The sequence below is a fragment of the Cucurbita pepo genome, chromosome 2, assembly GCF_057944985.1.
Source record: "Cucurbita pepo subsp. pepo isolate OVF chromosome 2, ASM5794498v1, whole genome shotgun sequence".
Classification (NCBI taxonomy): Eukaryota; Viridiplantae; Streptophyta; class Magnoliopsida; order Cucurbitales; family Cucurbitaceae; genus Cucurbita; species Cucurbita pepo.
In genome coordinates, this window is record NC_141799.1 from 10315541 (window position 1) to 10387629 (window position 72089).

A 72089-nucleotide genomic window follows, 5' to 3' on the forward strand; every position below is an offset into this window, starting at 1 on the left:
ACTAGAACATGGATCAAGCTCTAAGTTCTAAGACTTAGAACCAAGACCTAAGAACCATAGTACTAAGGCCCTTGGATTAGAACTAAAGTTTAAGGATCCAAGAACCAAGGTTCTCAAGATAGATCGAGATATGAACCCACAAGTCAAGGATAAGAACTAAAGAGCGTAAGTACTTACAACCAGAACAAGAAAAAGAAAAGAAAGAGTGTGATACTCTAGCATATCAAGGACATGATTAAGAGCCTACAAGTAGGCTACTTACTGAGTCTTTGTACTCATTTCTTATTTTTCATATTTTTCAGGTAATAAGGAGCTTTTTGAGGTCTGGAGGGGACTCTGGAGTAGGTGCCGTAGACAAGTTTCACCCGTCGTCCTCAAACTTTTTATTTCAAAACGTTTTGTGTCCATTCGGTATTTTGTGTCTTCAATATGTTGGGTTGTGTTTTAAAAACTTATGTATGAACTTTATTTTGATATAATGTATATTATGTTTTAAATTTTTTTGTTTTATTTCGCTAAAAAAAATTCGTTCTTTTATGAAGCCAACGAGTCAGCCCGGTCCTTACAACTTGTATCTTTCCAAAAAAAAAAAAAAAAAAAAAAAAAAAAAAAGTTTATATATATATATATATATAACTATATCATGTTTTATTTTTATTATCATCATATACATTTTAGCTCAACAAGTACAAAATAATTGACCTTCAATCTCCAAAAGAGAAAAGCAATAAGGGTTTTCTTGTGTCTAGATCAAGAATAACCTAATGAAACTCAACATCCTTGGAAGTTGTGTTTAAATCAACCGAATAAAACTCAACGATCATTTCCAAGGGTACTCTAATAGATATGATTCTTAAGAACCAAGGCGCAAGGAAATGCCATTGTCTTTTGCTGCCCAAGTACAAATACTATTATAACATTGATCGCTAAACCAATTTTCCATTTCTGGCCAAAATACTTCACCGGAAGCATGTCCGTGTTTGCTGCTAAAATTGCACCAAAATCGTGTTGATTGCCAAAAATTTTCTTTGAAGGTCCAAGAGTATTTCGCTCCAAGGTCGATTTCATGTTCGCCTAAATCGTTGTCTTTAGACTTGCAGTGAGCCAAGAGAATTGAATCCTTCATATGATTCCAAATTGCAACTTCCCACGGGAAAAACAGATGTTGTATCTTTGAGTCGGATTCTACAAAACATGAGCTAATAATCATGTTTGATTTAAAAGCAAGCAATATGACAGAAAGAATATGTTTATGTTTTGAGGCTTCATTTTTTTTTTTTTTTTTTGTTGGAGTTTAAGTTGGTAACTTTTTGCTTTGTTCACAAATCCATTGTTTTGTTTCTTTCATATATATCATATCAAATTGGTATACAACAAATATTTACTCGGTTGTACCATCTAAATCTCACTATTTTTCTAACCTTATTTTTCTAAATATATACCATCCTTGATAACAATTAATAGGGTGTATTATATATAGCAAGTTATTACATCCAAGTTAAAATATGTTATATTTGGACGAGAGTTTGAATCCAACAAAACCTACCCTATAATGCATATCCTAGTCACATCGTATTTTTAATCTTGTCATAACCTTATTGTCCTTATACATCTCATAGTCGTATCATTTCATGGACATACCTTAGGCATATTGTTTTCCAAACGCACCCTAACCATATAGTTTTATCAATCTATCATTTTGTACACATAACCTATATATATATCGTTTTTTCAATCTATCATAACCATATCAATTTCTATACATAACCTAACCGTGTCGTTATATTAATAATATCTTAGTCATATCATTACATTACGTTCATTGCATCATTCTCGTATTCTACTCAAACATATCATAACGTAAGAGTTATCATGCCATTCACATATTATAACATATACATATAAAATCATAGTCATATCGATTCATAAACGATTTACACTTATCAAATATATGACATGTGCATAACCACGGGGCACGTGTCAGCATCAAATATAACAATGTCAATAATAACGTCATTTACTTGGTTGGCCGACATTCTATTTTATTTTTAAGATTGGCTTGACTTGTCCCTCGAAGCTTATAACCATCCTGCAGAATTGATTCATGTTGTAATTGTAAGAGAAAGATTTCCATTTTTGATGATGGGAGATAGTGGTGTTAGGACAAATGTGCACATAATGTAATGAGAATAGGAAGAAAGGGAGAGAGCACGGGGAGTTGGTTGAGTATTGAGGGGAAAGTGGGCGTGTGAGAGGATGGAAGAGAGATGATATTAGTTGATTTGTTTAATATCTTTTTTTACCGGCATGACCTAACATAAATTTTTTTTACCGGCATGACCTAACATCAGTGGGACATAAGGAACAAGAAGCAACTTTAGGGGTAAAACGGCTAATTGACCTATCTTTAGCTACGAACAACCTGTGAAGGATCGACTTACTAATCATGGTTATATCAAATTGACAGAAATATATCTATAGTTAGGGGAGTGCAACTACTAGACTATAGTGGAGTGTCCTAGTAGTTAACGAGTGTTGTTGATTAACAAGGTTAATGAGTTTAACCGGTTAATCTTGGATCGTTGGAGCCCATGATCTATAGGTCCATTAGGTCCCTCTGCTAGCTCACATCGGACTAAACAATAGAACAGTGTGACGAGTGAGTTCGAAGTGTTCGAATTCAAATTAGGGAATATGCGCTACATATATACGATATATTTAACCGCATTTTTGTTTTATTTATGAATTAAACAAAAAGAGAGAATTTGAGATATTTAAATAAGTTTTAAATATTTTAATCAAATGTGTTGGAATTGATTGAGATTGGTGTTGAGTTAATATTAAATATTAATTAAATAGTTTAATTAATAATTTAATATTACTTTAATTTGAAATTAATTATTCAAATTAATTGTTGAATTAAAATGAAAAAAGTCAAAATGTTGACTTCTTAGTGGAATTTTGAGGCGTTAAAATTTGGTTTAACCAAACTTGCATGCTTGCCATATAAACCCCACAAGTTCTAGTGGAATTTTGAGTGTCAAAATTTGGTTAACTCAAACATGCATGCTTGCTACATAATCCCAAACATTTGAGTGTCAAAATTTGGTGATCTCAAATTTACATGAACATCCAAACATGACTCTGTAAATAGAGTGATCATGGTACATGAAAGGTCTTCCTTTGGAAAAAAAACATTGAGAAAAACCTCTCAAAAACTCTATTTTCATATATACTAAATCCCTCCCAAGTTTAGTCACTCACCGGATTCCACAATCCCGTTCTAAGGCCGGAGAATAGTGGAGAAGACACTAGTGGTGGTTCGAAACCAGTTCGTGAAGAAACTTAAGCGACAAAAGGTTAGTATTCAAACTCATTGAGTTTTAATGCTTTTGAACATGCAAGCTAATTTACTATAATTGATGTACTTAGAGTGCTTAAGATCCAAATTGATTCCGCATGTGTTATATTAACACCATCAATTCTCTCATCACATATCACACTCGTAATGTAACGTCCTTAATATTCTTGCTTAAATTAGAAGCATCACCACATGAATTCCATAAATAACATAGGTGGTAGTTCGAAATACAATATTTGCAAATGAAGCCATGAACTTACACGTTTAATTTAAGACAAGAAAATAGAAATAACATATCTTAAACATATCGTTAAACACATGGTACCATAACATATATTATATCATTCACGTAACACATCTCAAACATATCGTCAAACGCATCACATCATTTCATAAACATTTCACGCATATCAAGCATATGACACGTGCAGAACTATGGGGCATGTGTCATCATACAACATCGGTTTCTAACCATACGGATAGTACAGCCACTTACCTGATTGCTTAGACTGGTGTCACCAATTTATCCTTAATAAAAGTTCGATTTTGTCATTTGTATCCAAGTCAACTATGTGAACCCATGACAACAATTTCAAGTTCAATTCTCTCCCTTTTACAATGGTCCACGTGTTAGACTTCAGGCAAGTAGAGTATTAGAATATTAGAATATTATAAAATTCTCACGATTAATCTCGACCGTAAAGACTATTTTGTAGAGTTTTATTAAACTACATACTAATTATAATACTTAAATTTGTGAGTAAAGTAATTATGAAGTTAAATAAATATTTTTATATATAATTGTACCCTAAGTAAAACCGTATTGTTTGAAGTTAACCATCCGTTCATTTAACTAAATCTAGTTTTAGGAGAATAGTTTTAAAATTCAGCTTGAATTGGAATATGATTGAGGATCCAGTTGAGAATGATTTGGAGTTAAGAAGTGTGGTACAAGCCCTTTTCCTTTATAAACCCCCTTTTCCTTTCTTATTCTCCTGTCTTGTCTTAAGTTACTTGATTCTCTCCATTAGTTTCTTTTTTGGTTGACTGTTTCAGTGTGAATTCATAATGGGTCAACCAAACGGTGATGCCGGTGGTGGAGAAGGGATCAGAAGAAGATCTTGTGGTTGTTCGAAGCAAGATTTTCTACCAGAGGAGTCGTTTAAGAGTTGGGGAAATTACACTAAAGCGTTGAAGGAGACGCCGGCCCGGCTCTTGGATCGGCTCACGGCCAGGTCCGGGGAGCACATTGAGCTCGTCGAGATGAAGGCTTGCAGCCAGCACGAGATGAAGAAGAGCCTCACATGGTGGGACCTTATGTGGTTCGGTATCGGCGCTGTCATCGGCGCCGGAATATTCGTCCTCACCGGTCTTGAGACTAAGAAACACGCCGGCCCAGCTGTCGTCTTGTCTTATGTCGTCTCCGGTGTCTCCGCCATGCTTTCAGTCTTCTGTTACACTGAATTTGCCGTGGAGATCCCAGCAGCTGGTACATGCCTTTTTCTATTTGGTTTATGTTTGTCATCAAAATATTATATATTTTATTATTTATTTTTAAATTAATTTCTATTTCGACAGTGTTTTAAAATTTTATACACTTATTCTTGTATTTTTTCTATTAATTTTCTATTCATTATTTTATTCTTTACTAATTCTTTTCCACCTCTTGACTATAAAAAAAAAAAATGTTTAAATTTTATTAGAGATTCTCTTCAACTTTGGAAAAGAATTATACCTTTAACTTTTATAAAAAAAATTCAAAAATATTTTTAAACTCTAATATAGAAATGGAGACGGTTTATCTATTTCTTATACATCATCTCCCTTTTTAATTGTAAGGGTACCAATGGTAATTTATATATATATTTTTTCTAAAGTTAAGAATATTATTGTTACTCTTGAAAGTTCATGAGTATTTTTAAAATGTGTACCAACTGTAATAGTATTTTGAATATTAAAAAAAAAAAATTAAAAAGTTGTCTAACATGTGCTTTTTTTTTTTTTTTTTTTTTTTTTTTTTTTTTTTTTTTTCTTTTTCTTTAATGAAGTGGGTCTTATTTTTGTGTTATTGTATTGAAATTTTTATTATGACATCTTAATTGGTTGAAACAAAATTTAGATTTTGAATGCAAGAAGTATAAAATATCTATAAATATAAAGGGTAAAAATATTTTGAATTCAACAATACTTTTACAATAATCCAAATTTAAAATTATTCTAGATTCCCTTTTAGTTTTTTCTAAATTACTAACCACAGGAGCTCGTTGTAATTATTTGTTCAGGTGGATCATTCGCCTACCTAAGGGTAGAACTAGGAGACTTCGTGGCATTCATCGCAGCGGGCAACATTCTCCTCGAATATATAATTGGCAGCGCTGCTGTGGCCCGTTCATGGACTTCATACTTTGCCACTTTGTGCAATCACCATCCGAACGATTTTCGCATCCACGTTTCGTCTTTCCCCGACTCCTACAACCAACTCGACCCCATCGCCATCATTGTGATCATCGTCATTTGCACCTTGGCTGTAGCCAGCACCAAAGGCTCCTCCCGCTTCAACTACATTGCTTCCATTTTCCACGTTGCCATCATCCTCTTCATTGTCATTGCCGGCCTCACCAAGGCCAACCCGAAAAACTTCACTCCCTTTGCCCCTTATGGCCCTCGTGGCATCTTCGTAGCCTCTGCCGTTTTGTTCTTTGCATACGTTGGATTCGACGCCGTTTCGACAATGGCTGAGGAAACTAAGAACCCTGCTAAAGATATACCTATTGGTCTTGTTGGATCAATGGTGATCACCACATTAGCCTATTGCATTCTTGCGGTTACCTTGTGCTTGATGCAGCCGTACCAACAAATTGATGAGGACGCGCCGTTTTCAGTGGCTTTTGAGGCTGTTGGATGGGGTTGGGCTAAGTACATTGTGGCTGCTGGTGCTATTAAAGGCATGACCACCGTGTTGTTGGTTAATGCGGTTGGACAGGCACGCTATCTCACCCACATTGCCAGAACCCACATGATCTCACCATGGTTCGCCAAAGTGCATGAAAGGACGGGCACTCCAGTGAATGCAACAGCCACAATGCTCGCTGCTACAGCAATAATCGCCTTCTTTACAAGCTTGGGAATCCTCCCGAACCTCCTCTCTATCTCCACCCTCTTCATCTTCATGCTGGTAGCCATCGGCCTGATCGTCCGACGCTACTACGTCAGCGGTGAAACGACACCATCCGACCAAAACAAACTCATAATCTGCCTGGTTCTAATCGTGGGATCTTCAATAGCAACTGCCGTGTACTGGGGCTCAAGCGACGGCTGGATCGGCTTGGTGGTGTCCAATTCCATATGATTTCTCTCAACTCTGGCCCTATGGCTCGGTGACCCACAGGCCAAAAATCCTCGCGTGTGGGGCGTGCCGCTCGTCCCGTGGTTGCCTTCACTGTCGATCGCCATCAACCTTTTCCTTCTTGGCTCCATCGACAAAGCTTCATTTGAAAGGTTCGGAATCTGGACTGGGATTCTGTTGATTTACTATATCTTGATTGGATTACATGCTTCTTATGACTCGGTCATGGAGTCCAAGACTACAGCACGAGAAGTTAATAGCAGTTTGTGAATGGATCTTTTAAATTTATAATGATTGGCTTAGTGCTTTGATTACCGGATTTGTGGTTTATGGTTGTTATTGTGTTAGCTACCATTCATGTGGGCAAGGACGGTGGTTTGTTTTTATATGTTTGAGCTTCCTCTCTACTTTGTTTGTACATGTAAAAATTATAGCTAAACAAAACGCTATAATATGTTTTTTTTTTTTTTTAAAGATCTTGATGGTTGACGTTATTACAAGTTCGAGACTTATTATTATTATTTTTGTGTAATTATAATAGATGCTATAAAAAAAATACTAAAAATTGCTAAAGTAAAGTATTGAATAATTTAAGAGAGAAGTTATTCAATTGATACAAGATAAATGGTTCACCTTATATAATTATCAACCACATTAATTAATTAGAAAAAATACAAAAATTCACAACTGTTCAAGATTGTAGTAACATGTAGTTGAACTAGCATTTTTTATTTTTTTATTTTTGTGTACGTTACTATTTCGTTCACCTACATTGTAATGTTCGAGCCTCGTAGGTATATAAGTTTCCCTAATTTTTGTGTATGTTACCATTTCATTCACCTACACTCTTCATTTAATGCTACTACGCTATTCATTTTTGTATTCTGCTTCTTTTGTCCGGCATTTTCCTCCTTTCTCTATTATGTATTAGCCGAGTGATTGTTAATGTGTTCTTTAATTTCACCTCTTCTGTAGGGTATTTCTTCCCCACTTCTCAATTTTATTGCTTGACATTGTTCCTTGCCCTCTCTTTTTGGCGTTTTGATGTCTGCTTGCTACTTTCCAAGATGTCTATTTCGTAACTCAGTTGCTAATTGAATCAATTGAACTTCCTTCATTACGCTCTCAAAAGATGTTCCCGATATGTGTAGAGCTTGGCTAAGTCTAAAAAAATAAATGGGGCTACCCTATGCGCATGTGTCATGGTCTCGAGTTGTGATGTCGTCGTCAGCCGTTCAGGGATGCCTTGCATTTACCTAAAATAGAAGTAGCACGTGGCTTGAGTATTTTAAGAAATACTCAGTAAGTGACCCCACTATTGGGGTTAAATGATAACACATACAATTTCATGAAAGAGACCTATCATAACAATTTATTTTCGTGCGACGGCCATCATAACGGGCAATTGGGATGTGTACTTAATTTTTCTACACACGGTTCACACGTGCGAGTATTGACCCACCAGTCAGTTCGCACGCCTCCTAAGCCCCCTTTTTTATGGGGCGAGAATTCTCTGGTGGTTGTTGATGTTAGACACCCGTTACGAATAGCGATCATCATGACAGCATTATGTTAACATAATGATCGTTCTCCTGTCTCGTAGCGTACGCGTCTGTACTATTGAGAAGGGTAAGGGGTATCCCCCAATGCATGAGCACACAATAATGTATAAGATCCCAACGTTTTTCAATTTTCATTATCATTTAATACAATCTCGCTAGCATCTTCCTTCATAACATATCTTTCATGTCTATGTCGGGGTGGTATCTCATGCTAGTTCATCGATTTGCATGTCAATCATATTACATACATATGCCATATCATAACATTTCTATATTTCCAGACATAACAAGTCGAATCGTATACATATCATACCATAACATATCGTATCACAATATTTCATAACATAAACATATCAATTTATCACATATATCGTACCATAACATATATCATATCATTTTCATATCGTATCACAACATTTCATACTCATATCGTTTCCATATGCGTATCCCTGTCATATCGTCTTGTTAATCTTGTCATAGCCTTATCGTCTTTATACATCTCATAGTCGGATCATTTCATGGACATACCTTAGTCATATTATGGTCAGCATGATAATCATTTTCGTCTCATAGTGTACGCGTCCATACTTCATCATAAAGGAGAAGTATCCCGGTGCACGTGAACATACAAATATGCATGAGGTTCCCATATTTTTTTTCGTGGCGTAATAAATCATGCAGGACAACCCTCATTCTTTGATCACATATCACACTCGTAATGTAACACCCCTAATATTCTTGCTTAAATTAGAGGCATCGTCACATGAATGCCATAAGTAACATACGTGGAAGTTTGAAATAAAATATTTGCAAATGAAGCCGTGAACTTACACGTTGAATTTAAAACAAGAAAATAGAACTAACATAGTCTTTGAACATGAAAAATGAAATAATCATCCTATCAAGTACTAAATGAAAATCAATGCATACCACTTCTCTATCATGATTTCTTCTAGGGTCATTTTAGAATTCATGTCATCTATGCAGGGGCGCTTTACCTTTACGTGAAAAAATAAGGGTAGCATGTGACTTGAATATTTTAAGAAATACTAAATAAGTCACCCCATTGTTGGGATTAGTAATGCAATACACACATTTAATGATGGGACATATCCTTTAAAACCGTGACTTGACCTTGGACTCTTTCCAATTCCAAACATGGTTGGATGCGTAAAGCCCAAGTTCTGGCCCAAGGCTCAATACATAAAAAAAAAAAAAAACCCTAGGGTTCAGCTACATAAACCCTAGGCCCAAGCCCAATACATTAAAAAAAAAAAAATCCTAGGGTTCAGCTACATAAAGCAACCAAACCAGCCAACCATGTAATAGAGCACGAAGCCTGAGACGAGCATCCCGCACCGTCACCGCACGTCGGACGACCACCGCCAATCGCCGTAACGCATCAAATTGTCGTCGTCATCGCCAGAACCACTATTTGGAGGAGTAAACGTAACCAAGGTACAATGCGCCAACCAACGAAGTTACAATGTGGTTTCTTTTCTGAATAGTTCGGATTTGACCCAACCTCTACGCAGGAAGAAGGCAAGCAATAAAACCCTATGATTTGTAGGATTCGTTGTACCACTCAAGTTGGGTTGGTTAAACTTGGGTGTTTAAGTGTAGGTTCGATCTAAGTCGAATTTGGACCAATATCTATAGGGACAATTAGAAAAGAAGCTCTCCAAGTAAGAGGTCTTCCTATTGAAACTTCACTGTTTTGTTTTTCTACGAGGGTTGAATATGTTTTGTATTGTATGGTTGAGTGTTGTGTGATACGATGTATGTTGACTATAAAAATAAATGTTTTGAAACCTATCGCATGCATAATTATGTTTGATGATTGAGAATATCTTTGATGTGAGTTGTGTGACATAATGTATGGTTGCTCATGAAAATAAACCATTTTGGACGTAATGCATGCATGTTACCTTTTATGATTAAGGAGGTTGCGGTTAGGGTTGCACGCTGTGTGTTTTGGGTAATCAGCCACCAATGGTCACTCTACGAGGTGATTTAAGAAAATGGTTATCAAGGTAAGGGTTACACGCTATGTGTTTCGGGTAACCAACCATTGATAATCATTTTAAGGAGTTAGGATGGATGTTGATTTTCATGTGGTAAGGTTAAACCCTGTGTGTATCGGGTAACCAAGCACTAATCATCACTCTACGGGGTGATTGCAGTAAATGATTTCCAAGGTAAGGATTACACGCTATGTGTTTCGGGTAACCAGCCATTGATAGTTATTTTAAGGAGTAAAGGTAGATGTTGATCTTCATGTGGTAAAATTTACCCGTTGTGAGTTTTGGGTAATTAACCACTAAGATTCCTGAATTTTGTTTGATTGTCATGTGATGGTTTATGTGTTTGATCTCAAGTGGGGTCACTTAATGAGCATTTCTTAAAATACTAAAGTCGTGTGCTTTATTTATTTCAGGTAAAGGCAAGACGCCTCTATACGGTTGATGATGACATTGCAAGTAAAGACCGTGGCACATGCATAGAATAGTGGTATTTCATTTCTTAGACTTTGGGTTAATATAGAATGTTTTTAATTTTAATATTTTATTGGTTTTATTTAGTTTTTTTTATGTTGCTTTCAATATTTTTTCAAGCATGTAAGTTTATGGCAGTGTTTTATGATGAAGTTTTAAATGTTTATTTTCGCATAAGAGAGTATGTTATGATGACATTAGCTACTTTAGGTTAGTATAAATCTAGGGTCATTACAGAGAAAGTGCCACTGCACGGGATGACGATGAATGTTAGAATAGCCATGGAAGTCATGACAGGATAGTAGTATGCATTGACTTCATTTGGTAGTTGATAGGTGGCTTTTCATTTTTGTATTCAAATACTATGTTATTTTTTTGTAACACTTGAACTTAGGAGGTATCAACGACCTTTGTTTTCCTACTTAAGATCCAAATATATGCATGATAATTAGGAGGTAATTTTTTATTGTAGGCTGAAGAGACCGAGGCTCGAGTCGACGAAGAAGGAAACTATGGTCGAGATGGTTGTAAGATTAAAAAAAACAGACAAGATCAACATAAGGACAAGGTCATTTTGCCCCTACTCCTACCTGAGGAGTCTGTATAGTTGAGTCGTAACAAGAAAGCGAAAGAAAGGAGAGGAAAAGAAGAAGGGATAAGAAGAAGGTAGGATTATAAGAAAAGAAGAACAGAAAAATTGGCTGCCTCAAATCCACCGTTGGAGATCGAATCCAAGGCAAGAAACATCGAATCAAGACTCCTCTTGGTGCTAGAGAAGGAGTTTGGGTGGTGGGTTCGCCCATTTCAGCCAGAAAATCCAAGAATGGATAAGGTAAGACTATGACCTTTTCGTTTCGATTTTGCCTAGATCTAAGGAGTTTCTTGAATGATGGATATGGAGTTTTGAGGTGTGTAATTAAAAGAGGATTCACACAGGTTTCTTGAAGGAATCCCGAACTAATATTAATGCTTAATCGGAGTTCGGGTGAAATGGTCAAGAATAGAAAACGTGAGTTTTCCCGTATCTTTGAATGGATTTAATTCATTCTATATTCAAGAAAAATACGTCGATGTAGGTGAATAAAAAATCTACGACTTTGGTGAAGAAACCGAGTCAATCCAAGTTATCTGCGAAAAGTTACGAAAATATGAAGCAAATGGTTTGAACACACAAAACAGATGAAATCTGGAAAATTGAAAACACGCATGAGATTGAAAATTGCTACCACACGTCGCCTAATTTACAAAGGAGCGCGCGGAGCCGGTGAGTGACACGTGGTAGAATTTCACTAGAGAAATGCATTTAGCCAACCTGTTGACACGCGTCAATACGCTCGTATTCGGGTCAAACTAAAATAAAAATGCTCACGTGAATCGAACAGCGTCTGGAACCACCAAATTGACACGTGACCGATCTGGCGACCCACTGTCCAACCTAACGATCTCGCCACTCCCTATGCACCATGTGTGACGCCCAAAAAATTTTGAAGGGTAAGTTTGCGTCGTTGGGGTTCGATGTGCACCACTTCTCGCGCAATGCCCGAGCTGACCGCCTGTGTTCATTGCGTGTGGGGGGTGTCACGGTCATGCTCGTCCAGGGCGTGTTGCCCATGGCCGCATGCCCATGACAAGCCAAACCCTTGCCATGTCTTTTCATTCTAGTGTTTTTCCTTTTGTAGTTCTAGGGCGTATGACGCCTCAAAAATATCATGTCTAGGCATGCCAGACATAAAATGGCTCAGAATGTACTGGGATATGACTAGTTGTCAACTTCTCCCTACCCAAGATTATATATGCTAAGCGGTTGTTATCTTTCTCTTCCTTGCTTATATAACGTCTCTTTCCAAAATCTCTCTTTCTAAAATCTCTCTCTCCTCGTTTTCTAAAACCTTCTTTTAAAACCGAGGCTAGAGGCTCGATCATACGTCGCTTGGCCGTAGGCGACGCAAGAAGAAATTGGCTTAGCTCACTTGTCATTGGAAAGTGAGTGCTGCACAATCGCTAGTCCGCTGCCTTCGAAAGTGCGATTGTGTCAAGTGGTATCACAGCTTTGTTAGCTCCGTAACATCGTAAAGACCGAAATCATGTCGGCGACAAAGTCGACACCCAAAGCACAAGCCGACCGGCTTTCGCTAATAGAGGAGGAAATGCTATTCCTCAAAGAAGTCCCTGACACCCTCCGCTTCCTGGAAGCACGGGTGACCGAATTGAGTGGGAAAGTCGTAGAAAATTGAAAACACGCATGAGAGAGAAAATTGTTGCCCCTCGTCGCCTAATTTACAAAGTAGCGCGGTAGAGCCGGTGAGTGACACGTGGCAGCATTTTAGTAGAGAAATGCATTCAGCCTACCTGTTGACACGCATCAATACGCTCAGATTCGGGTCAAACCGAAATCAAAATGTTCACGTGAATCGAACAGCGTCTGGAACCACAAAATTGACCCGTGACCGATCTGGTGACCCACAGTCCAACCTAACAATCTCGCCACTCCCTGTACGCCATGTGTGACTTCCAAAAAATTTAAAGGGTAAGTTTGCGTCGTTGGGGTTCGATGTGCGCCACTGCTCGCGCGATGCCCGAGCTGACCGCCTGTGTTCATTGCGCGTGGGGGGCGCGTGCCAGCGCGTGGGGGAGCTTGCCTGTGCGTGCAGGCACGTGGAGCCCCCTATTCTCACCCCTTTTTCGCCTGTTTGCTTGTTTTTCATCCCAATTAAAATACTCACCTTATTATTATGTGAATTAGGACCCATCAAGGAATTTTCATAATTTTTGGAAACCTCTCCAGTGAGAGACTCGAGATCGAAAAAACACGCGTTAACCAAGTAAGTAACCTTTTGGATTCCCACGAGTAGTACTTGTAGGAACTGCTTGGATTAAGCATGCATGCTGTAAAATTGATAAACCTAGCTAGCTAGACCTAACATATTAGCATGTAAGCCATGCAAATAAATTAATTAAGAAAATCAATAGGATCTAGATATGATTGACTTTGAAATTATTTTAGAGTGAGAATGTGATATCGCATGTATGCCTGATCAAGGAGGAAGGAAAATATGTGAAATCTGCGCTCCGGATGAAGATGGACGTTATCTTACCGTTGAGTATTATTTATCCTTGAAAGAGCAAAAACAAGAACCTAGAAATTACCAAGAACAAGACAAAGATCAATGACTAGAACATGGATCAAGATCTAAGTTCTAAGACTAAGAACCAAGACCTAAGCACCATAGTACTAAGGCCCTTGGATTAGAACTAAAGTTTAAGTTTCCAAGGACCAAGGTTCTCAGGATAGATCGAGATATGAACCCACAAGTCAAGGATAAGAACTAAAGAGCGTAAGTACTTACAACCAGAATATGTTCTAAAAAAAAAGAAAAAGTGTGATACTCTAGCATATCAAGGACACGATGAAGAGCCTACAAGTAGGCTACTTACTGAGTCTTTGTACTCATTTCTTATTTTTCATATTTTTCAGGTAATAAGGAGCTTTTTGAGGTCTCGAGGGGACTCTGGAGTAGGTGCTGTAGACAAGTTTCACTCGTCGTCCTCAAACTTTTTATTTTAAAACGTTTTGTGTCCATTCGGTATTTTGTGTCTTAAATATGTTGGGTTGTGTTTTAAAAACTTATGTATGAACTTTATTTTGATATAATGTATTTTATGTTTTAAATTTTTTTTGTTTTATTTCGCTAAAAAAATTTCGTTCTTTTATGAAGCCAACGAGTCAGCCCGGTCCTTACAACTTGTATCTTTCCAAAAAAAAAAAAAGTTTATATATATATATATATATATATATATATATATATTTAACTATATCATGTTTTATTTTTATTATCATCCGTATACATTTTAGCTCAACAAGTACAAAATAATTGACCTTCAATCTCCAAAACAGAAAAGCAATAAGGGTTTTCTTGTGTCTAGATCAAGAATAACCCAATGAAACTCAACATCCTTGGAAGTTGTGTTTAAATCAACCCAATGAAACTCAACGATCATTTCCAAGGGTACTCTAATAGATATGATTCTTTAGAACCAAGACGCAAGGAAATGCCATTGTCTTCTGCTGCCCAAGTACAAATACTATTATAACATTGATCGCTAAACCAATTTTCCATTTCTGGCCAAAATACTTCACCGGAAGCATGTCCGTGTTTGCTGCTAAAATTGCACCAAAATCGTGTTGATTGCCAAAAATTTTCTTTGAAGGTCCAAGAGTATTTCGCTCCAAGGTCGATTTCATGTTCGCCTAAATCGTTGTCTTTAGACTTGCAGTGAGCCAAGAGAATTGAATCCTTCATATGATTCCAAATTGCAACTTCCCACGGGGAGAATGGGCGTTGTATCTTTGAGTCGGATTCTGCAAAACATGAGCTAATAATCATGTTTGATTTAAAAGCAAGCAATATCACGAGAAAGAATCTGTTTATGTTTCGAGGCTTCATTTTTTTTTTTTTTTTTTTTTTTTTTTTTTTGTGGGAGTTTAAGTTGGTAACTTTTTCTTTGTTCACAAATCCATTTTGTTTAGTTTCTTTTATATATATAGCCAAATCAAATTGGTATACAATAAGTTTATTTACAGTTGTACGGTTTTAATCTAGCTACTTTTCTAACCTTATTTATCTAAATATATACCATCCATGTAATAATTAATAGGGTGTATTGTATATAGGATGTTGTTAAATCTAAGTTAAAATATGTTATATTTGGACGAGAGTTTGAATTCAACAAAACCTACTCTATAATGATCTTTTTATTGATAATGACTAAGGCAAAAGTAACACTACAAACACATAAGAAATTCCATATTTAATTAACCTCTTTGTTGGGTAATATAATCTAGAATCTGACAACCCTTTCTTCATTAAATCCTTTTAATGAAGAGTGTATGCTCACTAGAACTTTTTTCAAAACCTTCTTTGATGAAGTAGGATTGGATTCGGCTGAACCATGCTCTAGGTGTCTGTTTTAACCCGTAGAGTGCTTTGCAGAGCTTATACACCATATGTTCGCTTCCCCTTTTTTCATAGCCTCTTGGTTGTTCTACAAATATATGTTCTTTCAATTCTCCAGGTAAAAACAACCTGATTTTACATATAACTGATAAAGCTTCCAGCCTTTCTGAGCTGCAAAATCTATGATCATCCTCCCAGTATCCATTCTAGCTACCGGCGCAAAAACTTTAGTGTAATCAATTTCTTACTCTTGTGTGTATCCTTTTACCGCCAATCTTGCCTTGTATTTGTCAACCTCTCCAAGCTCATTTAGCTTAGTTTTATAAATCCATTTTACCCCTATTTTCTTAGCACCAATAGGTAGAGCTACTAAGTGCCAGGTCTGATTTTTTTCAATGACCATGACAATCCTCCACTCTGAGTTTTTTAGTGCTTCCACGTACTTTACCGGATCTGAATTTGTAAAAAATGCCATATTAACATCATCCTCTTCGGACAAACCTTCACCGGAAACATAATCATTTGACCATATAGGTGGGCATCCACTTCTGCCCTCCCTTATAGCAAACCTGGTTCGATTTCAGCAGCACGTGCAGCAGTAGGTTTAGCCGCAAGTGCAGCAGCAGGTACAATAGCAGGTTCAATTTCACCATCTGAGTTAATCGATGAAGTTGAAGCAGTGTTGTTCTGTGTCTTCTTCCGTTGCAGTTGAAATTTCAATGCTTTCTCCCCAATCTAAATTAGTTTCATTTTCAGAATCTTTCCAACCCCATTCATCATCCTCTTAAAAAATTACATTGCGGCTAACTATGATTTTGTTTGCTACAGGATCAAACATTCTGTACCCTTTGGATTCACCACGGATTCCAAATGAAACACAACTTACATTTTTATTTCAAGCTTTTTCCTCTTAGCATCTGGAATATGAACATATCCCACACATCCGAAAATTGAAAAATAGTCAACTGGTGGTTTTACTCCACTCCAAGCCTCTTCTTGTGTTACATCTTTCACTGCAAGAGTTGGTGATCGATTTAAGACATGGTTCACCCACATAACAGCTTCAGACCAGAATCTCTTTGGTACTTTCTTTTCTGTTAACACAGCTCTTACCATGTTCATCACTGTACGATTTTTGCGTTCAGCAACTCCATTTTGTTGTGAAGCATAAGCTGTGGTCAGTTGTATCTCCACTCCATGCTGCTTGTAAAAGTCATTAAATTCTGCCGAATTGGATTCTCCTCCTCTGTTTGTTCTTAGGCATCCTATGGGCATTCCAACTTCTTTTTCCACCAAAAACTTGAAACATTTAAAATGGTAAAATGTTTCTGATTTTTCTAGGAGAAAGTACATTCATGCCTTCCTAGAAAAATCATCTATAAAACACAACACATACCTTTTTCCGCTGCTTGAAGACGGAGTAATCGGACCACACAAATCAGCATGAACAAGTCCCAATTTTTCAATTGTTCTCCACTGACTGTGTTTTCGGTAATTAGCCACTAAGATCCCGCAATTTTGTTTGACTGTCATGTGATGGTTTATGTGTCTGATCTTAAGTGGGTGTCACTTATTGAGTATTTCTTAAAATACTAAAGTCGTGTGCTACATTTATTTCAGGTAAAGGCAAGACACCTTTATAAGGTTGATGATGACATTGAAAGTAAAGACCGTGCCACATGCATAGGATAGTGGTATTTCATTTCCTAGACTTTGGGTTAGTATAGGATGTTTTTAATTTTAATATTTTATTGGTCTTATTTAGTTTTGTTATGTTGCTTTAAATATTTTTTTTCAAGCATGTAAGTTCATGGCAGTGTTTTATGACGAAGTTTTAAATGTTTATTTTTGCATAAGAGAGTATGTTATGATGACATTAGCCACTTTAGGTTAGAATAAATCTAGGGTCATTACAGAGAAAGTGCCCTTGCACGGATGATGATGAATGTTAGAATGGCCATGGAAGTCAAGATAGGATAGGAGTATGCATTGGTTTCATTTATTTGTTGATAGGTGGCTTTTCATTTTTTGTACTCAAATACTATGTTATTTTTTGAAACACTTGAACTTAGGAGGTATCAACGACCTTTGTTTTCCTACTTAAGATCTAAATATATGCATGATAATTAGGTCGTGATTTTTTATTGTAGGCTGAAGAGACCGAGACTCGAGCCCACGAAGAAGGAAACTATGGTCGAGATGGTTGTAAGATTAAAAAAAACCGACCAGATCAACGTAGGGACAAGGTCATTTTGCCCCTACTCCTACCTGAGGAGTCTGTATAGTTGAGTTGTAACAAGAAAGCGAAAGAAATGAGAGAAAAAGAAGGGATAAGAAGAAGTTAGGATTTGAAAGAAAAAAGAGCAGAGAAATCATCGGCTACCTCAAATCCGCCACTGGAGATCGATCCAAGGCAAGAAACTTCGATTCAAGACTCCTCTTAGTGCTAGAGGAAGAGTTTGGGTGATGGATTTGCCCATTCTGGCTGGAAAATCTAAGAATGGAAAAGGTAAGACTATGACCTTTTCGTTTCGATTTTGCCTAGATCTAAGGAGTTTCTTGAATGATCGATATGGAGTTTTGAGGTGTGTAATTAAAAGAGGATTCACTCAGGTTTCTTGAAGGAATCCCGAACGAAAATTGGAGCTTAATCGGAGTTGGGGTGAACTGGTCAAGAATGGAAAATGTGAGATTTCCATATCTTTGAATGGATTTAATTCACTCAATATTTAAGAACAATTTTTCGATGTAGGTGAATACGACTTTGGTGAAGAAACCGAGTCAATCCAAGTTATGTGTGAAAAGTTACAAAAATATGAAGCAAATGATTTGAACACACGAAACTCATGAAATCTGGAAAATTGAAAACACGCATGAGAGAGAAAATTGTTGCCACTCGTCGCCTAATTTACAAAGTAGCGCGGTGGAGCCGGTGAGTGACACGTGGCAGCATTTTGCTAGAGAAATGCATTCAGCCTACCTGTTGACACGCATCAATATGCTTGGATTCGGGTCAAACCGAAATCAAAATGTTCACGTGAATCGAACAGCGTCTGGAAACACCAAATTGACCCGTCACCGATTTGGTGACCCACAGTCAAACCTAACGATCTCGCCACTCCCTGTGCGCCATGTGTGACTTCCAAAAAATTTAAAGGGTAAGTTTGCGTCGTTGGGGTTCGATGTGCGCCACTGCTCGCGTGATGCCCGAGCTGACCGCTTGTGTTCATTGCGCGTGGGGGAGCTGGCCTGTGCGTGCAGGCACGTAGAGCCCCCTATTCTCACCCCTTTTTCGCCTGTTTGCTTGTTTTTCATCCCAATTAAAATACTCACCTTATTATTATGTGAATTAGGACCCATCAAGGAATTTTCATAATTTTTGGAACCCTCTCCAGTGAGAGACTCGAGATCGAAAAAACACGCGTTAACCAAGTAAGTAACCTTTTGGATTCCCACGAGTAGTACTTGTAGGAACTGTTTGGATTAAGCATGCATGCTGTAAAATTGATAAACCTAGCTAGCTAGACCTAACATATTAGCATGTAAGCCATGCAAATAAATTAATTAAGAAAATAAATAGAATCTAGATATGATTGACTTTGAAATCATTTTAGAGTGAGAATGTGATATTGCATGTATGCATGATAAAGGAGGAAGGAAAATATGTGAAATCTGCGCTCCGGATGAAGATGAACGTTATCTTCCCGTTGAGCATGTTTGTTAATATTGCATGAACTGTTGCATGTTAACTCAAATGCATATTATGGTATGTTAAGACTATATATGAAATTTGGTGGTCATTTGAAAAGGTTAAGTAGGAAAACCAAGAAATGATGTAAAATGATCATAATACCCATAAGTTAATTTAGCTTCGGTTCATGAACTAGGTAACCTCCAAATATTATGAAACTCTTTACATTGGAACGCATGAAACCTTGGATAAAGGTTGTCAGGTTCATGAATAGTACCGTAAATCTTAGGGGAGTGTCTTGGAGAACGAACCGGAGAATGTTTGCGAAACCACCCCACCTGAATGGTGTGTCAATTTTCTCTATTTATAATCAAATAAATTACAAGAATATGGAAACAGAAATAAATTGAAATAACAATATATGAAAAGATACCTATGGTAAAAAGATATTTGGTTATAATAAAATATCAAATATGATATATAGGGTAAAGTATAATTTAGTACTATTTATCCTTGAAAGAGCAAAAACAAGAACCTAGAAATTACCAAGAACAAGACAAAGATCAATGACTAGAACATAGATCAAGCTCTAAGTTCTAAGACTTAGAACCAAGACCTAAGAACCATAGTTGGGTTGTGTTTTAAAAACTTATGTATGAACTTTATTTTGATATAATGTATATTATGTTTTAAATTTTTTTGTTTTATTTCGCTAAAAAAATTTCGTTCTTTTATGAAGCCAACGAGTCAGCCCGGTCCTTACAACTTGTATCTTTCCAAAAAAAAAAAAAAAAAAAATTTATATATATATATATATATATATATATAACTATATCATGTTTTATTTTTATTATCATCATATACATTTTAGCTCAACAAGTACAAAATAATTGACCTGAGCTAATAATCATGTTTGATTTAAAAACAAGCAATATGACGAGAAAGAATATGTTTATGTTTTGAGGCTTCATTTTTTTTTTTTTTTTGGTGGGAGTTTAAGTTGGTAACTATTTCTTTGTTCACAAATCCATTTTGTTTAGTTTCTTTTATATATATAGCCAAATCAAATTGGTATACAATCAGTTTATTTACAGTTGTACAGTTTAAATCTCGCTACTTTTCTAACCTTTTTTATCTAAATATATACAATCCATGTAATAATTAATAGGGTGTATTGTATATAGGATGTTGTTAAATCTAAGTTAAAATATGTTATATTTGGACGAGAGTTTGAATTCAACAGAACCTACCCTATAATGATCTTTTTATTGATAATGACTAAGGCAAAAGTAACACTACAAACACATAAGAAATTCCATATTTAATTAACCTCTTTGTTGGGTAATATAATCTAGAATCTGACCACCCTTTCTTCTATTTAATGAAGAGTGTATGCTCACTAGAACTTTTTTCAAAACCTTCTTTGATGAAGTAGGATTGGATTCGGCTGAACCATGCTTTAGGTGTCTGTTTTAACCCGTAGAGTGCTTTGCAGAGCTTATACACCATATGTTCACTTCCCCTTTTTTCATAGCCTCTAGGTTGTTCTACAAAGATATGTTCTTTTAATTCTCCAGGTAAAAAAAGCTGATTTTACATATAACTGATAAAGCTTCCGGCCTTTCTGAGCTGCAAATCTATGATCATCCTCACAGTATCTTCTAGCTACCGGCGCAAAAACTTCAGTGTAATCAATTTCTTGCTCTTGTGTGTATCATTTTACCGTCAATCTTGCCTTGTATTTGTCAACCTCTCCAAGCTCATTTAGCTTAGTTTTATAAATCCATTTCCCCAATTTTCTTAGCACCAATAGGTAGAGCTACTAAGTGCCAGGTCTGATTTTTTTCAATGGATTTAATCTCCTCATCCATGACAATCCTCCACTCTAAATTTTTTAATGCTTCCACGTACTTTACCGGATCTGAATTTGTAAAAAATGCCATATTAACATCATCCTCTTCGGACAAACCTTCACCGAAAACATAATCATTTGACCATATAGGTGGGCATCCACTTCTGCCCTCCCTTATAGCAAACCTGGTTCAATTTCAGCCTCACGTGCAGCAGTAGGTTTAGCCGCAAGTGCAGCAGCAGGTACAACAGCAGGTTCAATTTCACCATCTGAGTTAATCGATGAAGTTGAAGCAGTGTTGTTCTGTGTCTTCTTCCGTTGCAGTTGAAATTTCAATGCTTTCTCCCCAATCTAAATCAATTTCATTTTCAGAATCTTTCCAATCCCATTCACCATCCTCATAAAAAATTACATTGCGGCTAACTATGATTTTGTTTGCTATAGGATCAACCATTCTGTACCCTTTGGATTCACCACGGATTCCAAATGAAACACAACTTACATTTTTATTTCAAGCTTTTTCCTCTTAGCATCTGGAATATGAACATATCCCACACATTCGAAAACTGGAAAATAGTCAACTGGTGGTTTTACTCCACTCTAAGCCTCTTCTGGTGTTACATCTTTCACTGCAAGAGTTGGTGATCGATTTAAGACATGGTTCACCCACATAACAGCTTCAGGCCAGAATCTCTTTGGTACTTTCTTTTCTGTTAACACAGCTCTTACCATGTTCATCACTGTACGATTTTTGCGTTCACCTACTCCATTTTGTTGTGTAGCATAAGCTGTGGTCAGTTGTATCTCCACTCCATGCTGCTTGCAAAAGTCATTAAATTCTGCCGAATTGGATTCTCCTCCTCTGTTTGTTCTTAGGCATCTTATGGGCATTCCAACTTCTTTTTCCACCAAAAATTTGAAACATTTATAATGGTAAAATGTTTCTGATTTTTCTAAGAGAAAGTACATTCATGCCTTCCTAGAAAAATCATCTATAAAACACAACACATACCTTTTTCCGCTGCTTGAAGACGGAGTAATCGGACCACACAAATCAGCATGAACAAGTCCCAATTTTTCAATTGTTCTCCACCGACTGTGTTTTCGGTAATTAGCCACTAAGATCCCTCAATTTTGTTTGACTGTCATGTGATGGTTTATGTGTCTGATCTTAAGTGGGTGTCACTTACTGAGTATTTCTTAAAATACTAAACTCGTGTGCTACATTTATTTCAGGTAAAGGCAAGACACCTTTATACGGTTGATGATGACATTGAAAGTAAAGACCGTGCCATATGCATAGGATAGTGGTATTTCATTTCCTAGACTTTGGGTTAGTATAGGATGTTTTTAATTTTAATATTTTATTGGTCTTATTTAGTTTTGTTATGTTGCTTTAAATATTTTTTTCAAGCATGTAAGTTCATGGCAGTGTTTTATGACGAAGTTTTAAATGTTTATTTTTGCATAAGAGAGTATGTTATGATGACATTAGTCACTTTAGGTTAGTATAAATCTAGGGTCATTACAGAGAAAGTGCCCTTGCACGGATGATGATGAATGTTAGAATGGCCATGGAAGTCAAGATAGGATAGGCGTATGCATTGGTTTCATTTATTTGTTGATAGGTGGCTTTTCATTTTTGGTACTCAAATACTATGTTATTTTTTGAAACACTTGAACTTAGGAGGTATCAACGACCTTTGTTTTCCTACATAAGATCCAAATATATGCATGATAATTAGGTCGTGATTTTTTATTGAAGGCTGAAGAGACCGAGGCTCGAGCCCATGAAGAAGGAAACTATGGTCGAGATTGTTGTAAGACTAAAAAATACAGACCAGATCAACGTAGGGACAAGGTCATTTTGCCCCTACTCCTACCTGAGGAGACTGTATAGTTGAGTTGTAACAAGAAAGCGAAAGAAATGAGAGAAAAAAAAGGGATAAGAAGAAGTTAGGATTTGAAAGAAGGGAAGAGCAGAGAAATCATCGGCTACCTCAAATCTGCCACTGGAGATCGAATCCAAGGCAAGAAACTTCGAATCAAGACTCCTCTTAGTGCTAGAGGAAGAGTTTGCGTGATGGATTTGCCCATTCCGGCTGGAAAATCTAAGAATGGAAAAGGTAAGACTATGACCTTTTCGTTTCAATTTTGCCTAGATCTAAGGAGTTTCTTGAATGATAGATATGGAGTTTTGAGGTGTGTAATTAAAAGAGGATTCACACAGGTTTCTTGAAGGAATCCCGAACCAATATTAATGCTTAATCGGAGTTCGGGTGAAATGGTCAAGAATAGAAAACGTGAGTTTTTCCGTATCTTTGAATGGATTTAATTCATTCTATATTCAAGAAAAATACGTCGATGTAGGTGAATAAAAAATCTACGACTTTGGTGAAGAAACCGAGTCAATCCAAGTTATGTGCGAAAAGTTACGAAAATATGAAGCAAATGGTTTGAACACACAAAACAAATGAAATTTGGAAAATTGAAAACACGCATGAGAGAGAAAATTGCTGCCACACGTCTCCTAATTTACAAAGGAGCGTGCGGAGCCGGTGAGTGACACGTGGCAGAATTTCACTAGAGAAATGCATTTAGCCAACCTGTTGACACGCGTCAATACGCTCGTAGTCGGGTCAAACTAAAATAAAAATGCTCATGTGAATCGAACAGCGTCTGGAACCACCAAATTGACACGTGACCGATCTGGCGACCCACTGTCCAACCTAACGATCTCGCCACAACCTATCCGCCATGTGTGACGCCCAAAAAAATTTGTAGGGTAAGTTTGCGCCGTTTGGGTTCAATGTGCACCACTGCTTGCGCGATGCCCGAGCTGACAAGCCAAACCCTTGTCATGTCTTTCCATGTGTTTTTCCTTTTGTAGTTCTAGGGCGTATGACGCCTCAAGAATATCATGCCTAGGCATGCCAGACATAAAATGGCTCAGAATGTACTGGGATATGACTAGTTGTAAACTTCTCCCTACCCAAGGTTATATATGCTAAGCTATTGTTATCTTTCTCTTGCTTGCTTATATAACGTCTCTTTCCAAAATCTCTCTTTCTAAAATCTCTCTCTCTCCTCGTTTTTTAAAACCTTCTTTTAAAACCGAGGCTAGAGGCTCGATCATACGTCGCTTGGCCGTAGGCGACGCAAGAACAAACTGGCTTAGCTCACTTGTCGTTGGAAACTGAGTGCCGCACAATCGCTAGTCCGCTGCCTTCGAAAGTGCGATTGTGTCAAGTGGTATCACAGCTTTGTTAGCTCCGTAACATCGTAAAGACCGAAATCATGTCAGCGACAAAGTCAACACCCAAAGCACAAGCCGACCGGCTTACGCTAATAGAGGAGGAAATGCTATTCCTCAAAGAAGTCCCTGACACCCTCCGCTTCCTGGAAGCACGGGTGACCGAATTGAGTGGGAAAGTCGTAGAAAATTTAAAACACGCATGAGAGAGAAAATTGTTGCCACTCGTCGCCTAATTTACAAAGTAGCGCGGTGGAGCCAGTGAGTGACACGTGGCAGCATTTTGCTAGAGAAATGCATTCAGCCTACCTGTTGACACGCATCAATATGCGCAGATTCGCGTCAAACCGAAATCAAAATGTTCACGTGAATTGAACAGCGTCTGGAACCACCAAATTGACCCGTGCGCCATGTGTGACTTCCAAAAAATTTAAAGGGTAAGTTTGCGTCGTTGGGGTTCGATGTGAGCCAATGCTCACGCGATGCCCGAGCTGACCGCCTGTGTTCATTGCGCGTGAGGGGCGCGTGCCAGCGCGTGGGGGAGCTTGCCTGTGCGTGCAGGCACGTGGAGCCCCTTATTCTCACCCCTTTTTCGCCTGTTTGCTTGTTTTTCATCCCAATTAAAATACTGACCTTATTATTATGTGAATTAGGACCCATCGAGGAATTTTCATAATTTTTGGAACCCTCTCCAGTGAGAGACTCGAGATCGAAAAAACACGCGTTAACCAAGTAAGTAACCTTTTGGATTCCCACGAGTAGTACTTGTAGGAACTGCTTGGATTAAGCATGCATGCTGTAAAATTGATAAACTTAGCTAGCTAGACCTAACATATTAGCATGTAAGCCATGCAAATAAATTAATTAAGAAAATCAATAGAATCTAGATATGATTGACTTTGAAATCATTTTAGAGTGAGAATGTGATATCGCATGTATGCATGATAAAGGAGGAAAGAAAATATGTGAAATCTTCGCTCCGGATGAAGATGGACGTTATCTTCCCGTTGAGCATGTTTGTTAATATTGCATGAACTGTTGCATGTTAACTCAAATGCATATTATGGTATGTTAAGACTATATATGAAATTTGGTGGTCATTTGAAAAGGTTAAGTAGGAAAACCAAGAAATGATGTAAAATGATCATAATACCCATAAGTTAATTTAGCTTCGGTTCATGAACTAGATAACCTCCAAATATTATGAAACTCTTTCAATTGGAACGCATGAAACCTTGGATAACGGTTGTCAGGTTCATGAATAGTACCGTAAATCTTAGGGGAGTGTCTTGGAGAACGAACCTGAGAATGTTTGCAAAACCACCCCCACCTGAATGGTGTGTCAATTTTCTCTATTTATAATCAAATAAATTACAAGGATAGGAAAAAAGAAATAAATTGAAATAACAATATATGAAAAGCTACCTATGGTAAAAAGATATTTGCTTATAATAAAATATCAAATATGATATATAGGGTAAAGTATAATTTAGTACTAGATATCCTTGAAAGAGCAAAACAAGAACCTAGAAATTACCAAGAACAAGACAAAGATCAATGACTAGAACATGGATCAAGCTCTAAGTTCTAAGACTTAGAACCAAGACCTAAGAACCATAGTACTAAGGCCCTTGGATTAGAACTAAAGTTTAAGGATCCAAGAACCAAGGTTCTCAAGATAGATCGAGATATGAACCCACAAGTCAAGGATAAGAACTAAAGAGCGTAAGTACTTACAACCAGAACAAGAAAAAGAAAAGAAAGAGTGTGATACTCTAGCATATCAAGGACATGATTAAGAGCCTACAAGTAGGCTACTTACTGAGTCTTTGTACTCATTTCTTATTTTTCATATTTTTCAGGTAATAAGGAGCTTTTTGAGGTCTGGAGGGGACTCTGGAGTAGGTGCCGTAGACAAGTTTCACCCGTCGTCCTCAAACTTTTTATTTCAAAACGTTTTGTGTCCATTCGGTATTTTGTGTCTTCAATATGTTGGGTTGTGTTTTAAAAACTTATGTATGAACTTTATTTTGATATAATGTATATTATGTTTTAAATTTTTTTGTTTTATTTCGCTAAAAAAAATTCGTTCTTTTATGAAGCCAACGAGTCAGCCCGGTCCTTACAACTTGTATCTTTCCAAAAAAAAAAAAAAAAAAAAAAAAAAAAAAAGTTTATATATATATATATATATAACTATATCATGTTTTATTTTTATTATCATCATATACATTTTAGCTCAACAAGTACAAAATAATTGACCTTCAATCTCCAAAAGAGAAAAGCAATAAGGGTTTTCTTGTGTCTAGATCAAGAATAACCTAATGAAACTCAACATCCTTGGAAGTTGTGTTTAAATCAACCGAATAAAACTCAACGATCATTTCCAAGGGTACTCTAATAGATATGATTCTTAAGAACCAAGGCGCAAGGAAATGCCATTGTCTTTTGCTGCCCAAGTACAAATACTATTATAACATTGATCGCTAAACCAATTTTCCATTTCTGGCCAAAATACTTCACCGGAAGCATGTCCGTGTTTGCTGCTAAAATTGCACCAAAATCGTGTTGATTGCCAAAAATTTTCTTTGAAGGTCCAAGAGTATTTCGCTCCAAGGTCGATTTCATGTTCGCCTAAATCGTTGTCTTTAGACTTGCAGTGAGCCAAGAGAATTGAATCCTTCATATGATTCCAAATTGCAACTTCCCACGGGAAAAACAGATGTTGTATCTTTGAGTCGGATTCTACAAAACATGAGCTAATAATCATGTTTGATTTAAAAGCAAGCAATATGACAGAAAGAATATGTTTATGTTTTGAGGCTTCATTTTTTTTTTTTTTTTTTGTTGGAGTTTAAGTTGGTAACTTTTTGCTTTGTTCACAAATCCATTGTTTTGTTTCTTTCATATATATCATATCAAATTGGTATACAACAAATATTTACTCGGTTGTACCATCTAAATCTCACTATTTTTCTAACCTTATTTTTCTAAATATATACCATCCTTGATAACAATTAATAGGGTGTATTATATATAGCAAGTTATTACATCCAAGTTAAAATATGTTATATTTGGACGAGAGTTTGAATCCAACAAAACCTACCCTATAATGCATATCCTAGTCACATCGTATTTTTAATCTTGTCATAACCTTATTGTCCTTATACATCTCATAGTCGTATCATTTCATGGACATACCTTAGGCATATTGTTTTCCAAACGCACCCTAACCATATAGTTTTATCAATCTATCATTTTGTACACATAACCTATATATATATCGTTTTTTCAATCTATCATAACCATATCAATTTCTATACATAACCTAACCGTGTCGTTATATTAATAATATCTTAGTCATATCATTACATTACGTTCATTGCATCATTCTCGTATTCTACTCAAACATATCATAACGTAAGAGTTATCATGCCATTCACATATTATAACATATACATATAAAATCATAGTCATATCGATTCATAAACGATTTACACTTATCAAATATATGACATGTGCATAACCACGGGGCACGTGTCAGCATCAAATATAACAATGTCAATAATAACGTCATTTACTTGGTTGGCCGACATTCTATTTTATTTTTAAGATTGGCTTGACTTGTCCCTCGAAGCTTATAACCATCCTGCAGAATTGATTCATGTTGTAATTGTAAGAGAAAGATTTCCATTTTTGATGATGGGAGATAGTGGTGTTAGGACAAATGTGCACATAATGTAATGAGAATAGGAAGAAAGGGAGAGAGCACGGGGAGTTGGTTGAGTATTGAGGGGAAAGTGGGCGTGTGAGAGGATGGAAGAGAGATGATATTAGTTGATTTGTTTAATATCTTTTTTTACCGGCATGACCTAACATAAATTTTTTTTACCGGCATGACCTAACATCAGTGGGACATAAGGAACAAGAAGCAACTTTAGGGGTAAAACGGCTAATTGACCTATCTTTAGCTACGAACAACCTGTGAAGGATCGACTTACTAATCATGGTTATATCAAATTGACAGAAATATATCTATAGTTAGGGGAGTGCAACTACTAGACTATAGTGGAGTGTCCTAGTAGTTAACGAGTGTTGTTGATTAACAAGGTTAATGAGTTTAACCGGTTAATCTTGGATCGTTGGAGCCCATGATCTATAGGTCCATTAGGTCCCTCTGCTAGCTCACATCGGACTAAACAATAGAACAGTGTGACGAGTGAGTTCGAAGTGTTCGAATTCAAATTAGGGAATATGCGCTACATATATACGATATATTTAACCGCATTTTTGTTTTATTTATGAATTAAACAAAAAGAGAGAATTTGAGATATTTAAATAAGTTTTAAATATTTTAATCAAATGTGTTGGAATTGATTGAGATTGGTGTTGAGTTAATATTAAATATTAATTAAATAGTTTAATTAATAATTTAATATTACTTTAATTTGAAATTAATTATTCAAATTAATTGTTGAATTAAAATGAAAAAAGTCAAAATGTTGACTTCTTAGTGGAATTTTGAGGCGTTAAAATTTGGTTTAACCAAACTTGCATGCTTGCCATATAAACCCCACAAGTTCTAGTGGAATTTTGAGTGTCAAAATTTGGTTAACTCAAACATGCATGCTTGCTACATAATCCCAAACATTTGAGTGTCAAAATTTGGTGATCTCAAATTTACATGAACATCCAAACATGACTCTGTAAATAGAGTGATCATGGTACATGAAAGGTCTTCCTTTGGAAAAAAAACATTGAGAAAAACCTCTCAAAAACTCTATTTTCATATATACTAAATCCCTCCCAAGTTTAGTCACTCACCGGATTCCACAATCCCGTTCTAAGGCCGGAGAATAGTGGAGAAGACACTAGTGGTGGTTCGAAACCAGTTCGTGAAGAAACTTAAGCGACAAAAGGTTAGTATTCAAACTCATTGAGTTTTAATGCTTTTGAACATGCAAGCTAATTTACTATAATTGATGTACTTAGAGTGCTTAAGATCCAAATTGATTCCGCATGTGTTATATTAACACCATCAATTCTCTCATCACATATCACACTCGTAATGTAACGTCCTTAATATTCTTGCTTAAATTAGAAGCATCACCACATGAATTCCATAAATAACATAGGTGGTAGTTCGAAATACAATATTTGCAAATGAAGCCATGAACTTACACGTTTAATTTAAGACAAGAAAATAGAAATAACATATCTTAAACATATCGTTAAACACATGGTACCATAACATATATTATATCATTCACGTAACACATCTCAAACATATCGTCAAACGCATCACATCATTTCATAAACATTTCACGCATATCAAGCATATGACACGTGCAGAACTATGGGGCATGTGTCATCATACAACATCGGTTTCTAACCATACGGATAGTACAGCCACTTACCTGATTGCTTAGACTGGTGTCACCAATTTATCCTTAATAAAAGTTCGATTTTGTCATTTGTATCCAAGTCAACTATGTGAACCCATGACAACAATTTCAAGTTCAATTCTCTCCCTTTTACAATGGTCCACGTGTTAGACTTCAGGCAAGTAGAGTATTAGAATATTAGAATATTATAAAATTCTCACGATTAATCTCGACCGTAAAGACTATTTTGTAGAGTTTTATTAAACTACATACTAATTATAATACTTAAATTTGTGAGTAAAGTAATTATGAAGTTAAATAAATATTTTTATATATAATTGTACCCTAAGTAAAACCGTATTGTTTGAAGTTAACCATCCGTTCATTTAACTAAATCTAGTTTTAGGAGAATAGTTTTAAAATTCAGCTTGAATTGGAATATGATTGAGGATCCAGTTGAGAATGATTTGGAGTTAAGAAGTGTGGTACAAGCCCTTTTCCTTTATAAACCCCCTTTTCCTTTCTTATTCTCCTGTCTTGTCTTAAGTTACTTGATTCTCTCCATTAGTTTCTTTTTTGGTTGACTGTTTCAGTGTGAATTCATAATGGGTCAACCAAACGGTGATGCCGGTGGTGGAGAAGGGATCAGAAGAAGATCTTGTGGTTGTTCGAAGCAAGATTTTCTACCAGAGGAGTCGTTTAAGAGTTGGGGAAATTACACTAAAGCGTTGAAGGAGACGCCGGCCCGGCTCTTGGATCGGCTCACGGCCAGGTCCGGGGAGCACATTGAGCTCGTCGAGATGAAGGCTTGCAGCCAGCACGAGATGAAGAAGAGCCTCACATGGTGGGACCTTATGTGGTTCGGTATCGGCGCTGTCATCGGCGCCGGAATATTCGTCCTCACCGGTCTTGAGACTAAGAAACACGCCGGCCCAGCTGTCGTCTTGTCTTATGTCGTCTCCGGTGTCTCCGCCATGCTTTCAGTCTTCTGTTACACTGAATTTGCCGTGGAGATCCCAGCAGCTGGTACATGCCTTTTTCTATTTGGTTTATGTTTGTCATCAAAATATTATATATTTTATTATTTATTTTTAAATTAATTTCTATTTCGACAGTGTTTTAAAATTTTATACACTTATTCTTGTATTTTTTCTATTAATTTTCTATTCATTATTTTATTCTTTACTAATTCTTTTCCACCTCTTGACTATAAAAAAAAAAAATGTTTAAATTTTATTAGAGATTCTCTTCAACTTTGGAAAAGAATTATACCTTTAACTTTTATAAAAAAAATTCAAAAATATTTTTAAACTCTAATATAGAAATGGAGACGGTTTATCTATTTCTTATACATCATCTCCCTTTTTAATTGTAAGGGTACCAATGGTAATTTATATATATATTTTTTCTAAAGTTAAGAATATTATTGTTACTCTTGAAAGTTCATGAGTATTTTTAAAATGTGTACCAACTGTAATAGTATTTTGAATATTAAAAAAAAAAAATTAAAAAGTTGTCTAACATGTGCTTTTTTTTTTTTTTTTTTTTTTTTTTTTTTTTTTTTTTTTTCTTTAATGAAGTGGGTCTTATTTTTGTGTTATTGTATTGAAATTTTTATTATGACATCTTAATTGGTTGAAACAAAATTTAGATTTTGAATGCAAGAAGTATAAAATATCTATAAATATAAAGGGTAAAAATATTTTGAATTCAACAATACTTTTACAATAATCCAAATTTAAAATTATTCTAGATTCCCTTTTAGTTTTTTCTAAATTACTAACCACAGGAGCTCGTTGTAATTATTTGTTCAGGTGGATCATTCGCCTACCTAAGGGTAGAACTAGGAGACTTCGTGGCATTCATCGCAGCGGGCAACATTCTCCTCGAATATATAATTGGCAGCGCTGCTGTGGCCCGTTCATGGACTTCATACTTTGCCACTTTGTGCAATCACCATCCGAACGATTTTCGCATCCACGTTTCGTCTTTCCCCGACTCCTACAACCAACTCGACCCCATCGCCATCATTGTGATCATCGTCATTTGCACCTTGGCTGTAGCCAGCACCAAAGGCTCCTCCCGCTTCAACTACATTGCTTCCATTTTCCACGTTGCCATCATCCTCTTCATTGTCATTGCCGGCCTCACCAAGGCCAACCCGAAAAACTTCACTCCCTTTGCCCCTTATGGCCCTCGTGGCATCTTCGTAGCCTCTGCCGTTTTGTTCTTTGCATACGTTGGATTCGACGCCGTTTCGACAATGGCTGAGGAAACTAAGAACCCTGCTAAAGATATACCTATTGGTCTTGTTGGATCAATGGTGATCACCACATTAGCCTATTGCATTCTTGCGGTTACCTTGTGCTTGATGCAGCCGTACCAACAAATTGATGAGGACGCGCCGTTTTCAGTGGCTTTTGAGGCTGTTGGATGGGGTTGGGCTAAGTACATTGTGGCTGCTGGTGCTATTAAAGGCATGACCACCGTGTTGTTGGTTAATGCGGTTGGACAGGCATGCTATCTTACCCACATTGCCAGAACCCACATGATCTCACCATGGTTCGCCAAAGTGCATGAAAGGACGGGCACTCCAGTGAATGCAACAGCCACAATGCTCGCTGCTACAGCAATAATCGCCTTCTTTACAAGCTTGGGAATCCTCTCGAACCTCCTCTCTATCTCCACCCTCTTCATCTTCATGCTGGTAGCCATCGGCCTGATCGTCCGACGCTACTACGTCAGCGGTGAAACGACACCATCCGCCCGAAACAAGCTCATAATCTGCCTTGTTCTAATCGTGGGATCTTCAATAGCAACTGCCGTGTACTGGGGCTCAAGCGACGGCTGGATCGGCTTGGTGGTGTCCAATTCCATATGGTTTCTCTCAACTCTGGCCCTATGGCTCGGTGTCCCACAGGCCAAAAAGCCTCGCGTGTGGGGCGTGCCGCTCGTCCCGTGGCTGCCTTCACTGTCGATCGCCATCAACCTTTTCCTTCTTGGCTCCATCGACAAAGCTTCATTTGAAAGGTTCGGAATCTGGACTGGGATTCTGTTGATTTACTATATCTTGATTGGATTACATGCTTCTTATGACTCGGTCATGGAGTCCAAGACTACAGCAGGAGAAGTTAATAGCAGTTTGTGAATGGATCTTTTAAATTTATAATGATTGGCTTAGTGCTTTGATTATCGGATTTGTGGTTTATGTTTGTTATTGTGTTAGCTACCATTCATGTGGGCAAGGACGGTGGTTTGTTTCTATATGTTTGAGCTTCCTCTCTACTTTGTTTGTACATGTAAAAATTATAGCTAAACAAAACGCTATATTATTTTTTTTTTTTAAAGATCTTGATGGTTGACGTTATTACAAGTTCGAGACTTATTATTATTATTTTTGTGTAATTATAATAGATGCTATAAAAAAAATACGAAAAATTGCTAAAGTAAAGTATTGAATAATTTGAGAGAGAAGTTATTCAATTGATACAAGATAAATGGTTCACCTTATATAATTATCAACCACATTAATTAATTAGAAAAAATACAAAAATTCACAAGTGTTCAAGATTGTAGTAACATGTAGTTGAACTAGCATTTTTTATTCTTTATTTTTGTGTACGTTACTATTTCGTTCACCTACATTGTAATGTTCGAGCCTCGTAGGTATATAAGTTTCCCTAATTTTTGTGTATATTACCATTTCATTCACCTACACTCTTCATTTAATGCTACTACCTTAATGCTACTACGCTCTTCATTTTTGTGTTCTGCTTCTTTTGTCTGGCATTTTCCTCCTTTCTCTATTATGTATTAGCCGAGTGATTGTTAATGTGTTCTTTAATTTCACCTCTTCTGTAGGGTATTTCTTCCCCACTTCTCAATTTTATTGCTTGACATTGTTCCTTGCCCTCTCTTTTTGGCGTTTTGATGTCTGCTTGCTACTTTCCAAGATGTCTATTTCGTAACTCAGTTGCTAATTGACTCAATTGAACTTCCTTCATTACGCTCTCAAAAGATGTTCCCGATATGTGTTGAGCTTGGCTAAGTCTAAGAAAATAAATGGGGCTACCCTATGCGCATGTGTCATGGTCTCGAGTTGTGATGTCGTCGTCAGCCGTTCAGGGATGCCTTGCATTTACCTAAAATAGAAGTAGCACGTGGCTTCAGTATTTTAAGAAATACTCAGTAAGTGACCCCACTATTGGGGTTAAATGATAACACATACAATTTCATGAAAGAGACCTATCATAACAATTTATTTTCGTGCGACGGCCATCATAACGGGCAATTGGGATGTGTACTTAATTTTTCTACACACGGTTCACACGTGCGAGTATTGACCCACCAGTCAGTTTGCACGCCTCCTAGGCCCCCTTTTTTATGGGGCGAGAATTCTCTGGTGGTTGTTGATGTTAGACACCCATTACGAATAGCGATCATCACGACAGCATTATGTTAACATAATAATCGTTCTCCTGTCTCGTAGCGTACGCGTCTGTACTATTGAGAAGGGTAAGGGGTATCCCCCAATGCATCAGCACACAATAATGTATAAGGTCCCAACGTTTTTCAATTTTCATTATCATTTAATACAATCTCGCTAGCATCTTCCTTCATAACATATCTTTCATGTCTATGTCGAGGTGGTATCTCATGCTAGTTCATTGGTTTGCATGTCAATCATATTACATACATATGCCATATCATAACATTTCCATATTTCCAGACATAACAATTCGAATCGTATACATATCATACCATAACATATCGTATCACAATATTTCATAACATAAACATATCAATTTATCACATATATCGTACCATAACATATATCATATCATTTTCATATCGTATCACAACATTTCATACTCATATCGTTTCCATATGCGTATCCCTGTCATATCGTTTTGTTAATCTTGTCATGGCCTTATCGTCTTTATACATCTCATAGTCGGATCATTTCATGGACATACCTTAGTCATATTATGGTCAGCATGATAATCATTTTCGTCTCATAGTGTACGCGTCCACTTCAAAAGTTTGCTTCCACTTTATGGTATAGTTATAGGCTCGTGGACTCTTCCCATCCGGTTGATCAATGATATGGAGCATGAGTGGTTATTTTCCACATACGACGAAGGTTGTCTTTCCTTAATGAGTTTTGTTGACAATTGAAGCAATGAGTAAAATCGTGCATTTAACTCAGTTATTATATTGTGCATCGATAAAGTGATGCAAGAACTCTTCAAGCATGTTGTTGAACTTTTATCTTGTTGAATTGGAATGACCCACATGCAGGGACTTGGTTTCCCACTACTCTCATGGTAGGGTTCAATCCGGCGCTTAGGTAGACCGTTGATATTGGTTTGGATAGTCTAAGGAATTTGACCGTGACTCCATTTGGTAAGTAAATAATGCAATGTAACGCCCCTAATTTTCTCCACCCTAATTAGCGACGTTACCTTATACTCGTCAAATCAACAAGACAAGAGTTCACATGGAACAGTCTCAATAACAAAAATGCATTCATCAATTTAAGCAGTTCATACCTAGGAAAACAATTGCGACAACCTAGCCTAGAAGTAATCAACAGAGTCTAGAGAAAACAATTCGCAAAACTAAGAACGCAAGAGAATCTAACAGGCGCTACGACACAACAAACCCTCCTCAAGATTTCCATGGCCCTTCGCCTCATCCACCGTCACCCGTACATGGGAGCCTTGCCCTTTCCTGAAAAATATTGGTAGCACGTGGCTTGAGTATTATATAAAATACCCAGTAAGTCGCCCCACTGTTGGGGTTAAGCATATGTTCATACATTCGGATACAAGCAGTCGCACACAATACATCTACAAGTCGCACACGATACACATACATGACGCACGCAACACACATACATGTTACACAAAATACCCATACATGTCGCACATCATTACCATACATGCCGCACAATATTAGAAGGACGAAACTGAGAGAGAGGTTTGTCTTCCATTCCTTCCCATGGCCTTAGGCCCTTGCCTTGTCCGGGCGGGGGTGGATGCATGGTAATTTCCCACACATGGCCCACGTGTGTGACTGTGAGCCCACCAGGCGAGCTCACAAGCGAACTCCCTGGGCCTGGCTTGGTCGGGTATGTATGACATACAATACCGGACGCCATGGACAAAGGAGGGCCTGCATGATATCGTGGTGAACACAATATCGAACATACGCATCCATACCATCAGTAGCATAACGGGGGAGTGCCCCAAGTACATAACCATAGCGTGCATGAGGTTCTTAAGGTTTACCTCCATGGCATTACACATACGACGCTCCATCCCCTCGCCGCATTACATAGCATAACTGGGTTCACATTAGGCAAGCATAACATAGCATAACCGGGTCCACATTGAGCAAGCATATCCTAGCACACTAGTCATCTTATTCATGGCATGTGGGGTTCTCATTACAATCATGACATGTCAATCAAGCTCATCATACATACAGGGCGACAAAACGCGTCACAACATCATATTCATAAACATGGCATACATAGCAATTCACTGCAAGAATCACATACATAAACAAAGCATGCATAGCATTTCATGGCAATAAACATCTAACCTAGCATACAGCAACAACATATGGTGCATGCAAGGGCCACAGGGCACGCACCAATATACATACATAACTAACGCCAACAGTAAGGTTACTTACCTCCTTGGCCTTGGCCGAAGTCACCCACAATGCTAACTCCAGCGTCTAACTACCTCCTATAAGATAACATGATACACTTAGAGCTCATTCACAACTAGCTCTCATGCCTAGCTACCAAGTTACGTCCCTATCACAAGGGTGGGAATGGCTCCAGAAGGGTCAAAAAGCTAGAAACCGGTATGCTATACAGATGTCGAGCCGCCGAGCCGCGCCACCAAGCTGTCGAGCCGCGTCGCCAAGCCGCACAGTCGAGCTGACCTAGCCGAGCCGCTGGTGGAGTCAAAACCGACAGGCTACGAAGAACCTTAACGGCGCAGGGTTTCTGGGCGCACCTCTGGTTTGGGCCGAAAAGGAACGAGGCCCAATGGTGGTGTCTGAGCGCGGCCTGCGAGGTGTGGGCTGCACGCCAGCCGAGATGAACCGCGAAATGCCGAGGGTCGACCCGCGCCCGCCGCTTCGTCTTCCCCGCCTGAACGCCTCAATAGCCCTAATCGCGGGCTTAGCTGCTATCACCTGTGGAAGCATCGTCGTTCGTCCATCTCCGGTGGCGCGTTTGTCCTTCCTTGCCCGACGTACACTAGCGCCTGCTCCTACCCAAAGCTCGCGGCGTTATTGAACCCGATCTGAAGTCTCGCGACGTTTTCGATCCCTCACCTAAACCCTTCGGCTCCTCCCTCACAGGTATGACAGTCACTCAACAAGGAAAAGACGGCTACTAAGGTACCTAGGGTTTAATACGCATTAATATGCTTTGGCTGGCAAGGCATGCCTCACTGGAAATCCCATGACTTCCGCTGAGATTTAAGGAGTTTCCCTTTTTTTTTTTTTTTTTTTTTTTGCCTTTTTTGAAACCCCTACCGTTACATCACCTCCCCCTAAGGAGGACTTTCGTCCTCGAAAGTATCTGTATTCGAGAGCGACTTGGAGTGCTATTCTCTCGCCTCGTCTCCGTTCCCATGTGGCTTCCTCTGTTGGTCGAACAAGTTCTCAGTGCGCGGACGGGGATACTTGTCCTTCGCCGTTCTCTCATTTCGCGCCTTGTAGTCGATTCGCCGACACATTCGGACGATCCCCTTTCTTGTAAGAGCCTATGCTAGCATGCACCCCCCCCCCTAACGCTAACCAACCTAAAAAAAAATACACCATGTACAGTTCCTATCGGCTACCATTAAGCCTACATCTAAACTGACCTCAGATACTATTTACGTGATCAGCCTTTACCCTACACGCATCGATAATATCCACTCCTGTCGGGGTGCCCACTAAGAAATCCTACAACAAGATTTCTAGAGTCACACAATGTCAAGCAAGGTGGCCAATGGTAGCTAGCATACCTGTCACCATCGCATCCGGGTTTTCAGTGCCCTTGCTGGTAGAGGCATAGACCCTTGCTGAAGGACGGTTCTGAGTGGGGTCATCCGTTATGCGCAACGGTCTCTGCTGATCCCGGACATCATTGGCGTGACCTCCCGAGCAGGCTTTAGTGCGAGCTGAGCACCAACCCCAATGGTTCTTCCCATACTTGTTACACTTGGGTCTATCGCCCGACCTGCTTTCCCTTCCTTGCTGGCCCCGCCTAGAGTCGCCACGCCATCTATCTGGTCTCCTCGGTGTCGGTGATGGGTATGAACCGCGACGGTCATCCCGATGACGACGTCGTCTCTGTCTCTCTGTCGATGAACGGGAATTGCGACGGTCATCCTCGTCATGGCGTCGTTTCTGTCTCTCAGTCGATGAGCGGGACTCGTTCGATCCACCGGTCCCCTCCATGGCCCTTGCTACCCTCAAGGCGTCAACATATGTAGTGGGCGCTATCGCCTCCACAACATTACGGATCTTCCTGTCTAACCCCAGTAAAAACCGGTGGGCTGTCCTGTAGTCGGTGTCCACCGAGTCTGGGGCGAAACATTTCAACTTGGCGAACTCTCTGGCATAGGCAGTAACCGAACGCCCTCTCTGTTTCAGGTGAGTGAATTCCTGATGCTTGCGGGTCTGGACGTCCTCTAGGTAGTACACCTCTGCAAAGGCCTCCTTAAATTCTGTCCATGAGATTCCGCCCCCCCCGGGTCCGATAAGCTTCCGGGTGGAGCGCCACCATACTTGAGCATCGGCACGCAGAATGAATGCTGCGCATTCCACCCTTTGATCTTCGGAACAGTTTGTCAGCCTGAATACGGTCTCTATGGAACTCAGCCACAACTGTGCCTCTGTCGGGTCATAAGAGGTCCCCTTGAAGGTCGGTGGGTCACCTCGCTTAAAATCCCGCAGGCACCTGGCTTCCCTGGTGGAGGCGGAGTCATTCGCTGGCTGGCCACCGGACAGGTTTCGTACTACGATCCGTAATACGTCGACCAATTCCGCCACCGAGTCTCGGGCGGGCTGGGGTGTCGCTCGCCACGGGCACGTCATCATTACATCGGGCCCCTCCACGGTGTCCTCGCGGTTGGGACCCCGTCTCCTCACGCTTCTAACCCTAACTGGGGTTCGCCTCCCAGAACTCCCTCCTCGCGTCTTGGGTGGCATATCTAAACCTAGCAATAGCCGTGAGGTTACAAACTATTCTTTCCACTTAATCACAAGGGCACAAGTCGCGTACACATGCAATGGCATTAGCCGAATACACACACAAGCATATATCTGTCACATCATGGAGCATATCAATATCAGGACGAGAGAGCGTACAATGATTCTTCCTTACAATATATATATATATATACCTGACGGTGACGGTGTGGTTGCTGGAGGACCATGAAAATGCCTTAGGCCTACATATCATACCATAACATATCGTATCACAATATTTCATAACATAAACATATCAATTTATCACATATATCGTACCATAACATATATCATATCATTTTCATATCGTATCATAACATTTCATACTCATATCGTTTCCATATGCGTATCCCTGTCATATCGTTTTGTTAATCTTGTCATGGCCTTATCGTCTTTATACATCTCATAGTCGGATCATTTCATAGACATACCTTAGTCATATTATGGTTAGCATGATAATCATTTTCGTCTCATAGTGTACGCGTCCATACTTCATCATAAAGGAGAAGTATCCTGGTGCACGTGAACATACAAATATGCATGAGGTCCCCATATTTTTTTTCGTGGCGTAATAAATCATGCAGGACAACCCTCATTCTTTGATCACATATCATACTCGTAATGTAACACCCCTAATATTCTTGCTTAAATTAGAGGCATCGTCACATGAATGCCATAAGTAACATACGTGGAAGTTTGAAATAAAATATTTGCAAATGAAGCCGTGAACTTACACGTTGAATTTAAAACAAGAAAATAGAACTAACATAGTCTTTGAACATGAAAAATGAAATAATCATCCTATCAAGTACTAAATGAAAATCAATGCATACCACTTCTCTATCATGATTTCTTCTAGGGTCATTTTAGAATTCATGTCATCTATGCAGGGGCGCTTTACCTTTACGTGAAAAAATAAGGGTAGCATGTGACTTGAATATTTTAAGAAATACTAAATAAGTCACCCCATTGTTGGGATTAGTAATGCAATACACACATTTAATGATGGGACATATCCTTTAAAACCGTGACTTGACCTTGGACTCTTTCCAATTCCAGACATGGTTGGATGCGTAAAGCCCAAGTTCTGGCCCAAGGCTCAATACATTAAAAAAAAACCCTAGGGTTCAGCTACATAAACCCTAGGCCCAAGCCCAATACATTAAAAAAAAAAAAAAAAATCCTAGGGTTCAGCTACATAAAGCCACCAAACCAGCCAACCATGTAATAGAGCACGAAGCCTGAGACGAGCGAGCACGAAGCCTGAGACGAGCATCCCGCACCGTCACCGCACGTCGGACGACCACCGCCAATCGCCGTCGCACATCAAATTGTCGTTGTCATCACGAATTGAACACTGTCGTCATCGCCAGAACCACTATTTGGAGGAGTAAATGTAACCAAGGTACAATGCGCCAACCAACGAAGTTACAATGTGGTTTCTTTTCTGAATAGTTCGGATTTGACCCAACCTCTACGTAGGAAGAAGGCAAGCAATAAAACCCTATGATTTGTAGGATTCGTTGTACCACTCAAGTTGGTTTGGTTAAACTTGGGTGTTTAAGTGTAGGTTCGATCTAAGTCGAATTTGGACCAATATCTATAGGGACAATTAGAAAAGAAGCTCTCCAAGTAAGAGTCTTCCTATTGAAACTTCATTGTTTTGTTTTTCTACGAGGGTTGAATATGTTTTGTATTGTATGGTTGAGTGTTGTGTGATACGATGTATGTTGACTATAAAAATAAATGTTTTGAAACCTATCGCATGCATAATTATGTTTGATGATTGAGAATATCTTTGATGTGAGTTGTGTGACATAATGTATGGTTGCTCATGAAAATAAACCATTTGGGACGTAATGCATGCATGTTACCTTTGATGATTAAGGAGGTTGCGGTTAGGGTTGCACACTATGTGTTTTGGGTAATCAGCCACCAATGGTCACTCTACGAGGTGATTTAAGAAAATGGTTATCAAGGTAAGGGTTACACGCTATGTGTTTCGGGTAACCAACCATTGATAATAATTTTAAGAAGTTAGGATGGATGTTGATTTTCATGTGGTAAGGTTAAACGCTGTGTGTATCGGGTAACCAAGCACTAATCATCACTCTACGGGGTGATTGCAGTAAATGATTTCCAAGGTAAGGATTACACGCTATGTGTTTCGGGTAACCAGCCATTGATAGTTATTTTAAGGAGTAAAGGTAGATGTTGATCTTCATGTGGTAAAATTACCCGTTGTGAGTTTTGGGTAATTAACCACTAAGATTCCTAAATTTTGTTTGATTGTCATGTGATGGTTTATGTGTTTGATCTCAAGTGGGGTCACTTAATGAGCATTTCTTAAAATACTAAAGTCGTGTGCTTCATTTATTTCAGGTAAAGGCAAGACGCCTTTATACGGTTGATGATGACATTGCAAGTAAAGACCGTGGCACATGCATAGAATAGTGGTATTTCATTTCTTAGACTTTGGGTTAATATAGGATGTTTTTAATTTTAATATTTTATTGGTTTTATTTAGTTTTTTTTATGTTGCTTTAAATATTTTTTCAAGCAGGTAAGTTTATGGCAGTGTTTTATGATGAAGTTTTAAATGTTTATTTTCGCACAAGAGAATATGTTATGATGACATTAGCCACTTTAGGTTAGTATAAATCTAGGGTCATTACAGAGAAAGTGGATGACATTAGCCACTTTAGGTTAGTATAAATCTAGGGTCATTACAGAGAAAGTGCCACTGCACGGGATGACGATGAATGTTAGAATGGCCATGGAAGTCATGACAGGATAGTAGTATGCATTGACTTCATTTGGTAGTTGATAGGTGGCTTTTCATTTTTGTATTCAAATACTTTGTTATTTTTTGTAACACTTGAACTTAGGAGGTATCAACGACCTTTGTTTTCCTACTTAAGATCCAAATATATGCATGATAATTAGGAGGTAATTTTTTATTGTAGGCTGAAGAGACCGAGGCTCGAGTCGACGAAGAAGGAAACTATGGTCGAGATGGTTGTAAGATTAAAAAAAACAGACAAGATCAACATAGGGACAAGGTCATTTTGCCCCTACTCCTACCTGAGGAGTCTGTATAGTTGAGTCGTAACAAGAAAGCGAAAGAAAGGAGAGGAAAAGAAGAAGGAATAAGAAGAATGTAGGATTTTGAAAGAAAAGAAGAACAGAGATATCGGCTGCCTCAAATCCACCGTTGGAGATCGAATCCAAGGCAAGAAACATCGAATCAAGACTCCTCTTGGTGCTAGAGGAGGAGTTTGGGTGGTGGGTTCGCCCATTCCAGCCAGAAAATCCAAGAATGGACAAGGTAAGACTATGACCTTTTCGTTTCAATTTTGCCTAGATCTAAGGAGTTTCTTGAATGATGGATATGGAGTTTTGAGGTGTGTAATTAAAAGAGGATTCACACAGGTTTCTTGAAGGAATCCCGAACCAATATTAATGCTTAATCGGAGTTCGGGTGAAATGGTCAAGAATAGAAAACGTGAGTTTTCCCGTATCTTTGAATGGATTTAATTCATTCTATATTCAAGAAAAATACGTCGATGTAGGTGAATAAAAAATCTACGACTTTGGTGAAGAAACCGAGTCAATCCAAGTTATGTGCGAAAAGTTACGAAAATATGAAGCAAATGGTTTGAACACACAAAACAGATGAAATCTGGAAAATTGAAAACACGCATGACAGAGAAAATTGCTGCCACACGTCGCCTAATTTACAAGAGCCGGTGAGTGACACGTGGCAAAATTTCACTAGAGAAATGCATTTAGCCAACCTGTTGACACGCGTCAATACGCTCGTATTCGGGTCAAACTAAAATAAAAATGCTCACGTGAATCGAACAGCATCTGGAACCACCAAATTGACACGTGACCGATCTGGCGACCCACTGTCCAACCTAACGATCTCGCCACTCCCTATGCACCATGTGTGACGCCCAAAAAAATTTGAAGGGTAAGTTTGCGCCGTTGGGGTTCGATGTGCACCACTGCTCGCGCAATGCCCAAGCTGACCGCCTGTGTTCATTGCGCGTGGGGGGTGTCACGGTCATGCTCGTCCAGGGCGTGTTGCCCATGGCCGCATGCCCATGACAAGCCAAACCCTTGTCATGTCTTTTCATTCTAGTGTTTTTCCTTTTGTAGTTCTAGGGCGTATGACGCCTCAAAAATATCATGTCTAGGCATGCCAGACATAAAATGGCTCAGAATGTACTAGGATATGACTAGTTGTCAACTTCTCCCTACCCAAGGTTATATATGTTAAGCCGTTGTTATCTTTCTCTTGCTTGCTTATATAACGTCTCTTTCCAAAATCTCTCTTTCTAAAATCTCTCTCTCCTCGTTTTCTAAAACCTTCTTTTAAAACCGAGGCTAGAGGCTCGATCATACGTCGCTTGGCCGTAGGCGACGCAAGAACAAATTGGCTTAGCTCACTTGTCGTTGGAAAGTGAGTGCTGCACAATAGCTAGTCCGCTGCATTCGAAAATGCGATTGTGTCAAGTGGTATCACAGCTTTGTTAGCTCCGTAACATCGTAAAGACCGAAATCATGTCGGCGACAAAGTCGACACCCAAAGCACAAGCCGACCGGCTTACGCTAATAGAGGAGGAAATGCTATTCCTCAAAGAAGTCCCTGACACCATCTGCTTCCTGGAAGCACGGGTGACCGAATTGAGTGGGAAAGTCGTAGAAAATTGAAAACACGCATGAGAGAGAAAATTGTTGCCACTCGTCGCCCAATTTACAAAGTAGCGCGGTGGAGCCGGTGAGTGACACGTGGCAGCATTTTGCTAGAGAAAGGCATTCATCCTACCTGTTGACACGCATCAATACGCTCGGATTTGGGTCAAACCGAAATCAAAATGTTCACGTGAATCGAACAGCATCTGGAACCACCAAATTGACCCGTGACCGATCTGGTGACCAACAGTCCAACCTAACGATCTCGCCACTCCCTGTACGCCATGTGTGACTTCCAAAAAATTTAAAGGGTAAGTTTGCGTCGTTGGGGTTCAATGTGCGCCACTGCTCGCGCGATGCCCGAGCTGACCGCCTGTGTTCATTGCGCGTGGGGGGCGCGTGCCAGCGCGTGGGGGAGCTTGCATGTGCGTGCAGGCACGTGGAGCCCCCTATTCTCACCCCTTTTTCGCCTGTTTGCTTATTTTTCATCCCAATTAAAATACTGACCTTATTATTATGTGAATTAGGACCCATCAAGGAATTTTCATAATTTTTGGAAACCTCTCCAGTGAGAGACTCGAGATCGAAAAAACATGCGTTAACCAAGTAAGTAACCTTTTGGATTCCCACGAGTAGTACTTGTAGGAACTGCTTGGATTAAGCATGCATGCTGTAAAATTGATAAACCTAGCTAGCTAGACCTAACATATTAGCATGTAAGCCATGCAAATAAATTAATTAAGAAAATCAATAGAATCTAGATATGATTGACTTTGAAATCATTTTAGAGTGAGAATGTGATATCGCATGTATGCATGATAAAGGAGGAAGGAAAATATGTGAAATCTGCGCTCCGGATGAAGATGGACGTTATCTTCCCATTGAGTACTATTTATCCTTGAAAGAGCAAAAACAAGAACCTAGAAATTACCAAGAACAAGACAAAGGTCAATGACTAGAACATGGATCAAGATCTAAGTTCTAAGACTAAGAACCAAGACCTAAGAACCATAGTACTAAGGCCCTTGGATTAGAACTAAAGTTTAAGTTTCCAAGGACCAAGGTTCTCAGGATAGATCGAGATATGAACCCACAAGTCAAGGATAAGAACTAAAGACCGTAAGTACTTACAAGCAGAACAAGAAAAAGAAAAGAAAGAGTGTGATACTCTAGCATATCAAGGACACGATTAAAAGCCTACAAGTAGGCTACTTACTGAGTTTTTGTACTCATTTCTTATTTTTAATATTTTTCAGGTAATAAAGAGCTTTTTGAGGTCTCGAGGGGCTCTGGAGTAGGTGCGGTAGACAAGTTTCACCCATCGTCCTCAAACTTTTTATTTCAAAACGTTTTGTGTGCATTCGGTATTTTGTGTCTTAAATATGTTGGGTTGTGTTTTAAAAACTTATGTATGAACTTTATTTTGATATAATGTATATTATGTTTTAAATTTTTTTGTTTTATTTCGCTAAAAAAATTTCGTTCTTTTATGAAGCCAACGAGTCAGCCCGGTCCTTACAACTTGTATCTTTCCAAATATATATATATATATATATATATATATATATATATATATATATATATATATATATATATATTTATGTATATATATATAACTATATCATGTTTTATTTTTATTATCATCGATATACATTTTAGCTCAACAAGTACAAAAGAATTGACCTTCAATCTCCAAAACAGAAAAGCAATAAGGGTTTTCTTGTGTCTAGATCAAGAATAACCCAATGAAACACAACATCCTTGGAAGTGGTGTTTAAATCAACCCAATGAAACACAACGATCATTTCCAAGGGTACTCTAATAGATATGATTCTTAGAACCAAGACGTAAGGAAATGCCATTGTCTTTTGCTACCAAAGTACAAGTACTATTATAACATTGATCGCTAAACCAATTTTCCATTTCTGGCCAAAATACTTCACCAGAAGCATGTCCGTGTTTGCTGCTAAAATTGCACCAAAATCGTGTTGATTGCCAAAAATTTTCTTTGAAGGTCCAAGAGTATTTCGCTCCAAGGTCGATTTCATGTTCGCCTAAATCGTTGTCTTTAGACTTGCAGTGAGCCAAGAGAATTGAATCCTTCATATGATTCCAAATTGCAACATCCCACGGGGAGAATGGGCGTTGTATCTTTGAGTCGGATTCTGCAAAACATGAGCTAATAATCATGTTTGATTTAAAAGCAAGCAATATGACGAGAAAGAATATGTTTATGTTTTGAGGCTTCATTTTTTTTTTTTTGGTGGGAGTTTAAGTTGGTAACTTTTTCTTTGTTCACAAATCCATTTTGTTTAGTTTCTTTTATATATATAGCCAAATCAAATTGGTATACAATAAGTTTATTTATAGTTGTACAGTTTAAATCTCACTACTTTTCTAACCTTTTTTATCTAAATATATACAATCCATGTAATAATTAATAGGGTGTATTGTATATAGGATGTTGTTAAATCTAAGTTAAAATATGTTATATTTGGACGAGAGTTTGAATTCAACAAAACCTACCCTATAATGATCTTTTTATTGATAATGACTAAGGCAAAAGTAACACTACAAACACATAAGAAATCCCATATTTAATTAACCTCTTTGTTGGGTAATATAATCTAGAATCTGACCACCCTTTCTTCCTTTTAATGAAGAGTGTATGCTCACTAGAACTTCTTTCAAAACCTTCTTTGATGAAGTAGGATTCGATTCGGCTGAACCATGCTCTGGGTGTCTGTTTTAACCCGTAGAGTGCTTTGCTGAGCTTATACACCATATGTTCACTTCCCCTTTTTTCATAGCCTCTTGGTTGTTCTACAAAGATATGTTCTTTTAATTCTCCAGGTAAAAAAAGCTGATTTTACATATAACGGATAAAGCTTCCAGCCTTTCTGAGCTGCAAAATCTATGATCATCCTCACAGTATCCATTCTAGCTACCGGCGCAAAAACTTCAGTGTAATCAATTTCTTGCTCTTGTGTGTATCCTTTTACCGCCAATCTTGCCTTGTATTTGTCAACCTCTCCAAGCTCATTTAGCTTAGTTTTATAAATCCATTTTACCCCAATTTTCTTAGCACCAATAGGTAGAGCTACTAAGTGCCAGGTCTGATTTTTTTCAATGGATTTAATCTCCTCATCCATGACAATCCTCCACTCTGAGTTTTTTAGTGCTTTCACGTACTTTACCGGATCTGAATTTGTAAAAAATGCCATATTAACATCATCCTCTTCGGACAAACCTTCACCGGAAACATAATCATTTGACCATATAGGTGGGCATCGACTTCTGCCCTCCCTTATAGCAAACCTGGTTCGATTTCAGCAGTACGTGTAGCAGTAGGTTTAGCCGCAAGTGCAGCAGCAGGTACAACAGCAGGTTCAATTTCACCATCTGAGTTAATCGATGAAGTTGAAGCAGTGTTGTTCTGTGTCTTCTTCCGTTGCAGTTGAAATTTCAACGCTTTCTCCCCAATCTAAATCAATTTCATTTTCATAATCTTTCCAATCCCATTCACGATCCTCATAATAAATTACATTGCGGCTAACTATGATTTTGTTTGCTACAGGATCAAACATTCTGTACCCTTTGGATTCACCACGGATTCCAAATGAAACACAACTTACATTTTTATTTCTAGCTTTTTCCTCTTAGCATCTGGAATATGAACATATCCCACACGTTCGAAAACTGGAAAATAGTCAACTGGTGGTTTTACTCCACTCTAAGCCTCTTCTGGTGTTACATCTTTCACTGCAAGAGTTGGTGATCGATTTAAGACATGGTTCACCCACATAACAGCTTCAGGCCAGAATCTCTTTGGTACTTTCTTTTCTGATAACACAGCTCTTACCATGTTCATCACTATACGATTTTTGCGTTCAGTTACTCCATTTTGTTGTGTAGCATAAGTTGTGGTCAGTTGTATCTCCACTCCATGCTGCTTGCAAAAGTCATTAAATTCTGCCGAATTGGATTCTCCTCCTCTGTTAGTTCTTAGGCATCTTATGGGCATTCCAACTTCTTTTTCCACCAAAAATTTGAAACATTTAAAATGGTAAAATGTTTCTGATTTTTCTAGGAGAAAGTACATTCATGCCTTCCTAGAAAAATCATCTATAAAACACAACACATACCTTTTTCCGCTGCTTGAAGACGGAGTAATCGGACCACAAAAATCAACATGAACAAGTCCGAATTTTTCAATTGTTCTCCACCGACTGTGTTTTCGGTAATTAGCCACTAAGATCCCTCAATTTTGTTTGACTGTCATGTGATGGTTTATGTGTCTGATCTTAAGTGGGTGTCACTTACTGAGTATTTCTTAAAATACTAAAGTCGTGTGCTACATTTATTTCAGGTAAAGGCAAGACACCTTTATACGGTTGATGATGACATTGAAAGTAAAGACCGTGCCACATGCATAGGATAGTGGTATTTCATTTCCTAGACTTTGGGTTAGTATAGGATGTTTTTAATTTTAATATTTTATTGGTCTTATTTAGTTTTGTTATGTTGCTTTAAATATTTTTTTCAAGCATGTAAGTTCATGGCAGTGTTTTATGACGAAGTTTTAAATGTTTATTTTTGCATAAGAGAGTATGTTATGATGACATTAGCCACTTTAGGTTAGTATAAATCTAGGGTCATTACAGAGAAAGTGCATGATGATGAATGTTTGAATGGCCATGGAAGTCAAGATAGGATAGGAGTATGCATTGGTTTCATTTATTTGTTGATTGGTGGCTTTTCATTTTTTGTACTCAAATACTATGTTATTTTTTGAAACACTTCAACTTAGGAGGTATCAATGACCTTTGTTTTCCTACTTAAGATCCAAATATATGCATGATAATTAGGTCATGATTTTTAATTGTAGGCTGAAGAGACCGAGGCTCGAGCCCATGAAGAAGGAAACTATGGTCGAGATGGTTGTAAGACTAAAAAAAAAATAGACCAGATCAACGTAGGGACAAGGTCATTTTGCCCCTACTCCTACCTGAGGAGTCTGTATAGTTGAGTTGTAACAAGAAAACAAAAGAAATGAGAGAAAAAGAAGGGATAAGAAGAAGTTAGGATTTGAAAGAAAAGAAGAGCAGAGAAATCATCGGCTACCTCAAATCCGCCACTGGAGATCGAATCCAAGGGAAGAAACTTCGAATCAAGACTCCTCTTAGTGCTAGAGGAAGAGTTTTTATGATGGATTTGCCCATTCCGGCTGGAAAATCTAAGAATGGAAAAGGTAAGACTATGACCTTTTCGTTTCGATTTTGCCTAGATCTAAGGAGTTTCTTGAATGATAGATATGGAGTTTTGAGGTGTGTAATTAAAAGAGGATTCACACAAGTTTCTTGAAGGAATCCCGAACTAATATTAATGCTTAATCGGAGTTTGGGTGAAATGGTCAAGAATAGAAAACGTGAGTTTTCCCGTATCTTTGAATGGATTTAATTCATTCTATATTCAAGAAAAATACGTCGATGTAGGTGAATAAAAAATCTACGACTTTGGTGACGAAACCGAGTCAATCCAAGTTATGTGCGAAAAGTTACGAAAATATGAAGCAAATGGTTTGAACACACAAAACAGATGAAATCTGGAAAATTGAAAACATGCATGAGAGAGAAAATTGCTGCCACACGTCGCCTAATTTACAAAGGAGCGCGCGGAGCCGGTGAGTGACACGTGGTAGAATTTCACTAGAGAAATGCATTTTGCCAACCTGTTGACACGCGTCAATACGCTCGTATTCGGGTCAAACTAAAATAAAAATGCTCACGTGAATCGAACAGCGTCTAGAGCCACCAAATTGACATGTGACCGATCTGGCGACCCATTGTCCAACCTAACGATCTCGCCACTCCCTATGCGCCATGTGTGACGCCAAAAAAAATTTGAAGGGTAAGTTTGCGCCGTTGGGGTTCGATGTGCACCACTGCTCGCGCGATGCCCGAGCTGACCGCCTGTGTTCATTGCGCGTGGGGGGTGTCACGGTCATGCTCGTCCAGGGCGTGTTGCCCATGGCCGCATGCCCATGACAAGCCAAACCCTTGTCATGTCTTTTCATTCTTGTGTTTTTCCTTTTGTAGTTCTAGGGCGTATGACGCCTCAAAAATATCATGTCTAGGCATGCCAGACATAAAATGGCTCAGAATGTACTGGGATATGACTAGTTGTCAACTCCTCCCTACCCAAGGTTATATATGTTAAGCCGTTGTTATCTTTCTCTTGCTTGCTTATATAATGTCTCTTTCAAAAATCTCTCTTCATAAAATCTCTCTCTCCTCGTTTTCTAAAACCTTCTTTTAAAACCTAGGCTAGAGGCTCGATCATACGTCGCTTGGCCGTAGGCGACGCAAGAACAAATGGGCTTAGCTCACTTGTCGTTGGAAAGTGAGTGCCGCACAATCACTAGTCCGCTGCCTTCGAAAGTGCGATTGTGTCAAGGTGTATCACAGCTTTGTTAGCTCCGTAACATCGTAAAGACCGAAATCATGTCAGCGACAAAGTCGACACCCAAAGCACAAGCCGACCGGCTTACGCTAATAGAGGAGGAAATGCTATTCCTCAAAGCAGTCCCTGACACCCTCCACTTCCTGGAAGCATGGGTGACCGAATTGAGTGGAAAAGTCGTAGAAAATTGAAAACACGCATGAGAGAGAAAATTGTTGCCACTCGTCGCCTAATTTACAAAGTAGCGGTGGAGCCGGTGAGTGACACGTGGCAGCATTTTGCTAGAGAAATGCATTCAGCCTACCTGTTGAAACGCATCAATACGCTCGGATTCAGGTCAAACCAAAATCAAAATGTTCACGTGAATCGAACAGCGTCTGGAACCACCAAATTGAGCCGTGACCGATCTGGTGACCCACAGTCCAACCTAACGATCTCGCCACTCCCTGTGCGCCATGTGTGACTTCCAAAAAATTTAAAGGGTAAGTTTGCGTCGTTGGGGTTCGATGTGCGCCACTGCTCGCGCGATGCCTGAGCTGACCGCCTGTGTTCATTGCGCGTGGGGGGCGCATGCCAGCGCGTGGGGGAGCTTGCCTGTGCGTGCAGGCACGTGGAGCCCCCTATTCTCACCCCTTTTTCGCCTGTTTGCTTGTTTTTCATCCCAATTAAAATACCGACCTTATTATTATGTGATTTAGGACCCATCAAGGAATTTTCATAATTTTTGGAACCCTCTCGAGTGAGAGACTCGAGATCGAAAAAACACGCGTTAACCAAGTAAGTAATCTTTTGGATTCCCACGAGTAGTACTTGTAGGAACTGCTTGGATTAAGCATGCATGCTGTAAAATTGATAAACCTAGCTAGCTAGACCTAACATATAAGTATGTAAGCCATGCAAATAAATTAATTAAGAAAATCAATAGAATCTACATATGATTGACTTTGAAATCATTTTAGAGTGAGAATGTGATATTGCATGTATGCATGATAAAGGAGGAAGGAACATATGTGAAATCTGCGCGCCGGATGAAGATGGACGTTATATATATATATATATATATATATATATATATATATATATATATATATATATATAACTATATCATGTTTTATTTTTATTATCATCGGTATACATTTTAGCTCAACAAGTACAAAATAATTGACCTTCAATCTCCAAAAGAGAAAAGCAATAAGGGTTTTCTTGTGTCTAGATCAAGAATAACCCAATGAAACTCAATATCCTTGGAAGTTGTGTTTAAATCAACCCAATGAAACTCAACGATCATTTCCAAGGGTACTCTAATAGATATGATTCTTTAGAACCAAGACGTAAGGAAATGCCATTGTCTTCTGCTACCCAAGTACAAATACTATTATAACATTGATCGCTAAACCAATTTTCCATTTCTGGCCAAAATACTTCACCAGAAGCATGTCCGTGTTTGCTGCTAAAATTGCACCAAAATCGTGTTGATTGCCAAAAATTTTCTTTGAAGGTCCAAGAGTATTTCGCTCCAAGGTCGATTTCATGTTCGCCTAAATCGTTGTCTTTAGACTTGCAGTGAGCCAAGAGAATTGAATCTTTCATATGATTCCAAATTGCAACTTCCCACGGGGAGAATGAGCGTTGTATCTTTGAGTCGGATTCTGCAAAACATGAGCTAATAATCATGTTTGATTTAAAAGCAAGCAATATGACGAGAAAGAATATGTTTATGTTTTGAGGCTTCATTTTTTTTTTTTTGGTGGGAGTTTAAGTTGGTAACTTTTTCTTTGTTCACAAATCCATTTTGTTTAGTTTCTTTTATATATATAGCCAAATCAAATTGGTATACAATAAGTTTATTTACAGTTGTACAGTTTAAATCTCCCTACTCTTTTAACCTTTTTTATCTAAATATATACAATCCATGTAATAATTAATAGGGTGTATTGTATATAGGATGTTGTTAAATCTAAGTTAAAATATGTTATATTTGGACGAGAGTTTGAATTCATCAAAACCTACCCTATAATGATCTTTTTATTGATAATGACTAAGGCAAAAGTAACACTACAAACACATAAGAAATTCCATATTTAATTAACCTCTTTGTTGGGTAATATAATCTAGAATCTTACCACCCTTTCTTCCTTTTAATGAAGAGTGTATGCTCACTAGAACTTCTTTCAAAACCTTCTTTGATGAAGTAGGATTCGATTCGGCTGAACCATGCTCTAGGTGTCTATTTTAACCCGTAGAGTGCTTTGCAGAGCTTATACACCATATGTTCACTTCCCCTTTTTTCATAGCCTCTTGGTTGTTCTACAATGATATGTTCTTTTAATTCTCAAGTTTAAAAAAGCTTATTTTACATATAACTGATAAAGCTTCTAGCCTTTCTGAGCTGCAAAATCTATGATCATCCTCACAGTATCTTCTAGCTACCGGCGCAAAAACTTCAGTGTAATCAATTTCTTGCTCTTGTGTGTATCCTTTTACTGCCAATCTTGCCTTGTATTTATCAACCTCTCCAAGCTCATTTAGCTTAGTTTTATAAATCCATTTTACCCCAATTTTCTTAGCACCAATAGGTAGAGCTACTAAGTGCCAGGTCTGATTTTTTTCAATGGATTTAATCTCCTCATCCATGACAATCCTCCACTCTGAATTTTTTATGCTTCCACGTACTTTACCGGATCTGAATTTGTAAAAAAATGCCATATTAACATCATCCTCTTCGGACAAACCTTCACCGGAAACATAATAATTTGACCATATAGGTGGGCATCGACTTCTGCCCTCCCTTATAGCAAACCTGGTTCAATTTCAGCCGCACGTGCAGCAGTAGGTTTAGCCGCAAGTGCAGCAGCAGGTACAACAGCAGGTTCAATTTCACCATCTGAGTTAATCGATGAAGTTGAAGCAGTGTTGTTCTGTGTCTTCTTCCGTTGCAGTTGAAATTTCAATGCTTTCTCCCCAATCTAAATCAATTTCATTTTCAGAATCTTTCCAATCCCATTCACCATCCTCATAAAAAATTACATTGCGGCTAACTATGATTTTGTTTGCTATAGGATCAAACATTCTGTACCCTTTGGATTCACCACGGATTCCAAATGAAACACAACTTACATTTTTATTTCAAGCTTTTTCCTCTTAGCATCTGGAATATGAACATATCCCACACATTCGAAAACTGGAAAATAGTCAACTGGTGGTTTTACTCCACTCTAAGCCTCTTCTGGTGTTACATCTTTCACTGCAAGAGTTGGTGATCGATTTAAGACATGGTTCACCCACATAACAGCTTCAGGCCAGAATCTCTTTGGTACTTTCTTTTCTGTTAACACATCTCTTACCATGTTCATCACTGTACGATTTTTGCGTTCAACTACTCCATTTTGTTGTGTAGCATAAGCTGTGGTCAGTTGTATCTCCACTCCATGCTGCTTGCAAAAGTCATTAAATTCTGCCGAATTGGATTCTCCTCCTCTGTTTGTTCTTAGGCATCTTATGGGCATTCCAACTTCTTTTTCCACCAAAAATTTGAAACATTTAAAATGGTAAAATGTTTCTGATTTTTCTAGGAGAAAGTACATTCATGCCTTCCTAGAAAAATCATCTATAAAACACAACACATACCTTTTTCCGCTGCTTGAAGACGGAGTAATCGGACCACACAAATTAGCATGAACAAGTCCCAATTTTTCAATTGTTCTCCACCGACTGTGTTTTCGGTAATTAGCCACTAAGATCCCTCAGTTTTGTTTGACTGTCATGTGATGGCTTATGTGTCTGATCTTAAGTGGGTGTCACTTACTGAGTATTTCTTAAAATACTAAAGTCGTGTGCTACATTTATTTCAGGTAAAGGCAAGACACCTTTATACAGTTGATGATGATATTGAAAGTAAAGACCGTGCCACATGCATAGGATAGTGGTATTTCATTTCCTAGACTTTGGGTTAGTATAGGATGTTTTTAATTTTAATATTTTATTGGTCTTATTTAGTTTTGTTATGTTGCTTTAAATATTTTTTTCAAGCATGTAAGTTCATGGCAGTGTTTAATGACGAAGTTTTAAATGTTTATTTTTGCATAAGAGAGTATGTTATGATGACATTAGCCACTTTAGGTTAGTATAAATCTAGGGTCATTACAGAGAAAGTTCCCTTGCACGGATGATGATGAATGTTAGAATGGCCATGGAAGTCAAGATAGGATAGGAGTATGCATTGGTTTCATTTATTTGTTGATAGGTGGCTTTTCATTTTTGGTACTCAAATACTATGTTATTTTTTGAAACACTTGAACTTAGGAGGTATCAACGACCTTTGTTTTCCTACTTAAGATCCAAATATATGCATGATAATTAGGTCGTGATTTTTTATTGAAGGCTGAAGAGACCGAGGCTCGAGCCCATGAAGAAGGAAACTATGGTCGAGATGGTTGTAAGACTAAAAAATACAGACCAGATAAACGTAGGGACAAGGTCATTTTGCCCCTACTCCTACCTGAGGAGTCTATATAGTTGAGTTGTAACAAGAAAGCGAAAGAAATGAGAGAAAAAAAAGGGATAAGAAGAAGTTTGGATTTGAAAGAAAAGAAGAGCAGAGAAATCATCGGCTACCTCAAATCCGCCACTGGAGATCGAATCCAAGGCAAGAAACTTCGAATCAAGACTCCTCTTAGTGCTAGAGGAAGAGTTTGCGTGATGGATTTGCCCATTCCGGCTGGAAAATCTAAGAATGGAAAAGGTATGACTATGACCTTTTCGTTTCGATTTTGCCTAGATCTAAGGAGTTTCTTGAATGATAGATATGGAGTTTTGAGGTGTGTAATTAAAAGAGGATTCACACAGGTTTCTTGAAGGAATCCCGAACTAATATTAATGCTTAATCGGAGTTCGGGTGAAATGGTCAAGAATAGAAAACGTGAGTTTTCCCGTATCTTTGAATGGATTTAATTCATTCTATATTCAAGAAAAATACGTCGATGTAGGTGAATAAAAAATCTACGACTTTGGTGAAGAAACCGAGTCAATCCAAGTTATGTGCGAAAAGTTACGAAAATATGAAGCAAATGGTTTGAACACACAAAACAGATGAAATCTGGAAAATTGAAAACACGCATGAGAGAGAAAATTGCTGCCACACGTCGCCTAATTTACAAAGGAGCGCACGGAGCCGGTGAGTGACACGTGGCAGAATTTCACCAGAGAAATGCATTTAGCCAACCTCGTCAATACGCTCGTATTCGGGTCAAACTAAAATAAAAATGCTCACGTGAATCGAACAGCGTCTAGAACCACCAACTTGACACGTGACCGATCTGGCGACCCACTGTCCAACCTAACGATCTCGCCACTCCCTATCCGCCATGTGTGATGCCCAAAAAAATTTGAAGGGTAAGTTTGCGCCGTTGGGGGTCGATGTGCATTACTGCTCGCGCGATGCCCGAGCTGACCGCCTGTGTTCATTGCGCGTGGGGGGTGTCACGGTCATGCTCGTCCAGGGTGTGTTGCCCATGGCCGCATGCCCATGACAAGCCAAACCCTTGTCATGTCTTTTCATTCTAGTGTTTTTCCTTTTGTAGTTCTAGGGCGTATGACGCCTCAAAAATATCATGTACAAAAGAATTGACCTTCAATCTCCAAAACAGAAAAGCAATAAGGGTTTTCTTGTGTCTAGATCAAGAATAACCCAATGAAACTCAACATCCTTGGAAGTTGTGTTTAAATCAACCCAATGAAACTCAACATCCTTGGAAGTTGTGTTTAAATCAACCCAATGAAACTCAACGATCATTTCCAAGGGTACTCTAATAGATATGATTCTTTAGAACCAAGACGTAAGGAAATGCCATTGTCTTCTGCTGCCCAAGTACAAATACTATAATAACATTGATCGCTAAACCAATTTTCCATTTCTGGCCAAAATACTTCACCAGAAGCATGTCCGTGTTTGCTGCTAAAATTGCACCAAAATCGTGTTGATTGCCAAAAATTTTCTTTGAAGGTCCAAGAGTATTTCGCTCCAAGGTCGATTTCATGTTCGCCTAAATCGTTGTCTTTAGACTTGCAGTGAGCCAAGAGAATTGAATCCTTCATATGATTCCAAATTGCAACTTCCCACGGGGAGAATGGGCATTGTATCTTTGAGTCGGATTCTACAAAACATGAGCTAATAATCATGTTTGATTTAAAAGCAAGCAATATGACGAGAAAGAATATGTTTATGTTTTGAGGCTTCATTTTTTTTTTTTTTTTTTTGGTGGGAGTTTAAGTTGGTAACTTTTTCTTTGTTCACAAATCCATTTTGTTTAGTTTCTTTTATATATATAGCCAAATCAAATTGGTATACAATAAGTTTATTTACAGTTGTACGGTTTAAATCTGCTACTTTTCTAACCTTTTTTATCTAAATATACGATGTTGTTAAATCTAAGTTAAAATATGTTGTTAAATCTAAGTTAAAATATGTTATATTTGGACGAGAGTTTGAATTCAACAAAACCTACCCTATAATGATCTTTTTATTGATAATGACTAAGGCAAAAGTAACACTACAAACACATAAGAAATTCCATATTTAATTAACCTCTTTGTTGGGTAATATAATTTAGAATCTTACCACCCTTTCTTCCTTTTAATGAAGAGTGTATGCTCACTAGAACTTCTTTCAAAACCTTCTTTGATGAAGTAGGATTCGATTCGGCTGAACCATGCTCTAGGTGTCTGTTTTAACCCGTAGAGTGCTTTGCTGAGCTTATACACCATATGTTCACTTCCCCTTTTTTCATAGCCTCTTGGTTGTTTTACAAAGATATGTTCTTTTAATTCTCCAGGTAAAAAAAGCTGATTTTACATATAACTGATAAAGCTTCTAGCCTTTCTGAGCTGCAAAATCTATGATCATCCTCACAGTGTCTTCTAGCTTCCGGCGCAAAAACTTCAGTGTAATCAATTTCTTGCTCTTGTGTGTATCCTTTTACCGCCAATCTTGCCTTGTATTTGTCAACCTCTCCAAGCTCATTTAGCTTAGTTTTATAAATCCATTTTACCCCAATTTTCTTAGCACCAATAGGTAGAGCTACTAAGTGCCAGGTCTGATTTTTTTCAATGGATTTAATCTCCTCATCCATGACAATCCTCCACTCTGAGTTTTTTAGTAGTTCCACGTACTTTACCGGATCTGAATTTGTAAAAAATGCCATATTAACATCATCCTCTTCGGACAAACCTTCACCGGAACATAATCATTTGACCATATAGGTGGGCATCCACTTCTGCTGTCACGACCCGATTTTCGAGGTTTCGAAGAATCGAACTCGTGACTAAAATGACGAAATCGAAAACAAACAAAAAGAAAATAAAAGAAAAGAAAAGCAAAGTAAAAGGATAAAAATACCATTCAATTAAAACAAAAGAGAAAGAAGATTTGTTTCGAAAATATTACAAAGGAAATTGCAAATGTAAAAATGAAATACAAAATTAAAATCAAATATTTCAAATGGAAAATACAATTATGAAGAAAAATACAAAAGACTCTAAATATGAAAACGAACAAAGGACTCTAAAAGACCGACCAAGGACTGACGCTCCGGAACGACACCCCTCTGTGACCGCACAGCTCTCGAACACCTCCCCGTATCGACTGGTACCTGAAAAAAAAGGGAAGAAAGGGGTGAGTATAAAAATATACTCAGTAAGTAGCCTACTTGTAGGCTCTTTTCGCATCCTTATCTTGGTAGGTAACGACGATCTTTCTCGGGTTTCTAAGGAGAGTGATCTAAGCTACAACTCTCCTTTCTGTATCATAAAAGGCTTGCCCATCTTATGCAGTGAAATGATCAGTGTCCTGAGGTGAGGCGCGACCTCATAAGCAAATCTGAGGGGATCGTATGGCTGGATCTGAATACGTGACTCTCTCTCTGAACATCATCCGTGGAGGTTAACTGACAACCCTCACACGGGACCATACATCCATAAAACGGGGTGCGACCCCCTGTGTGCCGGTCAGCTACTGAGTCATTCTAAGTGGCTCCACGTCCCCCGCTCAGGGATGGGTTTCTACGGCCCAGGAGTCCTGTTCAGAAGACCCCTTAGCTATCACCACTAGGTCTGGGCACCTGTCACACTTCCCTATCCGGATCTGCAAAGCTCAACGATCACCGTACCGGAGCTCTGTCTCGACGGTATGGCATCGGAGGAGAGAGGGAAGTGGAGGTTCTGATGACACTATCTTCACTGCTCAACTCTAGCGGGCTACCTACAGTTACCGTGGTGACCTATTATTCTTTCTAGTGTGGAACTTGGTGCCTTAGACTTAGATTCGTGTTTCTCTAGGATTCTCGTGCCTGGTGTCACAAACCTATCGGTTTTGGAATTCTGGGTTCTAATTTCGCTGGTAATCATTTCGCGGGTCTAATTGCACGGTATTCTAGAGGTCCCCCAATCTAGGGTCTCATCTAGCCTACTTAGCCATAAGCGTCCTAATCTAAGCTCATAATTTCTTCCTATTCATCAAGAAAGATAATATAAGCAATCATCATACAATAGAGTTTACACGCAGCAGTTCACGCAAAATTATCAAACATGTTCAACGGGAAGATAACGTCCATCTTTACCCGGAGTGAAAATTTCACAAGTTTACCCAACCTCCTCATGCATACATACATTATCAGAGTCTCAACCAAAACAGATTTAATACACATTTTGTATCTAGCTTTCCATAATCATCTTATATTCGCAGTTTCTATAATAACACGCTAAGTCTGGGTAGCTAATTTCTTAGGTGGTAGCATGCATGCTTGTTCCTAGCGGTTCCTACAAGTACTGCTCGTGGGAATCCAAATGGCTACTTACTTGGTCGACGCGTGCCTTCCCAAGTTCGAGTTTTCTTGATGGAATGGATTCCAACAATTCTAGAATTTTTTTCACAGGTCCTAATTCACATAATGATAGGGTCAGCATCAAAATCGGGCCGGAAAACAAGCAAACAGAGACCGAACGGGAAGAAAAATGGTGCCTCACGCGCCCCCACGCGCGACGCACGCGCCCTGGAAGGTTACTACGCGCGCTTCCTACGCACGCGTGCCCTACGCGCTTCTCCCCCGCGCAGGCGCGGGTCAGAGGCGCCGGGTCGGGCGCTTCGCGTGCGGCGCGGGTCGGGCCGGCCGGGTCCGCGCGCCTGACGCGTGCCCGCTGCCGGGTGAGGACGCGTCTCACCAGTCGATGATCGACACGTGTCGATCATCGGTTCCGCCGCTCTCCTCCGCACGCCGACCGACGCGTGGCGGCCTCCACCCTCTCTCCTGCCTTCATTTTTCCAGGTCTCTTTCCCGTTTCGATCTATTTTCTTCCGATTTTTTTATCTCCCAATCCGTAATCCGATTCGTTAAATTTTCTTCACGAAACTTGTAGACCTCATATTCTACTCCTTGGAAAGAATTTTCTTAAATTTTTCTAATGATCACAGATCTTATTATTTGAGTTCAAATTCGGAGAAAAACACGAGTTCTTACCGAAAATCACGTTATCTTTAAACTCCGATTCGAACGCCGATCTTGGCCGCCTTCAGTCCAGAACCTAACCAGATAGTGCTGTTGAGGGAGAGTCCAAGGATCAACACAAAACGTTGCTAGCACACGAAAATCTTGATGACTTCTCAATGTAGATACTCGTGGACTAACCTGAAGTTCTTGAACGTTTTGTCGAAATAGGAAGGTGCGATTCGTGAGAGCACCTTGCCTCGAGCTATTCAACGGTTTAGATTGGGGACTCGGTTCTCCGGCGTCGGTTCTGATCCGATCTCCTATGGCGATTTGTCACCTCTGTTCTTCCTCTCTCCCAAACCCTAACTTCTTCTCCTTTCTCCATTCTCTCTCTTTTTCTTTTCTTTTCTCTCTCTTTCTTCTTGGAGCCCAAACAACTAGACCCCTTGGATAAGAATAGGGGCAAAATGACCCTTTTGCCCCTATGTTGTTATTTTTATTTTTTTATTTATTTATCTAAAAATTCGGGTATTAAAATTCTCCCCACCTTAGGAACTTTCGTCCTCGAAAGTTTTTTCCTCCCCGGAAGATTTCGGGGTAAGACCTCCTCGTGTCACCCTCACATTACTACGAGGCTTCGTTGTCCTGACAGTTTTCCCATAAGAGACCTTTGCTAATGGAATTTCCCTTTTCGTGGTTTCCTTCCGTCACGTGCCATTATCCCAATGGCTTTTTCTTCATACGTTAGATCCTCCTGAAGGGAAAGTGTCTCGTGATCAATGATGTGAGTTGGATCCAGAGTGTACTTTCTCATCAGCGGTACATGGAGTACGTTGTGCACTGCGGGGAGCGTGGGTGGTAATGCTAGTCTGTATGCCACTAGACCAACCCTTTCTAGGATTTCGAAGGGTCCCACGAACCTCGGGCTCAACATGCCCTTCTTCCCAAACCTTAGCACTCCTCTCATTGGACTACTTTCGGGAAGACGTGATCACCCACCGTAAACTCGAGGTCTTTCCTACGAGAGTCTGCATAACTATTTTGCCGACTTTGTGCAGAGAGTATCTGTAACGACCCAGATCCACCGCTAGCAGATATTGTCCTCTTTGGGCTTTCCCTTACGGGCTTCCCCTCAAGGCTTTAAAACGCGTCTGCAAAGGGAAGGTTTCCACACACTTTGTTCTCCTCCCCAACCAATGTGGGACATCACAAAATCCTCTGCCTGATTTTCTGTACTGCTGCATTAGTAGTCTGTACCAACTCCGGCCCCAACAACTGTTTCTTGCCTACCTCCTCCTAGAATATAGGAGTTCTACACCTTCGCCCATATAGAGCTTCAAATGGTGTCTTCTGAACAGTTGCCTGATAACTATTGTAGTGGGCAAATTCCACAAGGGCCAGGTGCTCATTCCAGCAACCTGCGAAGTCTATAACACACGCCCTCAACATATCTTGTAGGGTTTGATTAAGTCTTTCGGTTTGTCTATCTGTCTGAGGATGGAATGCACTACTGAACTTGAGTTGTGTTCCCAACGCCTTCTGTAACCCTTTCCATTAGTCAGAAGTAAACTTAGCATCCCTATCAGACACAATGAACACTTGTACGCCGTGCAAACGGACCACTTCCTTGACGTGCAACTGGGCCCATGGTCCACTCAATAAGTGGCTTATCAGGAATAGAGTGGGCTGCTCTGGTCAATTGTCTTCAATCGCCCAGATGACGTTGAAGTCTCGTCGAGCCTTCGGTAGGTCCGAGATGAAATCCATACCTTTTCCTCTCATTTTCACGCTAGAATATTCAGTGATTACAACAACCCTGCTGGTCATTGTCTCGAGACCTTTACATGCTGACAGGTCGAACACCGACTCACATACTCAACTACGTCCTTCTTCTTTCCTAGTCACCAATACCTACACTTTAAATCCTGTCACGTTTAGTACTACCAGGGTGAAATGTGTAGGACGTGTTGTGTGCCTCAGTCATCATTTCCTGTAGAATCTTCTCATCTCGAGGTACGCATAATCGGTCCTACCACATCAATCCCTCTTCAAAGGAATTGAGTATCCCTCTGGTCTCTCAGTTTCCTGTTGACCCCAGATATTACTACGGTGCGTATCAGCTCTCTGAGCTTCGATGATACGTCTCTTGAGGGTGGGTTGGACCGAAAGTTGCTCTAATTGGGCGGTGACGCCTCTAACCAAGACCTCTATTCCAGCCCTTTATATCTCATCTTGTAGATACCTCAGTCTCGTGCTCAGGGCGGATGTGCGGGCTGTCTTATTACTCAAGGCTACCACTACATTGGCTTTTCTTAGGTGGTAGGCTTTTCTTAGGTGGTAAAGTATTTCAATATCATAGTCCGTAACTAGTTCTAACCACCTCCGCTATCTCATGTTCAGCGCTTTTTGTGTGAACATATACTAAGGCTCTTGTGGTCAGCATACACCTGAACTTTCTTGCCATACAGGTGGTGACGCCAGGTTCTCAATGCATACACCACGGTTGCTATCTCCAAACCGTGGGTGGGGTAGTCGCGCTCATACTCTTTCATTTGTCTAGAGGCGTAGGCTATCACTTTGCCCTTTTGCATGAGTACACACCCTAACCCTTTTTCCTAAGGCGTCGCTGTAAAACACAAGTCCACCTGACCCATCAAGCACTAAAAATACAGGTGCAATGGCCAACCTCGTTCTCAGTTTCAAAAAACTTTGTTCACACTCTAGTGTCCAAACATAGAGTTTCCCTTCTGGGTCAACTGTGTCACACTGATGAGGTCTTAGGAAATCTTGTTCAAACCTTTTATAAAAGCCTGCTAGACCTATAGCACTCCTTACTTCAGTGACAGTGGTTGGTCTAGACCATTTCAAAATTACTTCAATCTTAGTGGGGTCCACCGTTATCCCCTGCTTGGATACTAAGTGGCCAAGAAAGGCCACCTCCTGCAGCCAGGATTCGCACTTCATGAATTAGCATACAACTGGTGGGCTCTCAATAGAGTTAAAACATTCCTCAAGTGTTCCTCATACTATACCTCAGACTTAAAACACACCAGAATGTCATCAATGAACAAATCACGAAGATGTCTAGGAATTCCTTAAACGTTCTGTTCGTCAGTTCCATAAAACTGCAGAAACGTTAAATTAAACCAAAAGACATGACTATGAACTCATAATGTCCATAGCGGCTTCTAAAGGCTGTTTTAAGTATGTCTTCCCATTTGGTTCTCATCTGGCGATATCCCGACCTTGTCGAGGCGGTCTTTACTACTTCTCCAAAATGGCCTAGTAATTTCATCTCATTTAGCCAACTTTTTGCTCAGCGAGACGCCCTGTAACGTGACTCGCTTAAGTACTAATACCCATCTGGGCTAAGCACGGGTTCTTTTGGAAGTAAAGATCCTTACATAAGTTCTCTACGTTCACCTAGGTTAACCCCTGTCGTATCTTTTATGACTGAGCTAGACACATTTTCTCATAGTGATATCTCATCACTAGCTCTTTTTCAAGCACGTGAACCTTTCAAGTTCTTGTACAGGATCCTAGGGAACTCTCTGAAAACTCTGGTTTGGTAGCTAGCCTCCCTCGAACTTCGAGGGTGCCACGTCTAGTGTCTTCTCTAATACATATCATGTATCTGCTAGCCTTACCTGTTTACAAGTCACCATCTCACTATCCTTCAGGTAATTTCCAAAATCACGTTATTTGGAAGTTCTACCTCTACCTGAGAATGCTTCACAAGTTTGGCATTACACTCGTGTATGAAACTGGAGTTCTACTCTTTGTAGTCCGGATCACCTACACAAGGGTTGGTTCTTATTAAAGTCCATCAGGACTTTCTTCCTTCAGACGGTAAAGGCATGACCATAGTTTGACCTCTTTTCTTTCTGTTCTCAACCCTGAGGTTGGTTGGACTACCTTGACAGTTCCACGTCCTTCACCTTGTGAGTATACATGCCCTGACCAAAGGATAGGTTAGAACACAATGTTATAGTTCTGATAACCACGTGCTGCCTTTGGACTTGGTCTTCTCCACCAAGGTCCAAAGCGACTTGTCATCCATTGGGTGATCCTTTAGTAGGAATATCCTACACCCCCATGACTCATTAGTGGCATAAAAGCGCACATCTCACTTATGGAATTCCATGAACCTGAACTTATATCACGAAGACTCCAACCAACCTTGAATCCATGGCCCCCATAGTTTCGCTCTCTCTGTTGGTGAATCTTATCTCTCGACTTCCAACTTAACCAAACTCACTGTGAAAATGGTTTGCTTGAGGGGTGCTTAATTCCTACAGTGGCTGCCCTTACTTGTAAGAACGATGTTGTCTAGGTCTACTATGTGGTTAAGACAACTCTATGTTGTCTAGGCCTACTATGTGATCTCCACGGAGGCATGCTTGACATCTAGAATTATGGTCATGGGAGGCTAGGTCATAGGTATATCATCTCGTACTGGGCCTTAAAAAGAAAATCTCATGTACATTTCCAAGGGTTGGACGTCACACGCTCGGCGGAGTCACCTTTGTGTCTTCCTAAGGCCAATAAACTAAAACATGACCCCTCTCGGCATCCTCACAATAATTCGAATCTAGCATCAACATACAGAGGGAATGTTCACTTTTAACACCCTAAAGCGTTAACCCAAAACATACATCAAGTTCTTACTGGCATTACATCATATCATAACCTACTAAACATGGTTAGACAGCGTACCTGGTCGCCGCGAGGTATGTCGTCAAGCTGAGTCACAGAGGTGTATGACTCTCTATCCTAGAAAAAAGTCTACAGAATCAAAACCCAACTCGGCTCTGATACCAATCTGTCACGACCCGATTTTCGAGGTTTCGAAGAATCGAACTCGTGACTAAAATGACGAAATCGAAAACAAACAAAAAGAAAATAAAAGAAAAGAAAAGCAAAGTAAAAGGATAAAAATACCATTCAATTAAAACAAAAGAGAAAGAAGATTTGTTTCGAAAATATTACAAAGGAAATTGCAAATGTAAAAATGAAATACAAAATTAAAATCAAATATTTAAAATGGAAAATACAATTATGAAGAAAAATACAAAAGATTCTAAATATGAAAACGAACAAAGAACTCTAAAAGACCGACCAAGGACTGACGCTCCGGAACGACACCCCTCTGTGACCGCACAGCTCTCGAACACCTCCCCGTATCGACTGGTACCTGAAAAAAAAGGGGAGAAAGGGGTGAGTATAAAAATATACCCAGTAAGCAGCCTACTTGTAGGCTCTTTTCGCATCCTTATCTTGGTAGGTAACCACGATCTTTCTCGGGTTTCTAAGGAGAGTGATCTAAGCTACAACTCTCCTTTCTGTATCATAAAAGGCTTGCCCATCTTATGCAGTGAAATGATCAGTGTCCTGAGGTGAGGCGCGACCTCATAAGCAAATCTGAGGGGATCGTATGGCTGGATCTGAATACGTGACTCTCTCTCTGAACATCATCCGTTGAGGTTAACTGACGACCCTCACACGGGACCATACATCCACAAAACGGGGTGCGACCCCCTGTGTGCCGGTCAGCTACTGAGTCATCCTAAGTGGCTCCACATCCCCCGCTCAGGGATGGGTTTCTACGGCCCAGGAGTCCTGTTCAGAAGACCCCTTAGCTATCACCACTAGGTCTGGGCACCTGTCACACTTTCCTATCCGGATCTGCAAAGCTCAACGATCACCGTACCGGAGCTCTGTCTCGACGGTATGGTATCAGAGGAGAGAGGGAAGTGGAGGTTCTGATGACACTATCTTCACTGCTCAACTCTAGCGGGCTACCTACAGTTACCGTGGTGACCTATTATTCTTTCTAGGGTGGAACTTGGTGCCTTAGACTTAGATTCGTGTTTCTCTAGGATTCTCGTGCCTGGTGTCACAAACCTATCGGTTTTGGAATTCTGGGTTCTGATTCCGCCGGTAATCATTTCGCGGGTCTAATTGTACGGTATTCTAGAGGTCCCCCAATCTAGGGTCTCGTCTAGCCTACTTAGCCATAAGCGTCCTAATCTAAGCTCATAATTTCTTCCTATTCATCAAGAAAGATAATATAAGCATTCATCATACAATAGAGTTTACACGCAGCAGTTCATGCAAAATTATCAAACATGTTCAACGGGAAGATAATGTCCATCTTTACCCGGAGCGCTGATTTCACAAGTTTCCCCAACCTCCTCATGCATACATACATTATCAGAGTCTCAACCAAAACAGATTTAATACACATTTTGTATCTAGCTTTCCATAATCATCTTATATTCGCAGTTTCTATAATAACACGCTAAGTCCGGCTAGCTAATTTCATAGGTGGTAGCATGCATGCTTATTCCTAGCGGCTCCTACAAGTACTGCTCGTGGGAATCCAAATGGCTACTTACTTGGTCGACGTGTGCCTTCCCGAGTTCGAGTTTTCTTGACGGAATGGATTCCAACAATTCTGGAATTTTCTTCACAGGTCCTAATTCACATAATAATAGGGTCAGCATCAAAATTGGGCCGGAAAACAAGCAAACAGAGACCGAACGGGAAGAAAAACGGTGCCTCACGCGCCCCCACGTGCGACGCACGCGCCCTGGAAGGTTACTACGCGTGCCCTATGCACTTCTCCCCCGCGCAGGCGCGGGTCAGAGGCGCCGGGTCGGGCGCTTCGCGTGCGGCGCGGGTCAGGCCGGCCGGGTCCGCGCGCCTGACGCGTGCCCGCTGCCGGGTGAGGACGCGCCTCACCAGCCGGTGATCGACACTTGTCGATCACCGATTCCGCCGCTCTCCTCCGCACGCTGACCGACGCGTGGCGGCCTCCACCCTCTCTCCTGCCTTCATTTTTCCAGGTCTCTTTCCCGTTTCGATCTATTTTCTTCCAATATTTTTATCTCCCAATCCGTAATCCGATTCGTTAAATTTTCTTCACGAAACTTGTAGACCTCATATTCTACTCCTTGGAAAGAATTTTCTTAAATTTTTCTGATGATCACAGATCTTATTATTTGAGTTCAAATTTGGAGAAAAAGACGAGTTCTTACCGAAAATCACGATATCTTTAAACTCCGATTCGAACGCCGATCTTGGCCGCCTTCACTCCAGAACCTAACCAGATAGCGCTGTTGAGGGAGAGTCCAAGGATCAACACAAAACGTTGCTAGCACACGAAAATCTTGATGACTTCTCAATGTAGATACTCGTGGACTAACCTGAAGTTCTTGAACGTTTTGTCGAAATAGGAAGGTGCGATTCGTGAGAGCACCTTGCCTCGAGCTATTCAACGGTTTAGATTGGGGACTCGGTTCTCCAGCGTCGGTTCTGATCCGATCTCCTATGGCGATTTGTCACCTCTGTTCTTCCTCTCTCCCATACCCTAACTTCTTCTCCTTTCTCCATTCTCTCTCTTTTTCTTTTCTTTTCTCTCTCTTTCTTCTTGGAGCCCAAACAACTAGACCCCTTGGATAAGAATAGGGGCAAAATGACCCTTTTGCCCCTATGTTGTTATTTTTATTTTTTTATTTATTTATCTAAAAATTCGGGTATTACATCTGCCCTCCCTTATAGCAAACCTGGTTCGATTTCAGCAGCACGTGCAGCAGTAGGTTTAGCCGTAAGTGCAGCAGCAGGTACAACAGCAGGTTCAATTTCACCATTTGAGTTAATCGATGAAGTTGAAGCAGTGTTGTTCTGTGTCTTCTTCCGTTGCAGTTGAAATTTCAATGCTGTCTCCCCAATCTAAATCAATTTCATTTTCAGAATCTTTCCAATCCCATTCACGATCCTCATAAAAAATTACATTGCGGCTAACTATGATTTTGTTTGCTACAGGATCAAACATTCTGTACCCTTTGGATTCACCACGGATTCCAAATGAAACACAACTTACATTTTTATTTCAAGCTTTTTCCTCTTAGCATCTGGAATATGAACATATCCCACACATCCGAAAACTGAAAAATAGTCAACTGGTGGTTTTACTCCACTCCAAGCCTCTTCTGGTGTTACATCTTTCACTGCAAGAGGTGGTGATCGATTTAAGACATGGCTCACCCACATAACAGCTTCAGGCCAGAATCTCTTTGGTACTTTCTTTTCTGTTAACACAGCTCTTACCATGTAAATCACTGTACGATTTTTGCGTTCAGCTACTCCATTTTGTTGTGTAGCATAAGCTGTGGTCAGTTGTATCTCCACTCCATGCTGCTTGCAAAAGTCATTAAATTCTGCCGAATTGGATTCTCCTCCTCTGTTTGTTCTTAGGCATCTTATGGGCATTCCAACTTCTTTTTCCACCAAAAATTTGAAACATTTAAAATGGTAAAATGTTTCTGATTTTTCTAGGAGAAAGTACATTCATGCCTTCCTAGAAAAATCATCTATAAAACACAACACATACCTTTTTCCGCTGCTTGAAGATGGAGTAATCAGACCACACAAATCAGCATGAACAAGACCCAATTTTTCAATTGTTCTCCACCGACTGTGTTTTCGGTAATTAGCCACTAAGATCCCTCAATTTTGTTTGACTGTCATGTGATGGTTTATGTGTCTGATCTTAAGTGGGTGTCACTTACTGAGTATTTCTTAAAATACTAAAGTCGTGTGCTACATTTATTTCAGGTAAAGGCAAGACACCTTTATACGGTTGATGATGACATTGAAAGTAAAGACCGTGCCACATGCATAGGATAGTGGTATTTCATTTCCTAGACTTTGGGTTAGTATAGGATGTTTTTAATTTTAATATTTTATTGGTCTTATTTAGTTTTGTTATGTTGCTTTAAATATTTTTTTCAAGCATGTAAGTTCATGGCAGTGTTTTATGACGAAGTTTTAAATGTTTATTTTTGCATAAGAGAGTATGTTATGATGACATTAGCCACTTTAGGTTAGTATAAATCTAGGGTCATTACAGAGAAAGTTCCCTTGCACGAATGATGATGAATGTTAGAATGGCCATGGAAGTCAAGATAGGATAGGAGTATGCATTGGTTTCATTTATTTGTTGATAGGTGGCTTTTCATTTTTGGTACTCAAAAACTATGTTATTTTTTGAAACACTTGAACTTAGTAGGTATCAACAACCTTTGTTTTCCTACTTAAGATCCAAATATATGCATGATAATTAGGTCGTGATTTTTTATTGAAGGCTGAAGAGACCGAGGCTCGAGCCCATGAAGAAGGAAACTATGGTCGAGATGGTTGTAAGACTAAAAAATACAGACCAGATAAACGTAGGGACAAGGTCATTTTGCCCCTACTCCTACCTGAGGAGTCTGTATAGTTGAGTTGTAACAAGAAAGCGAAAGAAATGAGAGAAAAAAAAGGGATAAGAAGTAGTTAGGATTTGAAAGAAAAGAAGAGCAGAGAAATCATCGGCTACCTCAAATCCGCCACTGGAGATCGAATCCAAGGCAAGAAACTTCGAATCAAGACTCCTCTTAGTGCTAGAGGAAGAGTTTGCGTGATGGATTTGCCCATTCCGGCTGGAAAATCTAAGAATGGAAAAGGTAAGACTATGACCTTTTCGTTTCGATTTTGCCTAGATCTAAGGAGTTTCTTGAATGATAGATATGGAGTTTTGAGGTGTGTAATTAAAAGAGGATTCACACAGGTTTCTTGAAGGAATCCCGAACTAATATTAATGCTTAATCGGAGTTCGGGTGAAATGGTCAAGAATAGAAAACGTGAGTTTTCCCGTATCTTTGAATGGATTTAATTCATTCTATATTCAAGAAAAATACGTCGATGTACGTGAATAAAAATCTACGACTTTGGTGAAGAAACCGAGTCAATCCAAGTTATGTGCGAAAAGTTACGAAAATATGAAGCAAATGGTTTGAACACACAAAACAGATGAAATCTGGAAAATTGAAAACACGCATGAGAGAGAAAATTGCACACGTCGCCTAATTTACAAAGGAGCGCGCGGAGCCGGTGAGTGACACGTGGTAGAATTTCACTAGAGAAATGCATTTAGCCAACCTGTTGACACGCGTCAATACGCTCGTATTTGGGTCAAACTAAAATAAAAATGCTCACGTGAATCGAACAGATATGATTCCAAGGGTACTCTAATAGATATGATTCTTTAGAACCAAGAACTAAGGAAATGCCATTGTCTTCTGCTGCCCAAGTACAAATACTATTATAACATTGGTCGCTAAACCAATTTTCCATTTCTGGCCAAAATACTTCACCAGAAGCATGTCCGTGTTTGCTGCTAAAATTGCACAAAAATCGTGTTGATTGCCAAAAATTTTCTTTGAAGGTCCAAGAGTATTTCGCTCCAAGGTCGATTTCATGTTCGCCTAAATCGTTGTCTTTAGACCTGCAGTGAGCCAAGAGAATTGAATCCTTCATATGCTTCCAAATTGCAACTTTCCACGGGGAGAACGGGCGTTGTATCTTTGAGTCGGATTCTGCAAAACATGAGCTAATAATCATGTTTGATTTAAAAGCAAGCAATATGACGAGAAAGAATATGTTTATGTTTTGAGGCTTCATTTTTTTTTTTTTTTTATGGGAGTTTAAGTTGGTAACTTTTTCTTTGTTCACAAATCCATTTTGTTTAGTTTCTTTTATATATATAGCCAAATCAAATTGGTATACAATAATTTTATTTACAGTTGTACAGTTTAAATCTTGCTACTTTTCTAACCTTTTTTTATCTAAATATATACAATCCATGTAATAATTAATAGGGTGTATTGTATATAGGATGTTGTTAAATCTAAGTTAAAATATGTTATATTTGGACGAGAGTTTGAATCCAACAAAACCTACCCTATAATGCATAACCTTATTGTCCTTATACATCTCATAGTCGTATCATTTCATGGACATACCTTAGTCATATTGTTTTCCAAACGCTACCAAACCATATAGTTTTATCAATCTATCATTTTCTACACATAACCTATATATATATATCGTTTTTTCAATCTATCATAACCATATCAATTTCTATACATAACCTAACCGTGTCGTTATATTAATAATATCTTAGTCATATTATTACATTACGTTCATTGCATCATTCTCGTATTCTACTCAAACATATCATAACGTAAGAGTTATCATGCCATTTACATATTATAACATATACATATCACATCATAGTCATATCGATTCATAAACGATTTACACTTATCAAATATATGACATGTGCATAACCACGGGGCACGTGTCAGCATCAAATATAACAATGTCAATAATAACGTCATTTACTTGGTTGGCCGACATTCTATTTTATTTTTAAGATTGGCTTGACTTGTCCCTCGAAGCTTATAACCATCCTACAGAATTGATTCATGTTGTAATTGTAAGAGAAAGATTTCCATTTTTGATGATGGGAGATAGTGGTGTTAGGACAAATGTGCACATAATGTAATGAGAATCGGAAGAAAGGGAGAGAGCACGGGGAGTTGGTTGAGTATTGAGGGGAAAGTGGGCGTGTGAGAGGATGGAAGAGAGATGAGATTAAATGATTTGTTTAATTATTTTTTTTTACCGGCATGACCTAACATAAATTTTTTTACCGGCATGACCTAACATTAGTGGGACATAAGGAACAAGAAGCAACTTCAGGGGTAAAACGGCTAATTGACCCAGCTTTAGCTACGAACAACCTGTGAAGGATCGACTTACTAATCATGGTTATATCAAATGGACAGAAATATATCTATAGTGAGGGGAGTGCAACTACTAGACTATAGTGGAGTGTCCTAGTAGTTAACGAGTGTTGTTGATTAACAAGGTTAATGAGTTTAACCGGTTAATCTTGGATCGTTGGAGCCCATGATCTATAGGTCCATTAGGTCCCTCTGCTAGCTCACATCGGACTAAACAATAGAACAGTGTGACGAGTGAGTTCGAAGTGTTCGAATTCAAATTAGGGAATATGCGCTACATATATACGATATATTTAACCGCATTTTTGTTTTATTTATGAATTAAACAAAAAGAGAGAATTTGAGATATTTAAATAAGTTTTAAATATTTTAATCAAATATGTTGGAATTGATTGAGATTGGTTTTGAGTTAATATTAAATATTAATTAAATGGTTTAATTAATAATTTAATATTACTTTAATTTGAAATTAATTATTCAAATTAATTGTTGAATTAAAATGAAGAAAGTCGTTGACTTCTCAGTGGAATTTTGAGGCGTTAAAATTTGGTTTAACCAAACTTGCATGCTTGCCATATAAACCCCACAAGTTCGAGTGGAATTTTGAGTGTCAAAATTTGGTTAACTCAAACATGCATGCTTGCCACATAA

At 39.0% G+C, this 72089-nt stretch overlaps 1 protein-coding gene, 1 long non-coding RNA gene and 2 pseudogenes across 2 annotated transcripts; 3 read left to right on the plus strand and 1 right to left on the minus strand.

The window, feature by feature from the left end:
• Positions 1–4380: 4380 nt before the first annotated feature.
• LOC147793619 (cationic amino acid transporter 1-like) lies at positions 4381–6977 on the plus strand (annotated as a pseudogene).
• A 23478-nt stretch (positions 6978–30455) lies between these two features.
• On the plus strand, positions 30456–33070 carry LOC147793620 (cationic amino acid transporter 1-like). Its single transcript, XM_087121689.1, has 2 exons — positions 30456–30925; positions 31714–33070. The coding sequence occupies exons 1-2, from the start codon at positions 30505–30507 to the stop codon at positions 33045–33047; spliced, it is 1755 nt and encodes a 584-aa protein (XP_086977815.1). The 5' UTR covers positions 30456–30504; the 3' UTR covers positions 33048–33070.
• Positions 33071–64729: 31659 nt separating this feature from the next.
• LOC111787972 (uncharacterized) lies at positions 64730–67156 on the minus strand. The gene is made up of 4 exons (XR_015420006.1): positions 67014–67156; positions 66846–66923; positions 66204–66283; positions 64730–64999 (listed from the first exon to the last, which is right to left on the minus strand). It is a non-coding gene; the product is annotated as an uncharacterized LOC111787972 (long non-coding RNA).
• Positions 67157–69271: 2115 nt separating this feature from the next.
• Positions 69272–72089, plus strand: part of LOC147793621 (cationic amino acid transporter 1 pseudogene) — a 13544-nt pseudogene continuing 10726 nt past the window's right edge.

Coding starts and splice junctions, on each gene's coding strand:
- LOC147793620 (XM_087121689.1), top strand. CDS start 30,505: ATGGGTCAACCAAACGGTGATGCCGGTGGTGGAGAAGGGATCAGAAGA. Junction 30,926..31,713: donor CGTGGAGATCCCAGCAGCTG/GTACATGCCTTT, acceptor TTATTTGTTCAG/GTGGATCATTCGCCTACCTA.